This window comes from Haemaphysalis longicornis, unplaced genomic scaffold (genome assembly GCF_048455015.1).
Source record: "Haemaphysalis longicornis isolate Haplotype H1 unplaced genomic scaffold, Haemaphysalis longicornis Haplotype H1 scaffold_6, whole genome shotgun sequence".
Taxonomy (NCBI): Eukaryota; Metazoa; Arthropoda; class Arachnida; order Ixodida; family Ixodidae; genus Haemaphysalis; species Haemaphysalis longicornis.
This window is the reverse complement of record NW_027526407.1, coordinates 173,856,012-173,928,100: the sequence shown is the minus strand read 5'-3', so window position 1 is coordinate 173,928,100 and position 72,089 is coordinate 173,856,012.

The window sequence follows — 72,089 nt, the reverse complement described above, 5'->3', positions numbered from 1 at the left end:
CAGCATTCACGTGGTCAGCCTACTAAATGTCACTAATGGTTTTCGCATTGTTTCCGAAACAACGAATCAACTGCGAATGCTCTAGTGACCACAATTAGAACATATTACAAAATATTAAAAAAATAAATTATACTCTCCGTCGTTTCATAGATGTTACCAAGCCATTTTTGATTGCATTATTCACGATACTGTAAAACACTAACTGTTCCATAATGGCATACGTGGAACTTCCTTATCTCTACTTTGGCATTACTTAACCAATAGGCAGCAATACATTTGTATTGATGTTAACAATTCATCCTTTTTGTACACAACAACGGCTGTAGCGACAGAAATAATATAAACCCAGCAAAAACAAAGGTAGTTATCTTTAGAGCAAAACACAAACAAAGGAATCTAAACAGTATTTTTAATTATTCAAACAGGAGAATGGAAACAGAATATGATATCAAAATTCTCGGTGTCACCTTTTCAGCATGCCTCAGCTGAGATACTCACATCAATAATCTTTCTAGAAAATGTCTTCAGCAACAGAGCTTTGGCCCACATCCGGTCATTTTCCCCTCAAACATAAAAACGAATACATTTTAGCGTGTGGATAAAACAAGGGGGGTACTTTTAATTACTCGGCACACGGAGAGTGTAAATGTCGCTACCACTATCCATCTGTTTCCCTTTGTTGACGTCGGAAACGGGCCAAGAAGGTCCATACCGACTTGCTGGAATGGTGCTGTAGGCGGTTTTATCGGCTGAAGAAGCCCGGCCGGTTTAAAAGGTGGAGTCTTCCTTCTTTGGCACTCACGGCAGCTTCTGACGTACTGCTGGACCGTTCGCCAAAGTTTCGGCCAGAAGTAATTTTGCCGAATCCTGGATACTGTACGGCTGACACCCAAATGGCCGGCTGAAGGTTCGTCGTGACAGGTATACAAGATTTCCGCACGCATGGCTGACGGCACACCGAGAATAAACGCCTACTTTGTGCTTCCAAAATTGCGTTTGTAAAGCACGCTATTCCGAAGCCTGAAGGAGGCGATGTTGCAGATAAAAGCTGGCGGTATGCGAACTTCACGACCTTCCAGATGATGGATAACGAGTAGCAGCTCTGGGTCAGCTCGTTGCAGTTGGGCCATTTTGGACGTGCTGACGCTTCCAAGAAACGGTATATCCTCCTCTATTTCTTGGCGTGGTGAGTCGACAGGCGCTCGCAACAAGCAGTCGGCATCGTTATGGATGCGTCCGGACTTGTAGACGACCTTCATGTCGTACTTTAGCAGCCGAAGACTCCGTCTAGCAAGGCGCCCAGATGGGTCCTTTAAGTTTGCCAGCCAGCACAGTGAGTGGTGGTCGCTGACGAGCTTAAACGGCCTAACGTAGAGGTATGGCCTGAACTTGCTGATGGCCCAGACTGCGGCTAGGCACTCTTTCTCGGTTGTGGAGTAATTTGCCTCCGCTCTGGAGAGTGTGATACTTGCGTACGCTAGGACTCTTTCAGCACCGTCTTTCCACTGCACGAGAACCGCGCCTAGACCGACATTAGGCATCTGTGTGTACTTCGGTATCCGCATGTTCGTCAAAATGAGCAAGAACCGGAGCGGTTTGTAGCCGGTTTCTCAGGTCATTGAAAGCGACTTCTTGCTCTTCTTGAGACACAAATGGTTCATCGTCTTTTGTCAGGAGTGTCAAGGGTTCGGCGATGTCCGAAAAAGTCTCAACAAAGCGTCTGTAATAGGGCGACAGTCCCAGCAAACGCCGAAAAGCTTTTTTGTCAGCTGGTTTCGGGAAGCATGCTAAAGCCGCTGTCTTCTCAGGGTCTGGGGCCACCCCTTCCGCGCTGATAACGTGGCCAAGAAAACGCAGCTGTTTGTACTTGTTGTTGTTGTTGTTGTTCCTTTGAATATTGGCGCATACCCAATCAGGGGATCGGCCAAACATCACCCTGTTGGAACTTCTTTCTCTTCTGCGCCATAGCTGACGACGCTGATCATCATCTTCACCAGCACGGACCGAGCGGTTGCACGCGCTCGCGCTCCACGCGACGCAGTTCGATTAAAGCCCTCATTATCACCAGACGTGCGCTCTCCGATCTCTCTCGATGGCTTGGCAGCCGGAGGACCTCGAGGTCCATTACATGGTGCCGGAAACCCGGGATCTCGCGACAAGGCCTACCTCATCAATGCCCGGACGCGGCGCCGGCGACTTTGGCCCCAGAATCCTCGGCTGCCAGCTGACCGCCATGGAACGGCTACTCCGACGTCAACAGAGCCTCCGCTCTCAGGTGGACGGCGTAATTATCGAAGCGGAAGCAGCGTTGCGAGGGCAACCTGGACTTTCGGCGTCCGAGGTCAGTGTTCTGCTTGAACGAATAGAAGCGCTCCACCAGCAGATAAGGAAGCTTTACGACCGGATTTTTGACGAGATGCCAGACGGTCTGCTGGATAATGAGACGTCGAATGCGGGCAAATATGGGGACAAGGTTATGAACACTGCCGCGGCCCTGTGCTTCAGGTTGCAAGACGCTCTCGCATCCAGACCTACACGACTGCCGAGTTCCCAGACTCCAACCGCCAGCAAGGCTAAGTTGCCTCAGCTTGACCTGCTAAAGTTCGATGGGAACCGGAAGAACTGGCAGCGCTTTTGGATGCAGTTCGCGTCGGCCGTGCATAATAACGACGATCTGAGCACTGCAGACAAATTCAACTATTTGAACACCCTCGTCACTGGAGCTGCCGCATCGGCCATCTCAGGACTCCAGCCGAGCGAGGAGTGCTACAAAGACGCCATCGATATTTTAAGAAAGCGCTTCGGTGACGAAAGGCTCATCGTACAAGATCACCTCAGAAGCCTTCTGGACTGGAGACCAGTTTCGTCGTCTTCGAACGTGCATCAACTTCGACTGCTATACGACGTGGTCCAAGTACACGTAAGAAGTTTGAAGGCGCTTGGCACTAGTCCTGCTAATTACTGCCTAATGTTACGGGATATCCTCCTCAGAGTACTGCCATGGGACATGGTTCTGAAGTTTCACGAGCGCATCAGCCCAACGACGCCTTCAACAACGGCATCCACCTCAGCTCAAGTAATAAGGGACCGACAGAACCAGACGGTACAGCCCGAACAAGAGCTTCAACAGCTTCTCCAGTTCATCGACCATCAAGTTCAGTGTCGAGAAGCCATGGAGCACCATACAGGAGTAAGGACCTCAGACGTCGCTGTGACCCCAAAAGAGCCGCCTAGAAAGCAGCAACACTGTGACATACATAGCATGTCAGCTCTACACCTTTCAGCGAACAACACTCAGCGGTGCCTGTTCTGCCAGTCCACAAAGCATCGTTCAGAGGTCTGCGACCTCGATGAATGGGACATCACGCTTAAAAAGCAGCTGCTCACGATGGAAGGTCGATGCTTCCGATGTCTGAAGAAAGGCCACTTGTACAAGGACTGCCGAGGTCGACTGCGCTGCCGCAAGTGTGCTCAAAAGCATGCAACCACCATGTGCACGGCAGACACCCCGAGAAACAGCAACGTGGCCTCTACTGGACCCATGGTCCTCCTCCAAACTTTGACCGCAACAGTAGTAGGCTCCGCATCCTCGGGACGCCACCGAATTCTTTTCGACGGCGGAAGCCAACGCAGTTTTATCACTGCAGATGTGTTCAAGAGACTAGGATGCGAGTTGTTAGAAGAGGAGACCTTGACTGTTGGTGTCTTTGGAAGTCCAAAGGAGACAAAAACCTTCCATGAAGTACGTCTGTCCATAGATAACGGAAACACAGAGAGGCCCGTACAGATTGAGGTGCTCGAAATCGACACAATATGCAACGAGCACATTCCCGTACCGGACGACGAAGTCATCACGAAGATGAAAGAAATGCACTTGGACACAAGGGCACTCAGAGCACAGCGATTCGGCGAAATCAAAATATCGATCCTGATTGGTGCGGACCACTACTGGGAGATAGTAACCGGCAATGTAAAACCACTGACCACGAAGCTCAAAGCCGTGGAAACGTTGCTGGGCTGGACTGTACAGGGCCCGTTGGCAGTAGGAGCAAATTTTACGCACTGTGCCAACGTTATCGTTCTCCGTGCGTGCGTGGGAGCCAACGAGATGTCGAAGGTTCTGAACCGTTCGTCGCAAGTTGGAGGCTTCGGCGCCAAATGCAAGAACAAACAAAGCTGGGGCACCACCAAACTGTCTATGGCACGAGTAAAAAAGGCCGTCGAAGGGACGAATGAGCAACAAGAGGTTGTTTCCCCCTATAAACCAAGCTTCGACCTAGGAAATAGCCTTGGTATTGCGACGATGCGGATCCCCAGCTCAACGAAAAAGCTAGAAAAAGGTGTCAAGCTTGTGAGAAGGTATGACGCAATGACGCGAGATCACCTGAAAAAAGGAACCAAGACAGAACTGAACATCTCTCGTGATCCAGCACACCCACGCACAGGTCCTCCATGGGGGAGTACGAGACATTCTGACACAAGTGCGCAAGAGGTGCTGGGTACCAGTCGCCGACTAAAAAAGAGACGACATTGGCCATGCTTCGTCGGCAGAAGTTTTCAGTCAAGCCATATTCGCTAAAGCAAGAATTACACCCGCTCTGCAAAGACCATTCAAATGTAGCGCACCTGTGTCATCTCTCGGCGGGGGAGAGTGTTGGAACTTCTTCCTCTTCTGCGCCATAACAGACGACGCTGATCATCATCATCTTCACCAGCACGGACCCAGCGGTTGCACGCTCTCGCGCTCCACGCGACGCAGTTCGATTAAAGCCCTCATTATCACCAGACGTGCACTCTCCGCTCTCTCTCGACGGCTTGGCAGCCGGAGGACCTCGAGGTCCATTACATACCCAAAGTGGCACTTTTCCGGCTTTATAGTTAAATCAGCCGAACGAATAGCCTCGAGGACCAGCCGCAGTCTATGTAGGTGTTCTTCTAAGGATGCGGAGAAAACAATGACATCGTCGAGGTACACCAGACATGACTGCCATTTTAACCCGGGTAAGACAGTATCCATCATTCGCTGTAATGTCGCGGGTGCTGAGCAAAGGCCGAACGGGAGCACTTTAAATTCATACAGTCCGTCAGGTGTGACGAACGCCGTTTTCTCCCGGTGTCGCTCATCGACCTCAATCTGCCAGTATCCGCTTTTGAGGTCTAATAACGAGAAATACCTTGCGTTGCGCAGCCGATCCAGGGCGTCGTCTATGCGGGGAAGAGGGTACACCTCTCGTTTTGTCACGCTGTTTAGCTTCCTGTAATCCACACAGAAGCGCAGGGTCTTGTCCTTCTTTTCTACGAGCACCACAGCGGACGCCCACGGACTTTTCGACGGCTGAATTACGTCGTCTCGAAGCATTTCCTTTACTTGGCTCCGGATGGCTTCCCTTTCTTTGTAGGACACGCGATATACATGCTGGTGCACGGGCTTTGTGGTTTGGTCCAGGATGATGCGATGTTTCGCAACGGGTGTTTGTCGGACCTTTGACGACGTAGAAAAACAATCGCAGAAGTTCGCCAGGAGGTCGGTTAACAGCTGTTTGTGGGTCGGTGGCAAATCTGGACAGATGTGCACGAACTCCAGAACCGCCTTGGGATCCGAAGCTTCAGGTCCTTCTGTCCCCACGGTGCACAGGTCTGTCAACCTGTCAATATGCGTATTTGATCTGTCAATATACGTTATTTGTATCCCACTTCAATTATTTCAATCTAGTCTGGCAACAATGACAAAAACAAATATAACAAAACTTTTAATACTGCAGAAAAAATACGCGACTCACTTTGGGTACGTAATATTTATTACAGAGAACCTGTATAGTTAACTATAACAATAATATAGCTTTCCAGCATACGTATCATGTCCGCGTCATACACTTCCTTTATGTTTCATCCGTCACCTAAAACAACTTTTCGTCAAGTAGAGCACTTCTACCACCCACAACAAACGTAGTAACACACGCACAACACTGGCACCCTGCACATGCCGCACTTTTATACAAACTAAACCTACCATATCTTAGGCATAAGTTTCCTTATATTTTTAATCCATTCAAAGCAGTACATTTTTCATTTAAGGAAACCTATCAATATTTTGTAGACTTGATACTACTTGATAAAAATTGAATTACATCCGGTGTTTATGCTTGTTTCAGTTACTTTTTTGCATATCCGCGCTTTTAGTTTGAGTAGTTGTTTGTTGTTTTGGAGTTAAACCCCGCTGTCTGTATTGTATTTTCTTATACCTTTATTTATTTAACAGAATATCTGTCACTGCTGCATTCCGCTAAGTTGCGTACACCTGCTCGTCGTCTTTTTGTCTTTTCTATTGCTCATAAGCAGTGCTCTAACCTAATATGTTTATTTCAATATCCTTCTTCTTATACCTTCAGTTTTATGATACGTCCTGCAATTGAAATTGTCGTTGTTGATTATATAATACACAGCTTGGAAAGCATTGATATTGTTCCTAATATTTTTTTGCTGTCTACAGTGTCTGGTGAGCCGCACTATGAATCGCCTTTGCCCTAGTCAATTTTGTTTTTTGGGACATTTAGCCCAGAAATTCACGTATATTCACCTGCCTCCCTTTTAGGGAATAACAAACTCAACACTATACACTGAATACATCCTTGTCTTCGGCCGGTGCATCATTTTCTTCGAGTAGCTTTTCGTGTTTAGGTTGGGCGTTTTACACTTCCTGGTTGCTTGCTTCGGCGTCATGCTTTTAAACCGAAACAATGGGTTTGCCTAATGTAGTCTTCATAAATGATTCCGGAGGAATTGCTTTAGCTGTTGTTCTTCATTGTCTTCTTGCGTTTTGGTTGAGATAAGATGCCCTTCATTGGGTAACACGCGTTACTCGTCACGTTGTCTGGCTGGTCACCTGCTCTTATCTCACCAATTTCAGTTCTGAACTTATATCTTCGGCAATACAGCTGTGGCAGACTTCGAGATGGTTTGCCTACAGCGGTTCTTTGTGGCATTCCAGAAGGCATAAGCTGGTGACCGTGGTGACAGGCTCTTTGTATGGGACAAACTCTGTGATTCTTCGGGAGCCGAAGGTAGCTCATCTTCAAGGGAGGCCCCCATTGGTGCGGAGGAAACAGTCGGTGGGTTATGGTCTTGGTGCGCAGAATTAGATCACAACGCCTCTTCAGTCACAATTGGGGACACCTAACTGGTTGTCTCTTCTTTGAACAAAAAATTATCCAATTCAGTACCAGGGCCACCGAACTCCTCCGAGGTGGAACGCGATGCCTGTAGGTGAGGCTTCTGTGCCTGCCTGTTTGCGCACTGCTGCAGTTCTGGAGCTAGGTAGATAAAATCTTGCAGGCTCAAATCTGGGGGGTGCGACGTGTGGATTTCAGCTTTTGGCGGGGTCACCAAGGCCCTTTATGACATGTTGCCTCGCTGCAGGAGACAGCCAATGGAGAGCTGACATTGGATGTAGACCTTGATGTCTTCGCTGTCTCCCTGGTACCGGATGCACATATGGATGCAGCGGGTGCAAGAGGTACCTGGGATATTATTCAAAGAGGCGGTCAACGCAGCGCTGCAGCTTGCCCAAGTCGAATGCGTGTGTCCATCGTACAGATGCAATGGCTGGGCAGTGTCACGCGGCCGTTCTGCAGCGAATGACCATTTGATGATCTCGGACCAAGCGTTGGGGGCGGAAAGGGGGTCAATGATCTGTACCCAGCGAACAACGTCGTCCTGAAATTCACAAAACTCCGGGACGTCCGCAAGGGCAGGGGGTAAAAATGCGCTGCCACGGACCGCGTATTCTGGTGTGGGCATGACGTCGCTAAGGCGCGCGCACACCTCTATGATGGCCTGAACAGCCCATGAAGGGTGGCCGCCATGAGCAGCACTGCTCGACATTGGGAAGGTTGGTCACTCTCGGAGGAGAATCCAAAGGCCGTAGAAATCACGGCGCGAGCGGCGGCAGCAGGGACGAGTCTAGAAGATGTCCAAATCTGTGAAAGGGCGCGCTCAAAGCTGGCTCACCTGGTGGCTATGTGTTGCTTGCGGTAGGCGCTCTGGCTGGCACCGCGGCCCCGCAGATGAACTGGGGAAGTAGGCCGGAAGGCGTGTCAGCGCTGAGCCGCTGCTGAGGGCCGTTACTGCGGCTGTATCATGATGAGAGAGAGCAGCTGCGCACAATAGGTAGCCTCGGAGCTTAAAGGCTTGTTGAGTGTGCCAATTGTAATGAAACTACATCTGCCACTCAGGCTTCCAAGTTCATTCGCTCTTAGAAAGAGCTCAGCGTTTCTTGTTCCTTCTCTTCCAATCGGCCGCCATCCTCGTTGCACTGCTGATAGATTGGCGAATCATAAGTCTCATAGGTTCTCTTTCACAATTCTTCGCTTCTCTACAACACACACAGACACACACACACAAACACATATCTATATATATATATATATATATATATATATATTGTCAGCTGAGTTTGTGTCTTGCTGCCTGCTAGGAGATATTTGTCCCCATTGGTATTAATCATCATCACCAGTAGCTTGCGGCTACCGCATCATCTGCTGTACATACTCATCATCACCGGCACAACCTCGTCTTCGGCTAATCATCATCAGCAGGGACGCTGGGTCGCCATCTTGGTTCGTCCCCGCCTGACGCATCGGAATAAAGGAGCTTCGAAAGCAACGGTCCCGTCACCTTCTATCTACGGCCTCACAAGTGGTGGAGTTGCAACTCGATCCCGAGCTGTACCTCTCCTTCGACACCCCTGGAGCTCCGTTCAGGTCGCCGCTTGCCCTCAAGACCAATGTCCATGTCGCAAGACACTCCGAGTAGCGCAGCCTCTGCGCCTCTGCAATGCAACGTCACCACTCCCGAGTTCACTGGTCTTCGGGGCGAAGACGTGGAGGAGTGGCTGGACAGCTTCACACGCGTCAGCGAGTTCAATAGGTGGGATGATCGCCTCAAATTGTTCAACGTTGGCTTCTCTCTGAAGAAGATTGCCGAGACGTGGTATTTAAACCACAAACATGAATTTACCGACTGGGCTGGCTTCACCACGGAGGTGCAAAAGATTTTTGGCTCCCCTAAAGCGCGGAGTGAAACCGCGAGGAGGGAGCTGGAGGTCCGCGTGCAGCAAACTAATGAGACATACACCTCATACATCGAGGATGTTATAGCGCTGTGTCGCCGCGTCGACAAAGATATGCCGGAGCCTGACCGTGTTCGTCACATTCTCAAAGGGATCGGCGAGTTCGCTTTCAACGCACTTGTCCTGCAGAACCTTTCCACCGTTGCAGACGTAAGATCCTCCTGTCAGCGCATCGACAAACTTCAATCCATCCGCCTCCCACGGGACACGGCGCCTACTCCTCATCTTGGGAACGAAGACCTTCGTGCGATGATTCGAGCTATAGTTCGCGAAGAAGTGTACGGCAACACCTCCCATTTTCCGCACGGCGTTCGCCAAGCCGCTACGGCTCCTGGCCTTCGCGAGATGGTTAAAGAGGAGCTTGCGGCTATGCCTGTCCTAGTGCCGCCTGTCCATTCAGTTGCCCCATCAACACCGTCCTACTCGGATGTCGCTGGCCAGACACCTCTGCCGTTGTCCCCGATCATGAGCCACCCTTCGTCTGGCTATGTTGCGGCCATGCCCCACGCGCCGAGCTCAAAGCCCTACTTTCCACCAAGTCAGGATGCCTTCTCCAACCGGCCCGTGTGCTACTATTGCGCCATTCGAGGTCACATCTCCCGCTTTTGTCGACGCCGCCAACGGGATGAACGACGTGGTTATGCTGCCTATGAGCGCGAGAGCGTACCCCCAAGCTACTACGGCTACCGGCGGCGTGCGTACCCGTCGCCTCCACGCCGCTCCCCGTCTCCGCCTCAGACTGACGACGTCCCTCGCAGCTCCCGTGCGCAACGACCCCGCTCGCCTTCACCAGGTCGCCGTTCAGTTTCCCCCCTTCGTCGTGCGTCTTACATCGCTAACCACCGCCAGGAAAACTAGTTAATGCAGTTTTGGGAGGGAAAACTGCATCTCCTGCGAAGCTTACAAGTCCTCCAGAGCGTCCGTCGAACTTGCTGTCTGTTTTGGTTGAAGGTGTTTGCGTCGATGCCCTTATTGACACTGGTGCGAGCGTTTCAGTGATAAGTGCGGAATTGTGTGCTCGTCTACGCAAGGTACGAACACCCTACTCGGGACCTTTTCTACATGGAGCGAATATCAGTGTGATTAAGCCATCCGGACAATGCACAGTGCGGATTGTTTTTGGTTCTCTTCGGCATCATGTTCAGTGTGCGGTGTTGTCCCCCTGTGCTCATCATCTTATTCTGGGTTGGGATTTTCTCTCATCCGCATCCGCCGTCATTTCATGTCATCACCCTGAAATTCAACTCACGGATACAGAGCAGCTCAGCGGCATTTCTGAAGTACCACAGCTGCACGTCACAGCGAGTGAAGATTGTGTTTTAAACCCCCGCCGCGAGACGGTGCTTTCCCTCTGCTCAAACCGAATCAGTGACGGAGACGTGCTTATAGTTCCCTCTCCACGTTTTCTGCCCAAAGGTGTCGTCATCCCGAAATGCCTCGTCCGCTTCTCACATTGATCAGCACAGCTTCTGGCTACAAACGCCACTTCCGAATCCATATTGCCCCCTGCGGTTGCTACTATCGCTTCTGTTCTGCCTGACGATACGCTCTCATTAGTTCCCCTGTGCTCCGTCTCTTCAGTTCCGACGCCTGCAAAATCTGAGCCAAATATGTCCACACTTAAGGCTACCATCAGCAAATACCTCTCAGAAAGCGAAACAAACGAGCTACTTCAACTCCTGGATAAACACAGGGACACAGTTGACTGCCTTTCTAGCAAGCTGGGGCAGACGTCTGTGACAGCGCATCGGATCGAGACGGATGGGACCCACATCGTCCGCCGTCGCCCATACCGTGTGTCATCGTCCGAACAAAAAGTCATCGAAGTAAATGTAGCGGACATGCTAGAACGAGACATCATTCGGCCGTCTTCCAGCCCTTGGTCTTCCCCCGTGGTTTTAGTCCGCAAGAAGGATGGTTCCGTGCGGTTTTGCGTGGACTATCGAGCCTTGAATAAGATCACCAAGAAGGATGTTTATCCAGTGCAACGTATAGATCACGCGCACGACTGTCTGCAGGGGGCGGAATTTTTCTCCAGCTTAGACCTGCGATCTGGTTATTGGCAGATACCCATGCACGAGCCTGACAAAGAAAAGACAGCGTTTGCTACTCAAGACGGCTTATACGAGTTTAACGTAATGCCGTTTGGTTTATGCAACGCCCCAGCCACGTTTGAACGCATGATAGACACAGTCCTTCGTGGCCTTAAATGGAAGACGTGCTTGTGTTACCTGGATGACATTGTTATTTTCTCGTCGAATTTTCCTGAACATCTCCGGCGTCTCGATGAAGTTCTGACCAATCTGGCCAAAGCCGGCCTGATTTTGAACACCAAGAAGTGCCACTTCGCCCGCAGATCCATCAAAGTTCTCGGTCACATTGTCAGCAAAGATGGTATACGGCCCGACCCAGACAAAATTTCCGCTGTGGCTAATTTCCCTCGACCTCAAGAACAAAAATCCCTTCGCAGTTTCCTTGGCTTGGCATCATATTTCCGTCGTTTCGTTCGCAATTTTGCCACCCTGGCATCGCCCCTCAATCAGCTGCTGCATTCCGGTAACCCCTTTGTCTGGAGTGACGACTGCGAGAAGGCTTTTCAAAACCTACCATCAGCACTTACTTCCGGGCCTGTACTTCGCCACTTCGATGACACAAAGCCAGTTCTTCTTCATACTGACGCTAGCGGGCATGGAATTGGCGCCGTCTTGCTACAGCGCGATGCTCACTCGCGTGAACGAGTGGTTGCCTACGCAAGCCGCTCTCTGACGTCCGCAGAAAAAAATTACCCCATCACAGAACAAGAATGTCTAGCTGTTGTGTGGTCTGTTCAAAAGTTCCGTCCATACCTTTACGGCCGACATTTCACAGTCGTTACAGATCACCATGCCCTGTGTTGGCTGTCTTCTTTGAAAAATCTGTCAGGACGACTTGGGCGCTGGATTCTCCGCGTGCAAGAATATGACTTCACGGTGATCTATAAGTCTGGTCGCAAGCATCTCGACGCGGACGTGCTTTCCCGGTGTCCGCTGGTGAAGTCTTCAGACGACGTTGCCCGACATTCTAATGTGCCGCCTTTGCCCATTGCACCCATCGATATTCCTATTAACGATATCCCCGACTTGGTTGCCCTTCAACACGCCGACAGTTATTGTCGGACAATAATCGATCGGCTCACCGGCTCCACACAACCACCGAATAGCCGCCTACGTCGTCAGCTGCACCAGTTCCAGCTTCTTGATGGCGCACTGTACCGCATCAACCACCACACCGATGGAGCCAGATGGGTTCCGGTTGTGCCCCGTTCCCTCCGTCCACGCATTATGGAAGCGTTGCACGACGACCCAACTGCAAGCCACCTCGGATTCCAGAAGACCTACGACCGTGTCCGAGGGCGCTTCTTTTGGCCAGGGCTTTCTACGAGTGTCGCCAAATACGTCGCCTCTTGTGCGCCTTGTCAGCACCGGAAACGCACCACTTCACCTCCTGCCGGTCTACTCCAGCCCCTTCCGTGTCCAGCAAGCCCGTTTGAAGTGGTCGGTATTGACCTTTACGGTCCCTTGCCTCCGACAGCGGCCGGTCATTGCTGGATAGTTACGGCAGTGGACCACCTGACTCGCTACGCCGAAACCGCTCCACTTCCTTCAGCTAGCGCCACCGAGATCGCTCACTTCTTCTTAAACAACATTTTGCTACGCCATGGAGCGCCCCGCGTTTTGCTAAGCGATCGAGGCAAGACATTTCTGTCTCAAATTCTCGCCGACTTGCTTCGAGCTTCCAACACCTGTCACAAGATGACGTCCAGCTACCATCCCCAAACAAATGGCCTCACAGAACGCTTCCAACGAACTCTCTCTGATATGATCTCTATGTATATTCAACCTGACCATCGCAACTGGGACGCCATCTTACCTCCTGTTACCTATGCTTACAATACCGCAATTCAGACCACAACCGGATACTCCCCGTACTACCTTGTATACGGCCGTCACCCTTCGCACACTCTGGATACCTGCTTCTTCGCCGCTCCCGTGTCACCTTCTACGACGTCTCCTGAACAATTTGTTGCTCGCGTTGAACACTGCCGCCAACTTGCCCGCATGCGCACTGAAGCGAGCCAACAGGATCGAAAGCAACGCTACGACGCTGTGCATCGCTCTCCTCAATTCCGACCCGGTGATGAAGTCTTGGTGTGGACGCCTATTCGTGTTCCGGGCCTATGCGAGAAGTTCTTGCACCGTTTCCTTGGTCCGTACAAGGTTCTCGAGGCGACCTCTCCTGTAAACTTTTGCGTCACACCTGTTTGCCCAAGTTCCGACCGCCGCCATCGTGGCACCGAGATAGTTCACGTTTCCCGGCTCAAGGTTTTTAACCGCCGCGACGAACTCTGAAACGCGGCCAGGCGGCCGCTTCTTTCAACGAGGGGGATAATAGTGTGAGCTGAGTTTGTGTCTTGCTGCCTGCTAGGAGATATTTGTCCCCATTGGTATTAATCATCATCACCAGTAGCTTGCGGCTACCGCATCATCTGCTGTACATACTCATCATCACCGGCACAACCTCGTCTTCGGCTAATCATCATCAGCAGGGACACAGGGTCGCCATCTTGGTTCGTCCCCACCTGACGCATCGGAATAAAGGAGCTGCGAAAGCAATGGTCCCGTCACCTTCTATCTACGGCCTCACAAGAGATATATATATATATATATATATATATATATATATAGTCACGTAAAAGATAAGAGCAACTTTGCGGTTAACTTGTTTATTATAAATTAGTCCGACAGTTTCGGAAGTGGAACTTCCTTCCTCAGGGACAATTCCACAATGAACACCGAATCCTTATGCACACTGCATGCGAGGGAGTCTCTCTTCCTCTCCCTCATCAAGGAGGGGAATACGCCAGAGAACGTAAAACATCCGGTAACAACACGGCACTTGCTGAGTAGAAAAAAAAAGGAAAGGCGGTGGTTTTAGTGAGAAAACGGCACGGGTGGGGGAAGGGAGCGGGTCCAAATGTTTCTATCGGCCGGCTGCGGCTGGGATGAAAGAGAACTGACAAACAAAATACAGACAACGCGTGAGCACAGATGGGAAGAGCGGGGCGGTGGTGTAGTAACTAAGGACGCGGTCTTGGCCCGGCATTTGTTTCGTGGGTTCACCCAGAGCAGACCGTTAAACGGAGAGGCATTGCTTTTACCAAGAAACCGGTGATAAGACTACTTTGTTTGCCCTTTGAAGGGCCGCGACATGGCGACAGAGGAAGGCACTAGCGGCAGCCGGCGGCAAGCCGCACAGCGGTCGGACCGCGCAGAAGACAGGGATGAAGTTACACAGGGGCGCGGCGAGTGCCCCGTCCGTCCTTGGCCGCAGCGTAGAGTAATGTAAAGGCACATATACGACGCGACAAGCGTGAAGTTCAATGGAGGGCCGACACAGAAAACCACTGAATTACGCCACCGCTACGTCTCAACAGAACACGACAATCTCACGGTACGGCCAGACCGGCACTGCCGTTCAACGTCACCTCCCTCTCTTTTCTTACTCTTCTTAGTTGTCCCAACGTGGACAGCATTTATCGTGCAGCACGTGCAGTGCGGGGCTTAGGCGGCTTTTTTGGGCGGCGCTCCCTCTCGGTAGGCGCCGGTTTTCTGATGAGCTAATGGTGGGTGATCCTGAATAAGTAAAAAAAAACACCTTTTATGCTAGGAGAAAGGGGGTAGAACAATGTGCATCCAGTTCCTGTTGTCAATCAACGTCCGTGGTCCTCCGGAGGCACGACATGCTGCCAGCGCTCTCGTTGATACCATGAGTCAGCGTTTTGAACTTATAAATAAGGTACGATTCCTTCTGTTCGCGCTCCCGTTTAGAGTGAAAACCGGTCTCTAGCAGAGTGACTTTATTTTGGTCGAATGAATGTCCTGGGAGGCTGACATGTCTTGAAATGGGCAAGTTCGGTTGTGTTTTAGCGTGAGAACGGTGGTTGTTAAAGCGTTTACGGAAGGCGGTTTCTGTTTGTCCCATGTACTGCATTCCACAGATGTCACAGTGAAGCATGTAGACGACATTTTGGCTGTCACCGTTTAGATGCGCATTTATTTTGAATACGTAATCTGAGGAGCTGGCTTTAGCAGTAGTGGTGGTTGTCATGTGTGAACAGACCTTACAACGTGTTTTCTTGCATGGCAAGCATCCCCGTTGAGTGCCCTCAATGTTAGTCGTCTTGGCTCTGACTAACATATCTTTCAGGTTTTTTCCGCGGCGATAAACAACTCGGGGGGGCTTTTGGAAAATTGAAGATAGCCGGCTACTTTGTTGCAGTATATTAAAATGTCTCGAAAGAATGTTATTAAGTTTAGGCAACGCAGATGAGTGGGTGAGGACAAGATTTGTCTGGCTTCCTTCATTCCTGGGATTCCCTCCATGTAGAAGTTCCTCGCGGTTTAGGTTTCGAGCTCTGTTGATGAAGTCATCGACCACTGCTGCTGGGTACTTTTGACGAATGAGGGCATTTTTTAGTTGTTGGGAATTGTGGTCAAAGTCGGCGTTGTCAGAGCAAATTCTGCGGTATCTGTGGGCCTGGGAATAGGGAATGCTCATCTTGCAATGCCGTGGATGGTCACTTTCAAAGTGCAGATACTGCTGGCGATCTGTGGGTTTTCTATATAGGGCTGTGATCGTGGTCGTGCCCTCTACCTGAATTGTGACGTCGAGAAAGCTTACCGATGTCCTTGAGATATTATGCGTAAAAGATATAGAAGGGTGGACCGCGTTGAAATCCGAAATGAACTTATGCAAGCTTGCCTCGTCATGCGGCCAGACAAAAAAGATGTCATCCAGGAATCGCTTGTATATGAGCGGGCGAACGGGTAATGACCGATCTTAACGCGGATGAAATGGCGCGGTGGAACAATATTCTTGAGGGCGCATCCTTGCAGCTAATGCAGGTAATAATAGGACACGGAGAAAGAAAGACATTAGAATTAGAGAAGCTGGAAAATTTTCTTCGGAGCAGCCCGGAGATATCCGAAACGGAAAGAATGGAACTCAAGAGATACGAATCCCAAAAAGAACGAGGTGTAATGAACCAAAAATTTAAAAAGATGCGGAGAGACATTATCCCCATTCCAGATCACTTCTTTAGGGAGCAGGGAGTTGGATGCTCAGGAAGCCAAACCAGAACTGAGAATTCTTCCATTCCGGATAATCCGGCTGCTGTACCCTTGGGTGAGGAGAAAAGCATATGTCCTGTGAGTCAAACCCCATCTGAAAGTTCGGCGCATCCAGAATCCAACGTTGTCAACCTATCGGGCGTACCGCTCATAGAATCTGAACTTAAACTGCTGTCAAAAGGTCTCACATTCTGTCCCTCTACGGGTAAATTTAATGAATTTCAGCTGTACCAGGACTTAGACAATTTTGCGAGGAACTTGCGCCTTCGTGAATACTTCTACGACCGGGAAACGAACCCAGACAAAAAAATTCCGGGAGCATCAGACAAATGTTGGACACCGAGCGATGGTCGGGACAAACATCTCGATATGTACATTTCGGCCGTTCAAAAAGACGTGTTGAATGCATTAAAGAAAACAAACCCTGTGCGCAACAACCTATCAACTGATGAGCGCAAGGCCCTTTTCTCCCTCCGCCAATGGGATGACATTGTTATAAAGCCGGCGGACAAGGGCGGAGCAATAGTCGTAATTAACAAGACCGACTACATTAGGGAAGGACTCCGACAACTAAGTGATGAGAATTTTTATGAGGAACTTCCTGCGGACCCAACACAACAGATCGTATCGAAAATCACCCTTGAACTCACAAGGCTTCTTGAAAATGGCGATATAACTAATCACATGTTTAAAGCAATGACGCCCACCCAATCAGCACCGGGACGCTTCTACCTACTCCCCAAAATTCACAAACCTGGCAATCCAGGCCGCCTTATTGTATCTTGCAATGGTACTCCAACAGAATCAATTTCCAGCTTTCTTGATTTTATTTTGAAAAACGCAGTTCCCACAATTCCGGACTATATCAAGGACACAAACCATTTTTTGAGAGAGATGTCTGGACTGGTAATCCCCCCTCGCAGTTTCCTGGTTACAATGGATGTCTCATCCCTTTACACAAATATCCCCCATTCAGACGGCATCAGGTATACCGTGGAGGCATGTCAAAACGCTGATATGGCACTAGAGATCAGTGAGCACGCCCTTACTGCCCTACTTGACCTGGTGCTTCGTTACAATTATTTCCAATTCGAAAACAAACATTACCTTCAAATTAGCGGCACAGCTATGGGCACAAAAATGGCACCAAATTACGCGAACTTGTTCATGGCGGCACTCGAGGGACCCTTCTTGGAAGCTCAACCCGTTCGCCCGCTCATATACAAGCGATTCTAGATGACATCTTTTTTGTCTGGCCGCATGACGAGGCAAGCTTGCATAAGTTCATTTCGGATTTCAACGCGGTCCACCCTTCTATATCTTTTACGCATAATATCTCAAGGACATCGGTAAGCTTTCTCGACGTCACAATTCAGGAAGAGGGCACGACCACGATCACAGCCCTATATAGAAAACCCACAGATGGCCAGCAGTATCTGCACTTTGAAAGTGACCATCCACGGCATTGCAAGATGAGCATTCCCTATTCCCAGGCCCACAGATACCGCAGAATTTGCTCTGACAACGCCGACTTTGACCACAATTCCCAACAACTAAAAAATGCCCTCATTCGTCAAAAGTACCCAGCAGCAGTGGTCGATGACTCCATCAACAGAGCTCGAAACCTAAACCGCGAGGAAATTCTACATGAAGGGAATCCCAGGAATGAAGGAAGCCAGACAAATCTTGTCCTCACCCACTCATCTGCGTTGCCTAAACTTAATAACATTCTTTCGAGACATTTTAATATACTGCAACAAAGTAGCCGGCTATCTTCAATTTTCCAAAAGCCCCCCCGAGTTGTTTATCGCCGCGGAAAAAACCTGAAAGATATGTTAGTCAGAGCCAAGACGACTAACATTGAGGGCACTCAACGGGGATGCCAGCCATGCAAGAAAACACGTTGTAAGGTCTGTTCACACATGACAACCACCACTACTGCTAACGCCAGCTCCTCAGATTACGTATTCAAAATAAATGCGCATCTAAACTGTGACAGCCAAAATGTCGTCTACATGCTTCACTGTGACATATCTGGAATGCAGTACATCGGACAAACAGAAACCGCCTTCCGTAAACGCTTTAACAACCACCGTTCTCACGCTAAAACACAACCAAACTTGCCCATTTCAAGACATGTCAGCCTCCCAGGACATTCATTCGACCAAATTAAAGTCACTCTGCTAGAGACCGGTTTTCACTCTAAACGGGAGCGCGAACAGAAGGAATCGTACCTTATTTATAAGTTCAAAACGCTGACTCATGGTATCAACGAGAGCGCTGGCAGCATGTCGTGCCTCCGGAGGACCACGGACGTTGATTGACAACAGGAACTGGATGCACATTGTTCTACCCCCTTTCTTCTAGCATAAAAGGTGTTTTTTTTTACTTATTCAGGATTACCCACTATTAGCTCTTTAGAAAACCGGCGCCTACCGAGAGGGAGCGCCGCCCAAAAAAACCGCCTAAGCCCCGCACTGCACGTGCTGCGCGATAAATGCTGTCCACGTTGGGACAACTAAGAAGAGTAAGAAAAGAGAGGGAGGTGACGTTGAACGGCAGTGCCGGTCTGGCCGTACCGTGAGATTGTCGTGTTCTGTTGAGACATAGCGGTGGCGTAATTCAGTGGTTTTCTGTGTCGGCCCTCCATTGAACTTCACCCTTGTCGCGTCGTATGTGTGCCTTTACATTACTCTACGCTGCGGCCAAGTACGGACGGGGCACTCGCCGCGCCCCTGTGTAACTTGATTCCTGTCTTCCGCGCGGTCCGACCGCTGTGCGGCTTGCCGCCGGCTGCCGCTAGTGCCTTCCTCTGTCGCCATGTCGCGGCCCTTCAAAGGGCAAACAAAGTAGTCTTATCACCGGTTTCTTGGTAAAAGCAATGCCTCTCCGTTTAACGGTCTGCTCTGGGTGAACCCACGAAACAAATGCCGGGCCAAGACCGCGTCCTTAGTTACTACACCACCGCCCCGCTCTTCCCATCTGTGCTCACGCGTTGTCTGTATTTTGTTTGTCAGTTCTCTTTCATCCCAGCCGCAGCCGGCCGATAGAAACATTTGGACTCGCTCCCTTCCCCCACCCGTGCCGTTTTCTCACTAAAACCACCGCCTTTCCTTTTTTTTCTCTACTCAGCAAGTGCCGTGTTGTTACCGGATGTTTTACGTTCTCTGGCGTATTCCCCTCCTTGATGAGGGAGAGGAAGAGAGACTCCCTCGCATGCAGTGTGCATAAGGATTCGGTGTTCATTGTGGGATTGTTCCTGAGGAAGGAAGTTCCACTTCCGAAACTGTCAGACTAATTTATAATAAACAAGTTAACCGCAAAGTTGCTCTTATCTTTTACCTGACCGTTTCTTCCGGCCCGTTGCAAAACTCATCGAAATCTATCTATATATATATATATATATATATATATATATATATATATATATATATATATATATATATATATATATATATATATATATATATATATATATATATATATATGCCGGAAGTCTACAACGCCAACGAAGGCATAGGGGAGTGGTTAGACTTTTTTTACCGTTATTGAGGTTACAGTATTTTTTTATTATTTTTATTAATTACGTGAGAAAGAAAGAAAGAAAGAAAAACACGCACCCAGAGTGGGGACCGAACCCACGCCTTTCGATTAGATCTCGAGTGCCTTACGAATTCGGCTATCTGGGCGACTGTGTTCTGCTTCACTTTCTGGGGTATTTATATTTACTACAACTGTATATATATATTATATATATATATATATATAGACATATATATATATAGATATATATATATATATATATATATATATATATATATATATATATATATATATATATATATATATATATATATATATATATATATATATATATATAGTCACGTACAGAAAATGCGTTTTGGGGGTGTTGGGGAGCTCTGCTAAAACGTAATAGAAGAAGCAGCGGAGAAGAACGCTCTTGACCGCGAACACTCCAGCTGCCAGAGCAAAACACTGATCATGATGGGTACCTGCTAGCACTCGTTCGTCGTCGTCGTCACCTTGGCTGGGACGTCCAAAATTAAATGCTTATTCAGATGCTTGGGTGTACGCGACAGTTTTCCTCCCCTCCAAAGGAAGCATCGTCCTGCTGCTAAGGCAGAAAGGATCGGAACTTCATTTGCGACCCGTCACGTCCTCGCGAAGAATAGTTTCTTGCGGACTATGTGGACGACCTCGGGCCGACGACGATGGCGCATTGTGGAAACGCTGTCCACCGGAGTAACTGCATACGTGACGTCGCTTAGTTGCTTTAGTACTCTGTAGGGCCCGAAGTATCACTTCATGAGCTTCTCGCATAGCCCTCTTCGTCTGATAGGGCTCCATATCCACACGTTGTCGCCAGGCTAGAAAGAGGCGTTCCTGTGGCGAGCATTGTAAGTAGTAGCATTATGCAGCTGTTGTTGCCTGATTCGATGTCTTGCGAGCTGACGCGCCTGTTCCGCACGCTGGGCGAACTCCTGCGCAATCGTGTCGTGGCATCTCGTGTCGTGTCGTGGAGCATGGCATCTAATATTGTGGTTGCCTCCCGACCGTAAACAAGAGCGAATGTCGTCATGCGCGTGGTTTCTTGCCTGGCGGTATTGTAGGCAAAAGTCCCGTATGGTAGAACTTGGTCCCAACTCTTGTGTTGCTCGTCGACGTACATGCTCAGCATAACTGCAAGTGTTTTGTTTAACCTTTCTGTCAGTCCGTTTGTCTGCGGATGGTAAGCTGTCGATTTTCAGTGGGAAGCACCTGTTAGGTTCATGACGGCGTGCACCAAATCTGTGTTAAATGTGGTACTCCTGTCTGTAATCACAAGTGCCGGAGCTTCATGCCGCAAAACAATGTTTTCGATGAAAAAGTGGGCTACGTCGAGAGCTGCGCAACGCTGGGGGGCTTCCGTTTCGGAGTATCGTGTAAGATAGTCGTCGGCTACAAGTATCCCTTGTTGCCGGCATGAGACGTAGGAAAGGGACCCAAGAAGTCCATGCCGATTTGTTGAAACGGTGTTTCCGGTATTCGGACAGATTGAAGTAAACCGGATGGGCGTCCCGGTGGTGTTTTACGTCGCTGACAGTCACGGCAGGTACTGATGTATTGCTTCACTGCCGAAGAAAGTTTGGGCCAGTAGTTGCTCTGTTTAATTCGGGACATCGTACATGCATAACTTAAATGACCAGTGGTTGGGTCGTCGTGGCAGGCCTGTAGTTTGTTTTGTCTAAGGCTCGCGGGAATAACTAGGAGTAAGTCTTCCTTTTGCTGTGAAGTTTCGCTTGTAGAGGATGTTGTTTCTTAAAGAAAAAGACTGGAGTCCACGTATGAACAGCTTTGGCTTGTGCGTAGTTCGCCCTTCCAGAAAATAGAAAAGTGGCTGCAAATCAACGTCATCCCTTTGCTGATCGGACAAAGTTGTAGCGTCGACTGCACCAAGAAACGCCGCGTCGACATCATCTTCCGGTACAGTGCATTTGACTGGAGCTCAAGACAGGCAGTCGGCGTCAGAATTTAGTTTCCCTGACTTAAAGACAACCGTCATATCAAATTCTTGAAGTCGAAGGCTCCAGCGGGCGAGGCGACCAGTAGATTTTTCAAACTGGTCAACCAACAAATAGAGTGGTGGTCGCTAACAACTCGAAATGGGCTACCGTAGAGGTACGGCCGGAATTTCAAGAACGCCCACACAACAGGCAGGCATTCCTTCTCTGTAGCTTAATACTTAGACTCCGCACGGGACAGTGTTCGGCTTGCGTAAGCGACCACTGTCTCCGCGCCGTCTTGCCAGTGAATCAGCACTGCCCCAAGGCCCACGTTGCTGGCGTCTGTATGGATTCTGGTGGCCGCATCTTCATTGAAGTGGCCGAGCCCAGGCGGCACTTGTAAGCGACGCCGCAGGTTCTGGACAGCAGCCTGCTGCTCAGTGCCCAAACGAAGGTGACGTCATTACGGGTGAGGCTTCTTAGTTGAGCCGCGATGTGGAAAACTATTGGGATGAAGCGCTGGTAATAGGAGCATAGGCCTAAAAATCGCCGTTCGACCTTTGTGTCGGCAGGCGTCGGGAAGTTGGACACGTCGGATACTTTGTCAGGATCAGGCTTGATGCCGGCGTGGCTGACAACGTGGCCCAAGAAGCGTAGTTCTTGGTACCCGAAATGACATTTTTCCACTTTAAGTGTGACACCAGCTGCTCATACGGCACGAAGTACACAGGATAGTCTTTTCAAGTGTTCTGACACGGTTGACGAGAACACGATAACGTCGTCAAGGTATATCAGACACGTCTCCCACCTGAAGCCGGAAAGAAGTGTCCATCATTCGTTGGAACGTTGCCGGTGCCGAACACAAGCCGAAAGGGGGCACTTTAAATTCATAAAGTCCTTCCGGCGTTATGAAGGCTGTTTTCTCGTGGTCGCACTCGTCCACCTCGATCTCTCAGTACCCGCACTTGATATCCATCGACGAAAAGTAACGGGCATGACGAAGCCTGTCTAGGGAGTCATCGATCCGGGGAAACGGGTACACGTCCTTCTTTGTCACTTGATCGAGCTTTCTGTAATCAACGCAAAATAGCAATGTGCCGTCCTTCTTTTTGACCAGAACGACGGGTGATGCCCACGGGACTCGAGAAGGCTGGATGACATCATCGCAACATCTGCTCCACTTGGCTGGGAATTGCATCCCGTTTCTTCGCAGAGACACGATAGAGGTTTTGGCAAATTGGCCTCACATTATCATCAACAATGATGCGATGTTTTTTAAGCGGAGTTTGACGCACGCCAGATGTCGAAGAGAAACAGCCCTTGAAGGTCGTCAGCAGCGCGAGGAGTGCTTGTTGTTCACTTAGAGGCAAGCCGGAGTTGACATCGATGATGGAATCGGAGCTGGTTTCACCAAGTGTGGCGCCTTGTGGAGCAAAGCAGTCTTCGCCATCAGCTATGTCTTTGAAATAGGCAACTGTCATGCCTTTGGCGACATGTTAGCGTTCATTGCTGAAGTTAGTAAGCAGCAATGCTGCACGGCCATCGGTTAAATGCAACACGCCTCGAGCAACTGCGATGCCATAAGGGAACAAAAGTTCATCGATTCGCAATGCTATGCCGTCAAAAGTGCTAAATATGTCGCAGTGAACTGAAACTAGCATGCAGGACCACGGGGGTATCTTCACCTCCCCGTCGATAACCCGCCACTGCGCTAGCATGCTGCGAGTTCTGGTAGGCGGTGGCTCGACGAGAATATAATTAGGCGTTCACCAACGTCGATAACAGCGTTGTATTCCCTTAAAACGTCCAGCCCTAAAATAAGATCCTTGAAGCATTCCGCGAGAACCACGAAACTGCCGACAAAATCAGGTTCACCAGTGGTAATTCTGGCGGTGCACTTCCTTACTGGAGTCATTAAATGGCCTCCAGTCAATCGAATCTGAAGTCCAGACCACGGCATCTTTACTTTTTTTAACCAATCGGCGAGGGTCTGACTAATTATAGAGTAGTCTGCACCGGTGTCAATAAGAGAAACCACTTTATGTCCCTCTATACAAATTATGAAATCGGCGTTTCCAGCTTCGGCGAAAGACATTTTTGCGTTGTCGTTTTCCATCGGCGACGTCGAGGGGTTTTGCAGGTCTGGCCTAGATAGGCTACGAGCAACCCTGCCTCCAGCGGTTGCTGCTTTTGTTTTTCCCGCCTAGGGCTTGAGGATCTGCCTCAGAGTATCCCGCCGAAGTTCCGACGGTTAGGGGAGACGTCGTTAGCTGGGGACGGTGAACGCAATCGACGGTTCGGCGAAAGGCCTCGTCTCGCAGCAATGTATTCCTCAATAGCAGGAGGTCTTTGGCCAAAGGAAGGGCGTGGAGCCATGGGAGCGAATCCATAAAGCCCAGTTTCGTGGTACGGACAGCGGCGGTACGTGTGGCCAGCTTCGCCACCGTGAAAACACCGCGACCGGTTGTCATTTGTGCGCCAGACGTCGGACTTCCTTGCCTGTCGTCCAGCTGAAGTTTCCATTCGAAGCCGAGGATGTGGGCTGGTGTGCACTTCCTGATGCCAGAAATCGATCTGGGGCGCCCGTTGAGGTGCTGGAATAGTCGGTAAGGTGGGTGACGACGGATAACCGACAGATAGCTTGGTTGGAGCTGCTGCGGCTGGCTCTCCGGAATGGCCAAGGCTTGCGGGATCTCCTGCCGCACGATGACGGCAACAGAAGCAGGCGAAGGCTGCGAAGAGCCTATCCTGTAGAGCTGTAGTTCCTCTCTAACTATCATTCGCATGAGCTCACGCAGGGACCTGTCACTGGATGCAGTCGCTGCAGCAGTAGCGCTTGGACAACCGCCGGTAACCCGGTCATACTGCCGGCATCTGTCCCGCAGCGCACGCTCGATGGCTGTGGCTTCCTTAATGAAATCCTTCACTGTGCGGGGTGGATTTCGTACGAGGCCAGCGAACAGTTGTTCCTTCACGCCATGCATTACATGCCGTAGTTTCTTCGGCTCTGACATTTCAGGGTCGGCTCTACGGAAGAGGCGTGCCATGTCCTCTGCAAACATCGCCACCGTCTCGTTCGGTTTTTGGATGCGATATCCAAAAGGCGCTGAGCATGGTCACTGTGGTCGGTGATAGAGCCTAACCACACCCCTATGCCTCCTTTGGCGTTGTAGACTGCCGACCTTTGTTTCTGTATTTCCTCAACGAGCCCCTCATTTCCTTACTTATTATTCTGCAAAAGCTTAGCGAGGCTCTCGGTTCTGGCAGCCTTGATGCCTAGGTAGCTTAAGAGGGCTTCCCGCCAGTTACCCACTCATGACAGGCTGTAGACGTTTGAGTCACGCCCCCGGGGTTGAAAAGAAGGTCCCCTTCTCCCCGTGTACTCACAGTGGCGCTGGCTACCACCCTCAAGCGTCAGATACACTTCTAGTAAATATAAATAGCCCAGAAAGTGAAGGAGAACGCAGTCGCCCAGATAGCCGAATTGGTATGGCATTCGAGATCTAATCGAAAGGCGTGGGTTTGGTCCCCACTCTGGGTGCGTGTTTTTCTTTCTTTCTTTCTTCCTTATATTTAAAAAAATCCTAACTTCTTTAACCGTAGTAAAAAATAGAGCCTAACCACTCCCCTATGCCTCCTTTGGCGTTGTAGACTGCCGACCTATGTTTCTGTATATATATATATATATATATATATATGTATATATATATATATATATATATATATATATATATATATATATATATATATATATATATATATATATATATATATATATAGGTTAGTAGAGACAGAGACAAACGAGAAAGACTTAGAAAATAAAAATAAGTTTACTGACGTTTCAGGGAGAGGACTCCCTTTCTTCAGAGTGCTCTCCCTGAAACGTCAGTAAACTTATTTTTATTTTCTAAGTCTTTCTCGTTTGTCTCTGTCTCTACTAACCTTATTTTTTTCGCGCTCTGTGTGAGTTTTTATATTTTCAGTCTATATATATATATATATATATATATATATATAGTCGTGAAGTGGAGTCCTTAGTTGCTGCAGGAATACGCACAAAGTAGAAGTACGCTCTTCGGAGACTTTATTTTCAACGTTTCGACCTGAGACAGGTCTTCCTCAGGAATGAAGGTAAAATCTTACGGACTCAGAGTGGGGGCGGCGCCCCGAAACACAAGCCACATGGGAAACAAACACACAAACACACACACGTCGTTTGTGTGTTTGTTTCCCATGTGGCTTGTGTTTCGGGGCGCCGCCCCCACTCTGAGTCCGTACGATTTTACCTTCATTCCTGAGGAAGACCTGTCTCAGGTCGAAACGTTGAAAATAAAGTCTCCGAAGAGCGCACTTCTACTTTGTGCGTATATATATATATATATATATATATATATATATATATATATATAACAGAAAATAAGGTTTGGCAGTCAAGAAAACCTCGGAAAGCAAAGGGGAGGTTGTGGTGGGTCATAGAAAGAGATGAAGAATTTTTTTAGTCGAAAAGAAAGTGGTGAAAAAATCCCCGCCGGGTGGGATCCGAACCTACGACCTCCAGGATTTCACGGAGCCCCTCATTTCCCATTTTCTGATTCGCTACATGCTTAGCGAGGGCCTCTGTTCTGGCAGTCTTGGTGCCAAAGGGAGCTTAAGAGGGTTCAACGCTGGTCGACCACTCTCGACATGTCGTAGACACTCGAGTCACGGCCCGGGGGTTAAAAAGAAGGTCCCCTTCACCCCGAGTAGTCCGAGTGGCGCTGGCTACCACCCCCAAGTGCAGGAAACAAAAATACCTTAACATAAATACCCGAGAAAGTGCTGGGGAAACAGCCCCGCCGGTAGCGTAGTGGTTATCGCACCAGACCGGTATTCTGGAGGTCGTGGGTTCGGATCCCACCCGGCGGGCATTTTTTTACCACTTTCTTTTCGACTCAAAAAATTCTTCATCTCTTTCTATGACCCACCACAACCTCCCCTTTGCTTTCCGAGGTTTTCTTGACTGCCAACCCTTATTTTCTGTCTTATTTCAGGGAGCCCCTCATTTCCCATTTTCTGATTCGCTACATGCTTAGCGAGGGCCTCTGTTCTGGCAGTCTTGGTGCCAAAGGGAGCTTAAGAGGGTTCAACGCTGGTCGACCACTCTCGACATGTCGTAGACACTCGAGTCACGGCCCGGGGGTTAAAAAGAAGGTCCCCTTCACCCCGAGTAGTCCGAGTGGCGCTGGCTACCACCCCCAAGTGCAGGAAACAAAAATACCTCAACATAAATACCCGAGAAAGTGCTGGGGAAACAGCCCCGCCGGTAGCGTAGTGGTTATCGCACCAGACCGGTATTCTGGAGGTCGTGGGTTCGGATCCCACCCGGCGGGCATTTTTTCACCACTTTCTTTTCGACTGAAAAAAATTCTTCATCTCTTTCTATGACCCACCACAACCTCCCCTTTGCTTTCCGAGGTTTTCTTGACTGCCAACCCTTATTTTCTGTCTTATTTCACGGAGCCCCTCATTTCCCATTTTCTGAATCGCTTTATATATATATATATATATATATATATATATATATATATATATTTACATATACATAGAAATATATAAATATATACGTAGAAGATTACAATGGAAACCTAACAAAATTTATTGACTCAACGTTTCAGATGGAGACCGCCCTTTATCAAGAGTTGTGTCTTACAGAATGGAAGTTGTTCATATACAGTCCACTCATTTCACGCTTCATGGCGCTGACGTACATTTTAAGGTGTAAAGAGATTAAGAAGGGAGAAAAGAGCACAGAAGGCAGCAATAAGGTAGGGGAAATATAAAAAGGTCCCCGTCCAAAACGTTGAGACAATAAATATTATTATGTTTCCACTGTGATATTCTACGTATTTCACATCCAGTCGACAGAAAATATGTATAGTTAAAGAAAATGTTCCTGGCCATAAGGTTAACTGTACGATTGAGTATTCACAGTGAAAATAATGTTTATTGTCAAGCTTTAACCAGGGACCGGTATTGTTCAAATATAAAGATAATGCAGATCAGTTATTCACTATGTGCTCATGCCGGCTCGGTCAATGTCGTTGAAGACGCCTTTACAGAGACAATTTCAGTACATCAAAGCGCTTCGTTCCGACTACCGTATTTCTTCCTAAAACGGCCCCACGGCCCGAGGTCTCCTTAGTGATCACTGTGGCCGTCAAACCTTCGCGTACTTCGCGCTAATTACAATGCCAAGAATTTGCCTTACAATCGTGGAAAATGCGCAGAACCACAGTATATGCAGTAAACATCACGGAATACTCACGAGTCCGAAAGCACTTTAAAAAAACATTTAGTGGTTTTCTACAAAATCTAACTATTTTTTTGCTGCTAAGTAGCTTGGCTCCGGTTTGTCCTGAAATATTTGCACAAAATGCACCAGTGTAAGGACTTTATTTCTCGAGATCTCGAAAGGAAAGTGGTCAAGGAGACTAGGCATCGTTGCGGTTTCCAGTGTAGCATTTTTAGAAATATAAAGAGCACTTCTTGCATCACTTTGTCGTAGGGCGTTGTTTGAGTGTGCGGTGTATTTGCTTGTTTTGCGAATCGTTTGGTTTCACAGGGATTCGTTCTTTGTTTTCAGTCTCATGACCAACAACTAGTTCAGGTCTTTTTGTAGTTTTTGTATGTTCGTCTGCCTGTGTTGGGGATTTTCCTATTTTCCAATCGAATCGTTGCAAGAAGCGACACCATCTTGGTTATAGCGTTCTTTTTGTAGCTTTGGCTAGCACATGGGGGAGGAAAGCATTGATTCTAACTATGGCGAAATAAATTCGGTCGTCTGCTGCATTTGAGGCACACGCTCCGAGTACAAAAACATACGACACATAGAATACAATATATGGTGGCCTAACACTTATCTGAGATCTCTCCTACCTGTCAAGGCTTTTGGCCAGCCTTAACAGGATATTTTACCGGCAGCCGTTAACATGGGCCAGCAGGAAATCAGCTAAACAGGATAAACGCTTCGGAAGCCCCTGAAAATTTCTGCAATTTTTCATGAAAGTGTCAAGTTTTACAAACCAATTGAAATTTTGCGCGGCTAACAGAAGACGTTTATAACAGAGATTTTGTAATGTGCATGCGCATCCGCATGGCGTTGTAGCCTTGCAAGTGGGCAACGTTAAATTTTATTGCCCTGTAGGGTAACTGGTAAGAATAAATCAATTGATTTTTTAGGAACTGCAGATCGCTCAGAAATGTTTCCTCGAACGTCCACAGATTATTCCAGAAAAATTGTTAGCTTTGATGCCGCAATGATTTGTTTTGTAGCAGTGCTACTGTAGGGTAACTGTTTTTTTTAATTGTAAACCTGTAATCGTCACCCAAAAGCTTCAGAAAAAATATAAATGATTCATTGATTGATTGATTGTAGGGTTGAACGCGCCGACGCAACGCAGGCGATGAGGCGCGCCGTATTGGAGGGCTCCGGATTAATTTTGACCACCTGGGGATCTTTATCGTGCACCGAAATCTTGTACACACGGGCGTTTTTGCTTTTCGCCTCCATCGGAAAAGCGACCGCCGCGGCCGGGAATCGAACCCGCGACCTCGTGCTCAGCAGCACAACGCCTTAGCCACTGAGCCACCGCGGCTGTTTTTTTTTTATTGCCTTTTTACATGGGAACCAAAAACCGCGCGCAGAACTGTCAATTGATAAAAAACGTCAGTCTGACTTAGACTGACACTGGTGCTTCAATACTCTTTCAATTTCAACAGCTCTTTGAAAACAGGTATCCACTCAGGGTCAACCTCTCGCTCTTTATACATTTCTACAAAAAGATGTACCGACTCTTTGAAATATTCCGGTATTCTTCTCACATCAACATCACTGTACCTTACCGCCAATCTGTTACGCCATATGCTGTGCAGTCCTAACAGCATGACGGTGTCATACGGGATTCCATCCTCTATTTTTACAGAAAGGAACCTTATACCCTTGGGATCCAGCGGAAATTCTTTTTTGATTGTTCTTTGCAAAATATCCCAAAAGAATACAGCCCCCAACAGTCTAAAAAAACGTGTTCGATCGTCTCCGGTTTTTTACATACAAAACAGTCTGGTCCCCATGGTACAAACAATTGTTTCTGCTCCATCCATGTCTTTACCTCAAGTGTACCCGTGTGCATTTTGAAAAAGAAGTTTTTCACCCGAGATGGAACAAGCATATTTTTTACCCTTTTCAGAACGTTCCGCTCGATTCCTAGGGTGTATATGCTTCGGTACAATGGTATAGGCAGCACTATGTCTACAATATCTTTGTACAGCCTTTTCCTTGTGACTGTACTCAAATAATCCAAAGAGAAACGTGCGGTGAGGAAACGAAAAGACAAGACCACTTCTTTGAAATAGCCCTTCACCCCACCGCTCAAATATTCGGTGGTCACGACATACTCTGACACCACACTTCCAAGCCTCAATTGACACACCGTTCGAAGAAAAGGGTCTGTGACATCTCTAAGAAAAAGAAACCTATTAACCAGTTGCCTTAAAAACAGATGAGTTAACCCGAGACCGCCTTCTCGGACCGGCCGAAAAAGATACTGAGCCACCGCGGCGGGGGAAAAATACAAATGAGTTCTGGTTAACAGAGATAACTACCTTTTTTTTCGAGACCACCAGACTTTTGAATTCAAAAACGCTGCAAAACGAAGGTTTTTTTCCATTTGGATCCCTCAACGATGGCGGTCAGATACTAGCATTTCGGCGTAATATTGTAGCGTTCAAAACAATCCTTTTAGGTGTATATGTTATATTCGTATACAAAAAAGGACACGCTGCAGTGACTTCGGCGTATAACGGACGTTCTTCGGTAATCCAAACGCGTGAATCCTTGCCTCGGGCAAATGCTGGCCAAGCGGGCAAGTGACATTGTCTAAATTTCACGGATGTTGTTCCCTGGCACAAAATAATGTAAACGCGCTGGGTTTTTCTGTGCACGCCGGTGCTGACGTTGGCTATGCTGCCCCCACTCATATTTGGGATACACTTGGTGAAAATAATATTTCTTGAGAAAACAAAAAGAATTTTAAAAAGATCGCATTCCCCATTGGCCCATGCGGATGATCATCTTTACTGCCAGTGCTTCTACAATGTAGACTAAGCAAAATTAAACCAACCGAAATTTACTCGCTCAATGTTACGTTAGGAAATCATTCCTCCTCAATTCCTTCGACGACTGCTCTGTCCGGAAAAACCCAATTCTTTTCCTTTTATATCTTCACAATGTGATGCCGCGTCGTTTCGAAAACTGCAGAAATTTTATCATGCACATGAGGAAAGGTTGCATTTTTTACTAGCAAAACCTCACAGCTCTCTTTGCTTAGGCGCCATCACGGAAGGTACTTGAAGCAACATGTTACTGCGAGTAGTTTATTTCTGTGATGAGAACTGAAGCAGACCAGTTCACGTCAAAGTGGCCCTAGTATTCTCTAACCAACGTTGGGAGTCTTTGGACGTGCATGCCCTAAGATTGCTCTTTTATTTTTGACCAAGTTCTCTTTCACAAATCGCACACGCAAAGCTCGCCTGATTACGAGTGTTAAAAAGAACAGTTTCTAATTCTGCACAAAAAATACTTAACGCATATTTTGCAACATTTTCGAGGAGGGCATATTAAAGAACCTTTGTTCGAAAAAAAGTTTGTTTGAATTGCATTTTGCCAAAAATAGCAGTATTAAACGGCAAATATTGACACAACCTCATTACGTTTTTCCCCCTCATGCCTTACGATTACCAAAATCACTTACATAAGCATGACTACCGGCATCAGTTTCGAAATTTTAATCATTCATCATCTATAGTGTAGATAACTAACCCGCAAAATCATTCTCGGTTTCATCCTCTCGTTTCCCTTACCTTATGAGGGCCTGTGGTACACAGAAACAATTGAGCTTGGTATTATGTTTGGCCTTAGCAGTAATAATTAACAAAATATTGCAAACATTGGCAGGCCTTTCAAGCTTGCAGAAGTTCTTAAACTTATAAATACCAAATGAACAAAATAACCACTTCAAATTCTTTTAAATAAAAGGAAACGTGATGTTTAAATACAACAAAAACAACCTTTCTTGTTATACCACAAAGCTTTGCCTTTTGCACGATAATAATATTTTTAGTTCAACAAAGCACGGGGTCCGGCCGCTAGGAGGCCCGAGCATGCACACGCATTAAACAACGGCTCCCAGTACTTTTGGCCATAAAACTGGATTATCAATATCCACGACATCGTGGGTTGCACCCGGCAAACCAGCAAGGCTTCCGGTTCATCTGGGTACCAGCTATAATGCCGTCGGTGCACCCAGCAGCCAAATAACAACGGCTGAAGACTCTGGCACGTCCGCCCAAGAGCTAGGCCTAACCAGCCCTGGCGCTCCACTGACGCATTCGCCATCGCACGCCGGCGGGCCAGCTGCGGGTCGCCACAGCTTCCGCGCCAGTGTTATGGAAAATATCGTCGACGGTGAAGACATCGACCCGGCGGACCTAACCCAGCCTGGCTGGATAGCAGTACGCCGGAAACAAAGAGCCCACTAGACTGCTGAGCGGAGTATCATGCAGGCAAGTGCACAGCAAGGCCCATCGCGCTCTCTGCGAAACGGCAAGAAACGCCACGCTCGGCGCCAGCCTCCTGCGGAACCTCTTCCCGCTACTGACATCAAAATAATCCTGCGTTCGCGTTGCGGCCTGGCACTTACATCGGTCGCTCTAGCTACGCTAGCGGACATAATTCAAACACAGGCAGGACTGGGCCCTAACAATGAAGGCCACGTCCGCATACAGCAGGTATCCAGCTTTATAATCATAAGCACTCCAACCAAAGAACGTGCAATGAAATACGCAAGCATAACTTCTCTCACGCTGAAGGGGAAGCCGTACGAGATAGCTGCGCACGTTGCCGCACCAGCGAACACAGTGATGGGAGTAATATTCAATATACCCGATGACGACACCCCGGAGCAGGTCCTCAATAGCGTCTGCTAGTACAACCCCGGCCTGAAGATACTGGACGCTCGGCGACTCAATAACTCCAACATCGCTCAGATACTATTCGACGGTACCAAAGACGCCTACTGGCTGCGGTATCGTGCAGCGACCTATCGCTGCGAGCCGTTCCGCAGAAAGTCTGAGGCATGCGCAGCGTGCTGGCAGCCAGGACACCGTCGCGATGTGTGCCCCAACGCACAAGCGTCTCCTCGCTGCCCTGTATGTGGAACTGTAAACGCGACCGAAAATCATCCGTGTGTGCCAAAGTGCATCGTTTGCGCCGGACCGCACCCAACAGGGGCTGTGGACTGCCGTAAGCTATATCAACCGCGTCGTAAGCCAGCCACCTACGCACAAGCTGCGTCCCAAGCTCAAGGTAACAACAGGGACCCCTTCCCAGCCCTTCCAAACGCCGCACACCGCGACCCCAAGGGCCCTTCCGCAGGCAAACGAAACCGTTCGAAAGAGTCCCAGCAGCAAGGGCCTCCTCAGCAAGAAGACAGCCGGAAAACACAGGTGAGCTGCCCACGCGCATCTCCCAGCAGCTCGCTACAATGTTCCTCCGTTTCCTCCCCGTTCGCAACCCCCCCCAACAGACATCTTAAAAGAGTTGCAATCGATTCGGGCCGAGATCAACTTATTGCGATAAGAAAATGCTGCACTTAAACGTGAGAACCTTCTACTAAAACAACAGGCAACCTCCCCTCGGGTAGATGCATCTGACAACTCCACACCACCGCCGCCAAAACGGAGGGCAACATCTTACGCTCCTGTCGCCCCAAAAGAATCTTCTAACATGGAGGAACGCCTTGCCTCCTTCGAAAGTACGTGTAGACAGGCTCTCTCCGAGCAAAAAGAGGAGTACATTAACCTCCATCAAACCGTCATGAGCAATCAGGTTGCCATGCAGGCTTCAATCGAAGCTATGCGAACCGCAATGCAAAATTACTTTCAGGGAATGACAACCACTTTCAACGCCCTGTAGCTACTCAAGTAATCCCGCAACCGATGTATGATCAGGCGAATGGCCAAGCACAGTGAAACCCTCAAAGTCTGGCAGTGGAATTGCCGCGGCAGGAAACGTTCCAACCTACAAATGCTGCTAACGACAGAAGCGGAAGCTGCCTCGGTAATTGCACTACAGGAGGCAGGCCCTAACGTTAAACTTCTCGGATATCAATCATTCCAAACTTCAAATAACCCATACACGGCTACCCTGGTCCAAAGAAACATCCAGGCAGAGAGGTTGCAGTTCGACAGCGTTGACATACCACATGATCTGGTGGTTCTTTACCCCCAAACGCGCACTGCCTCTCGATTATACGTCCTCAATGTTTATAGCGGGCCCCGGGCTCACACCCACACCTTTAAGAATCTCTTTTGCTGGGCCGTACAAACAGCTCAACAATGCCCACTACTAATAGTAGGTGATTTTAATGGGCCCCACAATGCATGGGGCTATAACAGGAACACCAGAAAAGGCCGTCTTCTCTGGGAACATGTGCAGTCCCTAAGGTTAACAGTTGACCCATAACATCGCCTTTACTAACGGGCGCAGTATTATTCCAAAATGCGATGCATTTTGCAGCTTTACTGAAGACGTATCGGCAGATATAATCCTATTAACACAAATTTGGTTGAACGAGGACATAAATGATAGTGAAATTTTTCCCGGCAATCTCAATCTGACGCTTTATCGTCGCGACCGCAGCAATCGCCGCGGTGGCGGAGTCCTAATCGCCGTAAAGAATTCTTTCTCTTCTTCCCTCATCTTTCATGACGGTGACTTGGAACTAACATGGGTGCTCGTGTACAACACAAATGTGAAGTCAGTATTTGGCATCTGCTACCGCCCACCGTATCACCCCACCTCCTTCTGTAGCTGTCTCCGTTCTTTACTTACTCGCGTTAGAGATATGTTTCCACAAGCACCTATTTTTCTGTACGGAGATTTTAACTTTCCGGAAATTGCATGGCCTTTGCTGACAACTACCCACAGTTCACCGCACAGCGAATCAAAAGAGTGTATCAACTTAATTTTGGACTTCAACTCCTATCAAATGATAACGTCCCCTACCAGAGGAGATAATACACTAGACTTACTGCTAACATCCTGCCCTGATAACGTTAAAAATGGTTCTGTTCTTGGAGGCTTGAGCGACCACAATCTTATACATATTTGCATTTCCCTGCCACCACGTAAAAGATCACCAAAAAAGTTCATCTGCGATTACAGGAAAGGAAATTTTGAGGCGTTTAACCGGGAGCTAGAGCATTTCTTTCAAGACTTTAAAAATATATACCTAAACCGCTCTGTCAACGCAAACTGGGAAATTTATAAAAATGTCATGCTAAACTTAAAAAAGAAAGACGTGCCGAATATTCTGGTCAAGACTGATTCAAACAACCCTTGGTTTAATAAACATTTGAAATCACTCCTAAACCGTAAGAAACGTCTGTGCAAACGAGCAAACGCAACTGGTCATACTGAGGCCTGGCACAGGTACCAGTTATGTTCTAAACAGTGCATTCAGGAGTTAGGTAAAGCTAAAGCAAAATTCTTCTCTACAGACCTGCTAAATATTCTTCAAACTAACCCCAACAAGTTTTGGCGCATGATTAGCAATAAGCCCGGCTCTAATCTAATACAACTTACAGACCAAGGCAACGAGCCAATGAATAACGATAAGTGTGCAGATGCCTTAAGTGACTATTTTTGTTCTGTCTTTTCCCCTAGTAACGCTGCTATTTCTGTCCCCACTTCAACCACTTGCGTGAGCACAATGTCCGCTATCCACGTTAGCTGTGAAGGCATTTTTAATCTCATCAAAGAACTTAAGTTGTCATCTTCTGCCGGTTGTGAACAATTAACAGTAAATTATTGAAAAACACTTTTGTTTTATCCAGTCAGATACTTCTCTTGATATTTTCGCAATCCTTAGAATCCAGCATCATTCCCGATGATTGCAGGGTTGCGCAGGTTGTGCCGCTTTTTAAATAGGGAAATCGAGCAGACCCCGCTAACTATCGTCCTATTTCGCTCACAAGTGTCCCCTGCAAATTGCTCGAGCATATAATAACATCTGCCCTCATGAATTACCTGGAAACAACTAACTTCTTCTATCCACATCAACACGCTTTTCGAAAGTCATTTTTATGCGAAACGCCGTTATCAGAATTTACATATGACATCTTTTACTACATGAAAGACAACCTCCAAGTGGACGCAGTATTTCTGGATTTTTCAAAGGCGTTTGACCGGGTTCCCCATAATCTTCTCTTGCTTAAGCTTTCTTCTTTTGGAAATCCCATAATTATACTACGCTGGATCGAACACTTTTTACAGGGCCGCATGCAATATACTACCCCTAACAACCAACGCTCATCGCTCACCAATGTAACTTCTGGAGTCCCGCAAGGCGCAAGCCTCTCATCATTGTTGTTCCTCATCTACATAAACGATTTACCTGCCAATATTACAACAAAATTACGATTATTCGCTGATGACTGCGTCATCTATAACCCCATCCGCTGTCCCTCTGACAACCACTCGTTGCAACAAGACCTCAACACAATTTCTACTTGGTGCGATAAATCTCTCATGCCATTAAACCTCGAAAAATGCAAAGTCTTGTCATTCTCCCGAAAACACACTATTGTTCAAAACCTGTACACAATTAAATCAGTACCAGTAATCCCGGCTACTACGTATAAATACCTTGGCGTTCATCTGACGTCATCGTTGTCATGGGTGTCCCATATCGAATCCATCTGCTCAGACGCTTCACGCACACTCGGCTACCTCCGTCGCAACCTTAAAACCGCATCGGCCGATGTTAAAAAACTTGCATATCTAACGTTCGTTCGACCAAGGCTAGAATATGCATCATGAATTTGGAACCCCTCACAATCATATCTTTCTCACGATTTGGAATCGATACAAAACCGTGCCACCCGTTTTATAACATCACAGTACTCCCACACAGTCAGTGTGACGTCACTCAAACAGTCCATCAACCTTCCCACCCTCGCTACACGCCGCGTTATCGCTCGTTTGTGCCTTCTACACACCTTTTATTTCCCGTCCCAATCACGACATGCTTTATTAACGCCCCCACCAAGAGCTTCTGCCCGTCTTAACCACAGTCACCCAATCTCTAGAATCAAGTGCAGTACATTATCAATGAATAGTTCTTTCTTTCCTCACGCAATAGCAATTTGGAATTCCCTACCCAATGACATATCTTCATGCCATAACCGAAAATTATTTCGCAAAAAACTTGAAACGGCGAACCTTTCAGCCTTCACGTGATACCACTGCCGAATCGATTGTGAAAATTCCGTTGTCACGTTTTCTGTTTTTTTTTCTCTCTCTCTCTCCCTCTCTCTGTCGAGTAATTATGTTTACAATAGTTTCGCTATTCCTAACTGATGTTGCTTTTTATTGCAGTCTTGTTGTTGTTGTTGTTATTTTCGGTGTATGTATTCTTATACCTTGGCGCAAGCCCCTCCTTATGTAATGCCTTCGGGCCTTTAAGGAGCAAATAAATGAAATGAAATGAATCGGACCCCTCCATACCCACTCGAATTGGTACCAGCGTGCAGAAAGATACTGCTCCAGACCTCATTCTCACTAGCAGGGTAGGAAAGGCACAGTGGAGCTGCACGGACCACTCATTAGGAAGCGACGGCTACATCATTCAAATCAGTATCTCTCTTTCCTCAAACCTCAAACCGCGCTTGAGACAGCAGCATCTAACAAACTGGGATGAATTTAGGCAAACCCGCACTCAACGAGACCCTCCGGACATTACCGCGAATACACTACAGAGCTGGGTGGACCAATTAATAGAGGATAAACGTAAGAACGACCAACCACGAGAACCCGAGATACCCGCAGAAATATTAGACACTCGATTGCACCTTATGTGGGCTGCTTACAAGAGTATACAGCGCAGATGGAAATGCAATAAACGTAACCGCCGCCTCAGACGAACACTAGCGGAACCTGAACAAGCAATCGAAACACACGCCGCAGAGCTTGCTCAAGCCCAGTGGGGACAACTCTGTGACCAAATGAAAGGGAACCTGAGTATGCGCCGAACATGGTCCTTACTAAGACACTTGCTGGACCCTGTAAAATCCAAAACTGTGCAAAAAAATCGTCTCACACAACTAATTCAGAGCTACCCGGGTACGAACCAACAGCTCCTAGAGCGAACCAAAACGCTTTACATAGCGAATGGTACCAGAGTCACTCTACCTCCTTATCAGGGAAAAGAAAACACAGAATTAGACAAAGATAGAACAGAGGCGGAGGTTCGAGCTGCCCTTCTTCACCTGCGCCCTTGGTCGGCACCCGGCATGGATGGCATAACTATCAAAATGCTTCGCAATTTAGATGACCTATCAATTTACACCCTCACTCAGTATTTCAACTATTATTGGACCAACGGTACCTTACCCGCATCGTGGAAGCACGAGAAAATTTCTCTTATTCCCAAACCGGGCAAGCCTCTTTCTCTCGACCATCTCCGTCCAATTTTCCTTACCTCGTGTATGGGCAAAGTAATGGAGCATGTCATCCATGCACGATTGGTCAAGAAACCTGGCCCATACTGACGCCCTCCCCCATACCATGATAGGCTTCCGGGCGGGATTGTCTACTCAACATGTACACCTGGAGTTATTTAATGATATTATTACGCCACCCTCAAAGGTGGACACGGCAGCCATTCTCACACTATACCTTACCAAGGCATTCGATAGAGTGTCCCATACGGCCATACTGAATGGCTTGGAATCCATAGCTCCCGGCCAACGTACATATAACTACGTCAGAAGTTTCTTAACATCCCATACGGCCATACTCCAAATAGGTGATATCACGGCAGACGTCATTGAATTACCTTCAATAGGCACACCCATGGGAGCAGTCCTCTCCCCGCTGCTATTTAATCTCGCTATGCTTAATATCCCACGCAAACTGGATCACGTCCCAAATCTTCGATATAGCCTGTACGCCGATGACATAACCCTTTGGACGTCGAGATGCAGTGACGCTCAAAAAGAAAATACCCTGCAGAGAGGAGCCCAAATTGTCATTTATGAGGCAAGAATTGCAGGTTTAGAATGCTCCCCAGCAAAATCAGAACTTCTCGTGCTGCCAGCCAAGCGAGTCTCCCAGCCACCCTCAAACATAACAATCCGTATTGGCGAAACGGATGTACCGAATGTACCCAGCATAAAGATATTGGGGTTAATTATTCAGAGCAATCGTGCCAACACTCGCTTCATGGTGCAACTCACGACTCAAGTGAACCAAACAATTGGACTATTACGGCGTGTAGCAGCCCGGAATAAAGAACACAAAGATGCTGAAAGAATCCCTCTAATCCAAACATGTGTAATCAGCCGTTTTACATACTCGCTACCATATCTTAACCAACCCCCGATCGAATTGAACAAGGTAAATTGCCTCATTCGTAAAGTCTATAAGACAGCCTTACAAATACCCCACAGCACTTCCACTGCCAGGTTGGAACAGCTGGGCGTCTACAATACAGCCGAGGAACTAATAGAGGCCCACAGGCTCAATCAGCTATCGCGACTGTCGGCATCCCCTACCGGCCAACAAATCATGCACAGACTGAATCTGCGAGCCCCGCTAACAGCGGATACCCGAGTCCCCATCCTCCATAAAATTCACGCACAACTTCTCATTCGCCTTCTCCCGCGAAACATGCACCCGATACACAATCAAAAGCGCAGGGAACAACGAGTCCGAAGTCTAACCGAGAAATACCCAATAAACCCAAGCACGGTATACGTGGACGCGGCCGAATACAGACTTCACGACGCTTATGCTGTGACGGCTCTGTAGGACCCCAACACTCCACCCATCAATTCCCTTACTGTATGCACCCGAAATCCGGCAACGGCAGAAGAGGCGGCTATTGCGCTGGCACGAGCTCACCGGCCGACCCCTGCAATCATAATTTCTGATTCGAAAACGGCCATCAAAAACTTCGCCAAAGGGACTATTTCCCCTCAGGCACTCAAAATTCTCGTACAAAATCCTCCTAACACCGAAGTGGAATTGATCTGGACTCCTGCCCATACAGGGTTGGGTGGTAACGAGGCGGTCAACCAAGCAGCTCGAGAGCTCACGACCCGAGCAGGACCAAGCCTCGTCCCCTTACATCGAGCCCGATCAGCCCGAGACGGTTTACTAAGCTATCAAGAAATCACCGCACACTACCGCCTCTCCCGCCTAATGTATCCCGCCCCCCCCCCATCGGGATCTTACTAATGCCGAAGAACGTCTGTGGCGCCTGCTACAGACGAACACGCTGCCATGTCGCTCCATACTGCACCATATTCATCCGAATTTATATCTGTCACCTAATTGCCCTGCCTGTGGTGCGAAGGACACAGTCGCCCATCTCATATGGCTTGCTCTGAAGACCCCTTTCGCTTGATCCCCTCAGAAGAGCTCTGGGAGAAGGCGCTGGGCAGCTCGGACTTGCAGACCCAGAAGAGTCTCGCGGAAAGAGTTGCCGTGTTCACCGGCAGGCTGCGGCTGTCGGTCACCGAACGCACTTAACCGGGCTTTTGAATAAAGTGTTTTCTTTCTCTCTCTCTCTCAACAAAGCACGCAACCACCGCGGTGACTAAGTGGCTATGGCGTTTTGCTGCTGAACCCAAGGAAGCGGGTTTGATTTAAGACCGAAGCGGACGCTTTTATGATGGTGCTTAAAAGCGAAAACGCCCGTGTTTGAGATTTCGGTGCGCGTTAAAGATGTCCAGGTGGCAAAAAATATCCGGAGCCCGCCGCTACGGCGCACCTCATCGCCTGTGTAGCGTCGGCGCGTTAAACATCTTGATAAATCCACAAAACGCTGGAAAGATATTGTCAACACAACAGGCGCCACAACCTACAGCATCAAAGCCGCTTTTAACCGCGCAGCTGCTGTTATTAGGCGTAAGTTCTTCGTTGCAGCAAAAAAATACAAAGAAAAGGCCAAGCGCTCGTGAGCGCGTAGCTCGCCGCGACCACGCAGTCCTAGGCTTGCACAGCGCTTGGAAAAAAAACTAGCATTCGCGATAATTGTGGTGAAACTTGTGCGGAACGAGGAACAAACGTTATAGCGCACGTCCCTCTTTCGCTCGTCATCGAGTCGTCGTGTGCATGCACGCAGTATCGCAAAATAGGCCGCTCTCGCGGTGGTGTCAGCGCACTTTTCTACATGAGCCCGCCGCAGATAGTTCACTCGGCTAAGGAAGAGGTTCCACTTTGAGAGGCTCGGCGTGCTAAGGGCAAGAACGACGGTCTCTACGAAAATTCCGCCCAGCACACTGGGACTGAAGCGGTGAAGAAAGGAGACGACGGCGAGCAGAACATCTCCAGTACGCCCAATTAGAGCCAGACATGACGACCATTACTAGCACTGCAACGTCACAACTTGGCCGAGTTGGTGATGCATGTTGAAGCAAAGCGCAAACGCTAAGACACCGCACGATAGCAAGAGGACACACCAAGTGCCGCAACTATGCTAATAAACAATGATCCCGAAATTCAACTACGTGTCCGCCAATGCTCCATTAGGAAAGCTTCCCCATTCAACTCTTGCGCCTGAGTGCAAGATTACTGAATTTTGTTCAGAACTTGTCTGATATATATTGAATTTAGCCAGATTTTTAGGACCTGTATATGTTGCATTTCCTACTTTCACTTCCAAAGCTACTACCTCGTTTTATGACGTATTTTATATCATGACAGTTATCGTAGGACCTAATATACACGTTGTTGTGAATACAACTTAAAAAAAGTCTTCTTACAAGCATAAATAACCAAATCTTGCAAAGCTAAAGGCTAACAGGTATTTTTCGTAGTTTAAAAAAGGTAACTCTAATTATTTTCCAGTTTTATACCCAAGTTTTTATGTTAAATTTCCAAATAACTAGAAAAATTCAACATGCATTCTTTTCTGTTGTGTGGAGACAATAAAGTAGGGCTACGTGGCGCTTCCTAATAATATTACCAATCTCGCCTCATTACCTGGCCGTAAACTGGTGCATATCCAAACAGATACAATCTTTCTATGCTGCTGGACCCATTCCCCGCCCTTTCACAGTTTCTGAAGCAATTTTCTGGGACAGAACACTTTTTAGGCGTATCTGTGGCGGTTATAAAGTTATACCCTATCCCCGGGCATATTTCTTGTACGATTCTCTAGATTATTTTTTCCACAATTGACAAAGATGTTGCCGTGAGTGACGCGCTTGAAAGACAATAAAACAGCCTCCAGTGGTCATTTCTTTACATACTGTATTGTTCTACACCTCATTTATGTTCGGCTACGAAAAGTGCGAGCGACTCAGAATATCCCTGTGGTTGGTGGTTGTGGAAGTGTTGGTTAGAGATTTTCTTGTGATGCATACCAGGTTGTCTATTGTGATTTTGCTAGCAATAGGAGGAATGATTAATTACGAGTTTTTGTGTCCGGGTGTTAAGTGCGGGAAGGAATTCAGGTTTCCGAACATCTCTGAGGTGAGCCGCTTACGTTGGTATTTTCTTGAGACATTCTTGTTAGTAATATAATTGTAATAGTTCCAATTTAACTTATCTAATTTACAACTGTTGAGCATATAGTATTGCAGCCCACTTCGAAGCCGTGCTTGCAAGCAGCATTGGTACACCAAAGCTGTGCGTGCGCTTTATAGTTATGACATCATAGAATAGGCACAGCAAAGAACGAAAAAATTTGGCTAAAAGCTGCTTCGTACTGCAGCACCACATAACACTCTTCTATGACTACGGAAAAAAATTGTGCTTGGCGGAAGAGATGTTAAAAAAGGGTTTTAAAAGATTGGATACACAGCAGCATATAGTGACATGTGCACATATATTTATTAAGGAGATGTGTTCCACAACATTTTTAGTTACCCATGAGCCTTTATTTTTTAGTTTTTGGGAGCATTGGCTTGGTTAATAAGATATTTCACACTTTTCGGATGGGCTCACCAGGGCATATTTGTTTTTGCAAGCGTTTACCATGCAGCCATGGCTCATTTCCTTTGTCAATGAATATTGTTTAGCTCAGAACGTTGTGGCTAAATTACGTGCATTAAATTACTGACTGAAATTGATCCGGGTAAACATCGAGTTATACTTTCAGATGTGGAAATCTAGGACAGAAGCGACGATCCGATGAAACGAGATCTCGCTGGCTCGTTGGCCGAATGCACATAGATGACAAAGGTCTACTCCAAGCAAACTCAAAATTTCAAATATGTACACCTAACTTACATTACGTATTTACAACTTTCAAGCCCCATGATCGCATACAACAGGTCGCGCAAGAAGCGCGTCAAGCGGGGCTCGCCGCTCCCTTCACCCTGTTTCCTCTGTCCATCCCGTCCGTTCAATCATCAAACTCCCCGGATTTACCAACAAAACTACGCCCACAAAATGGACGCCACAACTTGAGATTGAGTAAGGCTTATTGATTAGACCACACTAGGCCAATGATTGGCCACCGTGACCAACATAGATAGGTGGGTTCATAATAGTCACGTGACCCACCTCTCGCTCTCATACAGAAACCCAAAGGTATACCGCAAAACACGAATATAACACAAGCAAAACACGAATATACCACAAATGAAAACCAACCACTAAAAGCAGATCTAACGACAGGGGCAGCGGACCTCACCGTGCAAGCTTGTGTTTGTTCTCCGCGCCGCCAAAATTTCTTTCCTTTGTACATACGTGGAGCGCTTAACAAGCCCTGGTACCCTGTCGGAAAACCGCGCGTTTTCCAGCATTAGAAGAGCGATGGAATACGCCGGAAAGAACGGAATACACTGGAAAACGCCGAGGCGGACGACAGAAACGCGGGTACCGCATTTTTCAGCGTTAGGAGAGCGATGGAATACGCCGGAAACAACGGAAGCACTGGGGAACGCCGCGCTGGACGACATCAACGCAGGGAGGTTGCTGGAAAGCCATCGAATAACAAGGGAACTTTGCCTCTGAAGACTGACTGGGATTCAGATAGAGCGAACGGTACAGTACGTTCTGCTGGTGCCGCAGCTTGACTGGACACAGCAATGCCGCGCGCCGGTTACGTGGTCGATTGGTTGTATTCCAGCGCCGCGATCGACGCAGATGCTCCGAAACTTGGTGTTTGCGGCCCGTGCGGTGCCGCAAAATCTCAGTTTTTCAGCGTGTGCTTTGCGGAAACAATGCTCCGCACGAGCGACGACCATGTCCTTCAATTTCGTTGCAAGCGCCTGTCGTAATGAAAGTTTGTTGTATTGCTGCCATTAGCAGTCAGGTCATGTTTGAAAAAACCTTCGCTACAAATTTGCAGTTAACAACGCAACTTATCGCCAATCACGGTAATGTTGGAGCATCTAAGCGTAGCCCGCTAACCAAACTAATAGATAAATAAACCGATTCACAAATTTGTGGGGTTGTTAGAGTGAATTGAAATTGCGTATATTGCACCGTGGACCACCTTTCATGAAAGAATGAGGCAATAAGGGTAGCCCAATGGCAAAACGGACGCATAAAGGGCAAGCAAGACTTGCTTTTTGAGGACATCGTGCAATTACTGCAGTCCACATTCTGACATGTATTTTTGGGTCTTTGACAGCCCCATTGTCTCAATTTGCGTGCTGTTGTATTATTTTTTTAGTGAGCAACCTGTTTATTTTAACGCGAACCATGTGTCGAATCAAGCTTAAATAGTGAAAATAAGATTTTAAAACCAGCTAACCAGTTGCCGCTACCGGCGTTAAAAGAAAACGAAATGGCGCCAGTGAACCCATTACATTACCAAGCTGTGTTAAAAAAGAATAAACGTAGAAAGAAAGAAAACGCCCGTCTTCGCTCCAGCCTGGCCGTTGGGGGGAAAGTCCGGGGATGCACCGCCACTACCGAAGGCCTGTCGCGCGATAGCACTCGCGGGGCGGAGGAGCCCACAATACGAAGAATCGAGTGGGGTAAGGAGGGGTCGCCACGCAGAACAAGTTCTCGTGATCGGCCCAGGAGCACTTTGTTCCTCCCTGCTTTTCGCCTTTCGGTCAAAATTCGTAGGTGGCTGCGCGGCTGAGTGGCCCCTCCACATTTCACATAGGCGCTGTGCCTAGTTGAAGTTGCGCGTAGCTTTTTTTGTAAAAACATGCATCTTATGTTTCCGGGATGTGTCAGCAGCAACATGTGAAGCTACAAAAGTTGTGGTAGAAGCATGAACAGTGGTCCGGATTCCAAGCATCTCGGAGTGAGGACTCCTCTAGCAACGACAAACGGTGGTGCTTGGGATTATTGGCACTTTGATGCGAGTGGATACGACGACACTCGGAGACAACGTGATTTGGAATATGTGCGATGTGCTTCGAAGATTGACTGAAATTGAAAAGACCCCTGCGTGACTTGGGCAGGTATCGTGCGCGCGTACTCTTCGAGATTGCTCCATGGAGACGTGCGCTTTTCGTTACAAGATACCATAGCAGGCCTTGCTGTACGAAGGCATTGTCAACGGATCAAGGTTCACCAAGGCAAGGAATCCAGCTAAGGATTGAATTTCCATTTTAATCCTCATGTTTTGCTATTAAAATAAAAGAGGTTCAAAAAATGTGTTTACTTTTGTTTAATGGCCCTACAAATATAACGAACGAATTTTCAAATGGTTACTGTCTATGCTCGTTTCATATTTTTTTTATCCGGGAGAATAAATTTGCTTTTATGAACAGATTGAGCGCCACTGACGGAACACGATGATGAAACAATGCATTCAGCATGGCGAAATCAGCTGAAAAGTGCCCAAATGAGTCTGGCTAAATTTTGTAGCGCTACTTAGATTTACCCGAAGGAAGGAATTCTGTAATTTTTGTTAACAGCCATGCGGGTTTGTAATTACATGGCTATTAAAGAAAAAAGGCCTAGCGCCAGCACCGGCCACGCTATACGCTGGAGACGGCGTTGTCTCTTGCGTGTTCTTGCGTTGCATTAAAGCGTGCGCCGGATCCACGCATTTCCGCGTCCGCCGTGTTCAAGCGTCAAGGGTCATGCGTGCTCCAGCGTTTCCGCATCCGGCGTATTTCAGCGTTAGGTAGGCCCATAATCAGGCGTTACGCTGGAAGCGGAGCTCCAGCGCCGCTGGGTTTTCCGATAGGGTCGCCTATCTATGGACGCCATCCCGCCGCCAAGTCGCCAGGTAGAGACGTGAGACGAACTGAAACTTCGCTTAGTAGCTTTGAGAAGTGCAATCATCGTAGACAGAACGTCTGGTGACTTCTTCTTTAGCCTGACCCAATGTTTGACCCCTTGACTGACCATCAGCTGCCGTCCGCTTCTGGGATTCTCGTGGCGGTAATCGCGGACGTTAAAATGTCAACGGTGCCCCTCCGCCGGCTTCTCGCAATTAAAATCCTTCTTCGAAAGCTTACATCGCTTTCCCCTAATATGGAGTGACCCGCATTTGTATGCGTCACCACCGGGCCAGGTCGCCAAGTGGTCAGAAACGCATGGCGAATAGCAAAAAAGCCTCCCGTTTCTCCTTCCGCCCTTCGCGCCACGTTAGCTAAGCCGCTGGGGAAACAAACGCAATACAGGTGAACAAGCTAACCCCACCGAAAGACATCTCGTTGCCGAGTGGTGTAATTATTAGGTGTGGGGCCCGAACTTGGCACATTGGAAGGATGGTGTTCTTTGAAGATAATACAAGACGTGTGTTCTACAATATTACCAAGTCAATAAATAAGTAGCTAATCACCGAGAGTATTTACAAATTTTACCACATCCGACATAAATATTACGTTAACTTTGGATGGGCCATGAAGTAGTCTATTCTCAATCATTGGCGCTACTTCCTTTGATTTCAGCATTTTTTTGCTCTTACGACTCTCCTGTGCAATTCAGGGCAGCAGTTGTAGAAATTTCAGTATGTTTACTTCGTTTGAAGCATTCTTTACTGTTTTCGGCCGCATGTTTAAATTGACTAGTGCAGAGGCAGAGCCAATATTATGTGTTTTGGTAAGTCATACAAGACTATTGTGGTCAAAAGTGAGCCAGGAAAGTTCTGCGGAATTCCGTGTTTTGTAAGCGCAGTGCAAAGCCAGGAACGTACACATCGTGATCACCATCCGCCACTGAGCTGGGTGCAAGAGGGTAGTACATTGCGCAAAGAGAGGCACCCCTATTAGTAAGCGCTGAATTCGACCAGCTCTGCTGCTTGGCTGGAAAGGAAAGGTAGCGTGCGTGGTTGGACAGGCACACGCACATTGTTGTATCGGCACCACGTGTGCTACGTGCATGTCGGGGACAGTCATTTTTCCAAGCGCTCGTGTGCCTGGGAACATTTTGCAATCGGGTGTACGTATTGCAGCGTCTTGTCATCGAATGTCACCTGGACATGAAATTCCAAGACTCTTCTCCGTCACCAACTTAAACCATACCACATGTGACTGGCACGTCCACTGTGGCTCCACTCCAGTCGCCACATAAAATGCACCGGAAGCGCACTCGTGTACTCGTTACCAAACACAATAAACGCCCACACTCCGACCAGTTGCTGACCCAGCACTGCAGTACCCACCGGTACCATAAAATGGGTGGGAATCTCGGTGTCACCGACATCCCTCATTTAAGTTCTCTAAGTCCCAGCTAGGCGACCTAAATGTGCAGTTTTGACATTTCACATCACGTGGGTGGACGCGAAGATTGTATAACATAGGTCAACCTCGTGCTAAGGGAGGGGAACAAGCTCAATGCCAAGAAAATGTGCCCTCTTCGCACTTGTAACCCAGCACGCCGGCATCCATATGATCAGTAGCCACCTAATCACCACCGCCGATGCCACCAGGGCCGCCTGCCAATGCTCTCTTCTGCGCTTTCACGACAGCGGCAATTCCACGTTCACCATTTGCACCGACTTTTGCCTGCGCCACTTGCGCATGCGTGGCCTTGTCATGGTGCTTTTCTTTCGACATCGTGCGTGCATTGACTTCTTCACAACGCGAAAACAGCGATCAACCCTTGCTTCACTCCTCGATTCCTTTTGAAATATACGCCACGATGCATTACGCAGCTTCATCTTCTCGAGCTCAACTTCAACTGCTCAGACGTGTTGCTATTACTACAGCACAGTTACGGCGCGGAACGCAGCACCTAAAGAGCTAACCTTTCCTAAACCGTGAGGAAGCTGCGTTGATGTGCACGCCCTCGGCATTATGATATGGTACCAGCCCATTCGAACTCAGCTCGCGTGCAATACCACTCCTTGCCGAGGTCAGGTTCGGTTCTAACCCGCCCCGTGAGACCCCAAGACGATGACTTGGACTGTCATGGGATGCATTTACGGACTGACCAGGAGTACTATAGTACCATAATCTCATTTCACTGGGGCACCTTAAGCACATTGACCAAGGAAGCAATTTGCATATTCACCAATGAAGCCTTATTTATGTCCGTATTATTCTGTACATAGTTTACCTCGCTCCTGCTGAGGTTCCAATTTCTGTGTTAAAGTACTTTGTGATAGCTGTTTAGCCCAGTAAGGGCTATTTCGTACACTCAAAGCTACCTTCACTATCGTCCTAACCAGCGGTCTTCAGAGCCATCAGCGCGCTCCCCCGGCATGCAGGACAGCCCCGGCTCCAAACGACAACTGCGGCTACTGCGTTCCTAATCTTCCACCAACGGAACGGGGCTCCTTGTGTTCGGTGTTACTGTTCTGTAAATATTATGTGCAAACAAATGTGGGCCCTGCCGGAAAAACATATATGTGCCAACAACTTCAATTTGTTGATATGGCTCCACTTTTTTACAATGCCAAATTGTGAGAACGCTTGAGATGACGATTGAGCGAGGAATATTTTAGAAGTAAGAGCTAGTCTTCTGCGAGCTTACCGGTGACTGGTGGTAAATGGTTTTTACCTGAAAAAAAAACATAAAATATATATCGGACACCAAGACATTCCAGATAACAAAGAACTAACTTGATTCGGAAGGCAGTGTCACCATCAAACAACAGTTTAACATGTTCCTACGCCGCACAATTATCTTTAGAAAAATTCTCTTTTTCAAGCCAAAAAAAAATCACCATTGGTGAGAAAACAGTGGCTTGTCAGACTTAAGAAATTGGCAATTACGTTGATTGCTTAACACACTAGCTGCTCTGTATTATCCATAAAGCGTGCGCACCCATCACGCTGGCAATAAACACAATTGTGACAGAATTGATGCGACAAAGAATCAGAAGATTAATGCCTGGCGGTGAACAAAAACACACGTTCATTCTTAACAACAAACAACTGAACATAAAATAAAAAAACAACAATTACTGTGAACTTGCTCTGGCACCAATTGTATTGTGCAGACAAACAACACTTCCAGCGTATACATAGGTTTCTGGTAAGATGCAGTTTACCTATGGGGGTAGTGTGTATGTGTCACTATTACCAACAGCATTAAAACGCTCTACCCAGGGCTGCACTTGGGGCTTTTCCTTTCGCGTGGCGTCTTCCGTACCAGCCCGGTTCAATGGCTTTCTGTGGAATACAACAAATGATGTAATCACCAGAAACACACATGTACATTCTGATGACCTAAAATTTTAGCAAAATTCACGATTAGTTTATATCCGTCGTTTATGGTTCATTCATATCTTAGCGTCGTCCAAAATATTCATACATTTCTGCTCTCTAGCCATGCACAGTGCTAGAGAAAGCACCTTAACTTACTCTCCCCTTTTAATATACGCTAGCAACTTATGTCCAGAAATATAAATTACCCCAACATGTTCGGCCTGTATAATGTAATGTATCATTTACATATATGGAAAAAAACTTTTTCCATACGTGGGATACTGCAGCTCTTCTTGTTTCGGCAGACAACATAAAAATGACCAGATTTTTTTATGGACGCCTAGAAAAATTCCACCACTGTATCCTGTTCTTTAAAGCCATGACTGGGCGCAGTATTAGTTTCACTATGGATGGTGAATGTTAACCTGTCATTGTAAATAATACCCTACAAAACGTTACCAATCAATTATCAAAAGATCATCTCCGAATGTTGTGCAGATTTCTTCTTATCAAAAGCTTTAAAACGATGTTGTGATTCTTTTATATTGCCTTATATGCTTTAAATTTTAAACTGACCATGTGCAGAGTTCTAGGGAACTCAGAGATTATTGATGATTGTGACGTGAAATAGATGGCCGCTGCTGCTCCACTTACCAATACTGTAGACGAAAAACACTACACAACACCTAAATTAAGCCGCACATCAGCAATGTCGCAGTAAGGCTTGGCAACCCGATAAGGCTCACCAAACAGATAAAAGCTACACCGTACCTGTGGCGATACACGACATACAAGACAGACTGACTGAGTTGCAGATATACATAAGCTATAAAAGAACACACACACGTAATACTCGCAGTTTCCAACCGGTTCCTTAAGACGCCTGTGTAACAGGCGCGTACAGATCTTATTGGGTACTGTCATCAAATTCCATGAAAAGCGCTCCACACAACCCGACAAGAACCCTTCCAGTTATTCTACGGGTAACGTGTCCAACTCAGCTGTCCAATGAAACTGTTGATCATAAGACGATAGCTCTTCCCACTATCCCATGATTGCTTTTAAGAGCTAATTAAGCACTGGTCAAATATTGCATTTTCCACAGCTTATCTCACATTAGGCGATATCAAATAAGTGACCTCTACAAGAGCCATTTTAATTTTCTAGTGTTTTGTTTCACGTTTACTCTTTTTTTCTAAGTTTTTATTCATATGCAACCATTATTGAAATACGCTCAGTCGTTTTCAGCAGATTAGGATCCCAAAGAAAAAATACCCAGATTTGCAATTATCATTGACGTAATAATCGCCATCACGGTAACGATTTAGTGTAAACAATAACTAATATGCCTATTGTGCGGATAAATATTTCCAGCTAGTAAAAGAGTTCTTCAAGCTTGTGCAGGTCTTAACGATGTACAAAAGTCAGGAATTATACAGGTAATCAGAAAGTATAGCTGGTTGGCGCTTCCTAGAAGAAAACTTCTCCAAACCCTCATGACCGCTACCAGTTTACAAACATGCTTGTAAGTTTGTTCTTGTACTTATAATGATCTCCTCTTAAATTTGTGAAGAGAGATAACACAAGATGTGCGATCTCTATTTTTTTGCGTTTTTTAATTCCTTTTAAAAGTAATATTTACTTCTGAAAAGAACATTTCCTTTTAAAAGTGCCGCCTAGGGAGTCGTCAGTGCATCACGAGTTGAGCTGTAAAGAGGCTAATAACAAGACAGAATGAAGATAGTACAGTTTTGAGAGGCGGTACTTATGGCCCTGGTTATCCGGGTGGTTGTGAACACACTTTGAGAAAATCCGGAGCTATCCTGTCTTATTGCATAGGCAGGTTTTAGCGTGTCTGTCATTGAAAGTTTTATAAATGAAACATTATGCACCGAGTCCTAAAATTGCTACCCCAAAATTGTGAGTCAGTGGGGTGACCATTAATCTTCAGAGCTATACTTCGACGTAGGGGCTGTTGTGTTAGGTGCTTTATAATTTTACAGTACTGCGGAAAGAGCATATGCCGCCAATAAAATCGAGCACCGCGTACCAAACGCAACACAATGATCTGAGCCATCAAATCAGTGGCAATTTGAAGGAATATAATATTGAATTCTCAAGCTTGCCCGGAGTTTAGCGCGATCAAAGTACCCACTTATCCCTCATAAAGAGCTTCGCAACACCGTTGGTGTTGCCTTTATACATAAACTCGATATGTGAAACGATGTCGAGTTAACGCTATAAAAATGCGGCGCACGTAGACTACCTTGAAGATAATTTTTGCGGGTGCTACAGATGACATGGGCTTTTTACAGTCAAGAGACCAAACTAAAAACGCAGGTAAATAGGTGCTTTTTTGGGGATCGAAGCGAGGTCACCTCAACATGTTTAGTTCAGCGTCTGCCTTACTATTTTTTTCTCCAGCTACTTCAGCCTTGTTTTCTTCCAGGCCCGTTTGTAAGGGGTGCACGGAACACAAAACGCTTTAAATTCAGTGGCATCATAACGACTGCTCGAATGGTGGAAAAAAGACAGTTAGCCTTTAAGGTTTGTTAAGATCGGCTGTAGTGGCACCGTTTCAGCGTCAGCGTACACGATATGCGTGCGCCTTGAAGGAAAACATTGACAGGTTAGTTGAGCTATAAAATGTTAACTTGTTTAAAGTTCTTGCGGACAAATTAGGTACATTCACATTTTCACACCGAGGTCCATATCCAGGCAAACTTCACAGGAGAGTAGGTGACGGCAGTGTGTCGTTCATGAGTAGGAGCATTGTGTTGAGCCGGGGAGGCAAGATAAGCGTCGTGACTCGGTGAAGACAGAGAATTTTGGTAGCCGTCGATAAAGCTGCCTGAAACTGGGGCGTAGATAAGTACGAAAAAATGAGACCGTGTGATTTTGGACAGGGCTGCATTGTTTACATATGTGATAAAGGCCACATCGATACCAATGTTTTTATAGACGGATGCACTGTACATGAAAAATACAGGTGGATAGTGTTAATCGACCCTCTTTGAGTCTGCTGGTTTGTGTATCACAGGACGTTGTGCAGCAAAAGTTGACACTGCGTACTATGAGTATCCTTTCAAAAACGCCGGCTGTCAATCGTCTCAAATTATTATTAACTGAACCCCGCGGAGGTCTCTGGCCCAAAATAACAATCTGCAAAAAAATGGGCTGCGTCTATAGCTTCAGCACTAACTATCGGAGATGTTTCGATGTACGTGGTAACATCGTCAAAGCACGCAATCATCCATAGATTTACCCTTCGGCTCACGGGCAATGTCGTACGAAATCACTGGTGGTATCTTCGAAAGTGACTGTGAACGGATGTAGTTAAATGCCCTGGCCCTGCGGAGGATGTCTTTTTGTGGTTGTGGCAATCACATTGGGTACAATCGCCGATATATTGCTGTGGATTGTTTCGCAATCTGGGCAGTAACAACCGCGCTGAATTCAACTAAAAGTGACTGCAATCCTCAGATGAACAGAAATTGTCTTCATGAATAGAATTCAGTAGCGCTGTCCCAAGGCTTTCCGGAAACACGATCAAAACCTGGGCTCAATCGGCAGCACGTTTTTCGTTCAAGACCCCCGCACGGGGCACCTTGAGCAATCTTGGTGACGGTACTGGCGATACCGCGGACCCCGAGCCCCCAAACATAAGCTGGATCCAACCATGGAGATGTGTTTATAGGTGGAGGGTTAGAAACCACGAGCGGTGGCCGTCGGAGCCCAGGTCAAGCTCCGGCGGATGGGCTCCCTGTCTGTTCACCAGGCAGGGAGCTCCGGGACCTCTTTGGCTACCAGGGTAAGGTCAAAGAAGAAAGTACCCCCGTCTCCCTGCTTTTATGCTATGCTATATGGCATTTTCAAACCCCCCGCCCCCAACCGTGATCGGTCCCTGAAAAGGGGCCGCACCGAAGTATCCTTTCCTTCATTGCCATCTTTAACATTTCGTGAACCAGATCTATACTCTCGATTTCTTGTCATCGAGTCCCTCAATCCAACCCACCCTCTTGCATCTCAGTCAGTCTTCTTGATCGCAAAATATCTTGAAGCCATAATAGGAAAATCATATAAGTGCAAAAAACAAAGGTCTGGTGAACTACTAATCGAGGTAAATGACAAGCAGCAGTCCACGAAGCTTCTAGCTCAGACTAGACTGGCTGACCTAGACATCAGGGTCACACCCTATCGGAGCCTCAACAGCTCGCAAGGTGTGATATCCGAGACGGATCTCTTGAGCGAAACGGATGCGGATCTCCTTGCCGGCTTGAAGGATCAGGGCGTCACTGCCGTGAGACGCATCACTATCCGCAGAGACGACAAGGAGATTCCCACCAAACACATTATCATGACTTTCGACCGCGCAGTTCTTCCACAATACATAAATGCAGGTTTTATCCGTTGCTCGATCCGTCCCTACATCCCGAACCCGCGGCGCTGTTTTAAGTGCCAGCGGTTCGGGCACGGTACAAACTCTTCCCGTGGCTGAACGACGTGTGCAAAATGCGCGTCGCATGACCATCCGAGCGACAACTGTCCATCTGACACCCTCTCTTGTGTAAACTGCGGGGGGCGCATGCAGCCTACTCCCACAAGTGCGAAAAATTTCAAACGGAAAAAAAGATAATCAACATCAAGGTAACTGAGAACATCACCTTCCCAGAGGCGCGAAAGAGGTTCGCCTCTTTCCCCCTGGGGAGGTACGCCGACGCAGCTCGCCGGGGGGCGGAGCGGCGTCTGGTTTCCACATGGACCCAGTTCAGCGAGTCTGACCTGGTCCCACCTCCGCCCCCCCCCTCCCCTGGGTTGCCTCAGGCAGCCCAACCCGCCAAGACGCCGCTTGCTGAGGCAGCAGCGGTTGTGGTGCCAACCTCTTACATCGGGACCGGTGCCGCTCCCGCCTCTGTCTCCCCCTCCTCCAGTGCGTTGGAGGGTACCGAGGTGATGGACACCACGGGCCCTGCACCGGTTCCCACCGCCACCACACCGCCCGTGCCACCTCTGGCGCCCCGGACGCCCTCAGCGGAGGCGGCTCAAACGAAGGGCTCCGGAGGGGGGGCCCAGTCCGGGGGGCCCGGTCCGTCGGGCACCCGTCGGACATCCGACGACGATATGCATGTCGGGCCGTTCCTGCCTGCAACGCAGCGCAAGGAACGCGTCCCGACGCCAAAGCCTCCCGACAAGCCAAAAAAGGCGAGAGTCACAGCCCCGAAATACGACACATAAACAAACACACACACTCCAGTAGCTCTCACACTAAATAATGGGAAGAGAAAACATAATTCAATGGAACTGTAGAGGCCTTCTTAAAAATCTTGACGATGTATACGAAATACTGCATGCTAATCAGCCAAGTGTAATGTGTGTTCAGGAAACACATTTGAATTCCAAGCACACAAATTTCTTGAATAGTTACATGGTCTTCAGAAAGGACAGGGATGGCTGCACACACTCTTCTGGCGGTGTGGCCATAATTGCCCGGAAATCCTTAGCCTGCCAGCCTGTCACTCTGAACACTGTGCTCGAGGCTGTAGCAATTCGAACAATATTATTTAATAGGTTGATAACGGTATGCTCCATATACATTCCTCCTGATGTTACACTTTCTAGCTCTGACTTCGAGGCGTTGGTTGACCAGCTGCCCGAACCATACATCTTAACAGGCGATGTTAATGCTCACAATTCTCTATGGGGCTCTTCTCGTACGGATGCCCGGGGTCGCCTGATAGAGAGGTTACTTACATCATCTGAAGCATGCCTCTTCAACAATAAACAGCCTACATACCATAACATAGGACACAACACATACTCATATCTTGACTTGGCTATTGGCTCTGCAGTTCTCTTTCCACTTCTCGAGTGGGGTGTGGGCACTGACCCATATGGCAGTGACCACTTCCCCACCTCACTAACATACATAGGTAAAGGCCCATGCAGTCCATCTTCCCATAATAGGTTCAATGATGCAGGAGCTAACTGGAATACATTTACAGAGACATCCAAACTACACCACACATCCATAGGACACCTACACGTTGAAGAATCTACCCAACTCCTCACGGCGCACATCCTCGACGCCGCCGAAAAGTCCATTCCCCACGCCTCTGGTGCCCCGCGCAACCAGCGGAGGCCGTGGTGGAATGAGGACTGTAGGCGGGCGCGAGAGGCCCGGAACAAGGCGTGGGGTATCCTTCGTCGGTACCCCACGTCGGGAAACCTCCTCTTGTTCAAACGGGCCAAGGCGTAAGGAAAACGTGTGCGCCGTGGGGCAAAACGAGAGATTTGGCGTACATTCATAACATCAATAAACTCCTACACAGACACAAGGAAAGTATGAACACGAATACGTAAACTCAAGGGACAACAAACACACAGCCTGCCTCTGGTCAGCACTACAGGGGACACACTCGAAGACCAGGCTGACACACTCGCACAACACTTCCAACACGTGTCCAGTTCAGCACACTACACAAACACTTTCCTGAAACATAAAGCCTGTTGTGAAAAGAAGTCCCTAAGCGACAGCAACAAATCACAGACTTCTTACAACTCCCTGTTTTCACTACATGAGCTGAGGCCTGCTCTAAGCACGTGTAAACCCTCAGCTCCAGGCCCAGACAACATCACATACACAATGATACAACACCTGCACGCAGACACTCTTCTAACACTCTTACACCTATATAACAAGATTTGGCTTTCGGGGCACATTCCAAACTTTTGGAAGGAGGCTATAGTTGTAGCTTTCCTGAAGGAGGGAAAGGACCCGTCGTACTCCTCAAGCTACCATCCTATAGCCCTGACGAGCTGCCTGTGCAAGCTCTTCGAGAAGATGGTAAATCGCAGGCTCGTGTACTTCCTCGAGTACAACTGTCTTCTCGAGAGCTGCCAGGCTGGCTTTAGGGTGGGGCGATCGACGTACGATCAACTGGTAGCTCTTCACTCGTACATCAAGGATGCCTTCGCGCAGAAGCAGTATTGTTTAACTGTCTTTTTCGACCTTGAAAAGGCATACGACACCGCTTGGCGTTATGGGATCCTTAGGGACCTCACGTCATTCGGTGTATCGGGTAACATGTTAAACACTCTTGTTAGTAACTTGTCAGACAGAACGCTTCGAGTAAGAGTTGGTTGTGCACTCTCAAACGTTTACGTGCAAGAAAATGGCGTGCCACAGGGTGGCGTGTTGAGCTGCACTCTCTTCATAGTAAAAATGAACTCTCTTGGTAAGGCACTGCCACCTACAATCTCTTAATTCATGTATGTAGATGACGTGCAGATATCCTATAAATCATGCAATATGTCAATCTGCGAACGTCAAGTCCAGCTTGGTGTAAAGAAACTTGCCGGCTGGGCAGACAAGAATGGTTTTAAATTAAATCCTGTAAAAACCTCTTGCGTTGTGTTCTCCAGGAAGCGCGGGGTCCATATGGACCCAGACATTACTCTTAATGGCGTGTCGCTTCCTGTGAACAAGGAGCACAAGTTCTTAGGTGTTGTGTTTGACCAGAAACTCACATTCATTCCACACATCAAGGAACTTAAACATAAATGTCTGAAAACAATGAATATACTTAAGGTTCTCTCCCATCAATCCTATGGTTCCGACAAGGAACTCCTACTACGGCTCTATACGGCTTTTTTGGGTCTCGTTTAGACTATGGTAGTGTGGTATATGGGTCGGCGACTAAAACAGCGTTGCGAATGCTTGACCCAGTGCTACACTTGGGGCTTCGTCTCGCCTCGGGTGCTTTTCGCACTACCCCTGTCGAGAGTCTGTATGTCGCGTGTTATAAGTAGAGCCTTGAGAACCAACGAACGTACATGGACTTGCTATATGCTTTTAAAATTTCATCACTGAATAATCATCCTTTTTATCCTGTCTTTAACGATACATCAACATCTCTGCTCTTTGCAAATCGCCCATCCGTTCCTCTGCCCTTTTCACTTCGAGTGAGAGAGCGAGCCTCGGATCTCAGTGCTTTATTTTTAGATGTGTACAGGTCATCCTTTTCTAACAGTTTACCGCCTTGGCAAGTTCGCCCTGTGTCGTGCGACCTTTCTTTTATGAGACTTGACAAAAATTGTGTACCACGAACTGCAATACTGCAGCACTTTCTGTCTTTGAAATTTAAATACACATGTGCAGAATTTTGTAGTGACACTTCTAAAACCTCCAGTATGGTGTCGTGCGCTGCTCATGGTCCTAATTTCATTGCAGCCAGAACCATGAGCATGCACACATCAATTTTTTTCAGCAGAAGCGTATGGAAGTTTACTGATTGTACGACACATTCTTGAAAATCAAAATCACATTCCCAATTCCATCATATATACAGATTCTGTGAGTGTTGTTCGCGCACTGGCATCGCACAAGCCCCCCAGAAACCACATAGTTAATCTTGTATTCTGCACTATCATGTCCGTGTATGCACAAAAGCATGAGCTGGTCCTCTGCTGGGTCCAGGACACGCAGGGATCTCTGGGAACGAGTTGGCAGACGAGAGGGCCGGTGCTGCTGCACTCAGGAACACTGTGGACATTACAACGGTACCCTACACAGACCTCAAGCCACACATAAGACAACACCTGCGCAGCACATGGCAAACACACTGGGACGAACAGACAGACAACAAACTTCATGTAATAAAGCCACACTTGGGACGGTACACAGCTGACTCACGCAACAGACACACGGAAGTCGCTTTGGGTAGGCTACAGATAGGGCATACCCATGCACGCACTCGTATCTGCTGACGGGATCTTCTACACCCCAGTGCAGCAGGTGCGGAGAGGTCCTATCCGTAGTGCACATACTAATCACATGCAAGGCACTTCCCACAACACGACACAAACACCTAAGAGAACTCTACAGACAACATATTCCCCTACATCCATCGTTTTTTCTAGGTGACGATGCCATTGTTTCTGTGAAACGTGTGTTTGAGTATTTGTTAGACGTCAAGTTTTTAAACCTCATTTTCTATCACGCATCATGAAATCTGGCCCTATACACCAGCCATGCTCATTGTCGTTTTGTAATTTCACTTTTGTTTTTGTTGACTTTACTTAGTGTGTAAGGTTTCACCTCTCATATAGGACTATTGTTTTGGCGCTCTTTGCCCCAGTTGGCCTTGCACCATAAACATCCAACCATCATCATCATTTTCGTTCAAGACGTAATTATCTACGCTGACCGATGTCGGTGAACCCCGCAATTGGGCCTAATTGAAATACGCCCGAGGTCGTTTCAGTGTTCTTGAACGAACGTCAAAGGGCCAAATACAGCAACTGAAACGGTAGCAACAGTCATCGAATTTATCGTCCTTAGCATGAGCCAACTGCAAAGGGAGGCGTGATAAACATTAACCATCAGTGCGTCGGAGTCCACTGTGATAACGTTTAGCCGTAGAGCCCAGCGAGCAAGTCAGCGTAGGTGGATCCTCAGGACCCACAAGCCAGCATAGAGAATGGCAGCCCGTACCTATTTCCGAAGTGGCGTTCCTAACGGCAGGGTGGGAACTTTTGGATGCCAAACACTCCTAACAGACATTCCATCTTCGTGAAAGTATAGTTCCTAAAGTTTTTCTAAAGTGCAGCTTGCACGTGCGAGGCAATGCTCTGTTCTATTCCGGATCTACACAAGAACTTTTCGAGCACCCATAAAACTAGTATCGGTGTGGATTTTAGTACCGCATTTGGGGTTAAGACGCCGCAGAATGGGTCCTTAGGGTATCAAACACTTCAGTTGTGTGGTCCTCAAAATGGAGTATTTTTGCAACAAGGGCTGCAGGCAATGAGCAAGGCTGGCAAAATTTTGATTAGACAAGCGAATGTACAAGCATAATTTGAGGAATCTAGATAGTTTCTTGATGCGGGTCGAGGTTGAAAAGCGCACACCGCAGAATCGTGTTGCGCTCGGGTGGAATTTCAATACTGTCACCAAAAAACCCAGTCACAAATGTTGAGGTTCACCAAACAAGGGCTAAGCCTTTGGCTAGTAATTGCATGATTGGAAAGAGGGGAACAGCGCAACACAGACAAAACACAAAAAGAAGTGACACCCACTAGCGCTGTTTATTACTTACAAGTGACTTTATTTTTCAACATGTCACATATATATGCTGACTGCCACTAAGTACAAGAAAAGCAGATATACCACGAAAGCGAGAGATAACCAAACCGGTCATCACGCTGCACCGATGGCATTTGCCACAAGCACGTGCTGCACTATCTGTGGTACAGAATAGTAATCGTTTTTTGAGAAGGACAACGCGGGTACTCTTACCCATTTTTCTTTTCGGCACTCTAATTCGGCTGTTTCAATAATTTCTCTAGTTAATTTATCTTTGTGCTTTGCAGTTACCGGTGTTTCTTGAAACACAGGAGCGCAGCCCTGGCAATGCCGACAGTGGACACCTTTGTGGCCCCTAATCGCCTTATATACATTTTCGTTACGTTTCATTCATCCCGTTTGCCCTACGTACGTTTTCCCACAAGAAAGCAGAACTGAATAAACAATGCCTTTAGAGCATTCCACGAAACGGTTGCAGTGCTTTACAGCACAAGTCTGCATTGTTCTTTTGGTTTTGTTTACTCTCAAACACATGAAGGAAAACTTGGTTCTATTACTTTTAAATTGTGCGCTATGTGGTGCACGTAAGGAATGACAGTTATTTTATCATCTTTGTTGCCTTCTATGGCTGCTTGGCTGTCCCGCTTTTCTCTTTCGTATTCTCGGGATTACTCATTCTGCAACCGATGCTCATAGCTGCTTGTGGTACCCCGCTATCAGAAGCCGAACAACCTGTTTACGAAGTCCTTCTTGTATCGAGTGAAAGATATATTTGTTAAGGACATTTATAAAACACATTAGAAAGCCACTTTTTGAGCTTAAAATGCGATGCGTCCAAACGTAGAAGCTGTTTGTTGGCACCTGAATCGTACGCCCAGCAGATGTGATTGTGCGAAAAATGAAGCTTACGATCTATAAGCCGGATAAATCTGTCTATGGAAATTTCAAAAGTTAATACCAAAGGCAAAATGCAACAATGACGAAAGTGACTGAACATTTGAAACATAAACGATTCAAGATTCAATTCAACGTTGTTAAAAAAATACTAAAAAGTCGTCAACGTAACGGAAAATTTTGGGTGCTTGAGGGATCTTCAATTGGTATTGCAGAAGACGGTCAAGGGGCGCTAATAAGAGGTCATTTAAACTTGGTGCATTGCAAGATCTCATACAAATTCCGTAAAACTGAATATCAAACTTTTCATCCAAACTTGTGAAAGTTGAGTTTAGGTACACCGGAAACAGCTCTAAAAATCCTTGTACTTACACACCTGTACAATTTTGAAACGCAAGGAAACCATACTTGCCGATGCAATCCTCAACTCAATGCAACAGTTCACGATGTGGCGAAGAGTAATATAAATCTTTTACGTCAAAAGGGCATGCCATATAGCTTTTGTTATTACATTCCTTTAGAAACTCAATGACTTCATCCGATTTCTGCACAAAGAATGAGTCTTCGACTCTTAATAAGTTCAAATGTTTCTACAAAAACAATGCAATGCACTTTTATCATACTAACTGTTCACGGATACAGTTATCGTTAGAGGGATTCCTACTTTGTGTTTTAGCGCTGAAAAAAAAGGACATCTATGAACATATATACAAACACATCGGAAACATAAAACTTTGTGTCACCATATATATGACCTGCCGAGAAATAGTTCTTAAGTCAGCGCTCGTGGTTGTTCCTTTCTTCTTGTTGTGTTTGGTCTTTGTGGTGCTGTTCCACTTTTTGTCACCACAACAACACTTTTCGAGTTTATTACCCAGCCAGAGTGTATGATGCGGTGAAAAACAAGGCCCTCACGCCAGCTGAGTCTTCGTTTTTTGCGAGAAATAGGGATGTCATTGAAGAAGAAGCACATGCAGGATTACCATTTGGCAGTCCGAAGAAAGGTGTTTATGAATGTCTCCCACGTTAATGCACGTTGTACAATTTAAAAAAGACTATATGATCAAACAGCCCACCAGGTGACACAAAAGCGGTCTTCTCTTTGTTCATTGGATGCTTTGGTATGAGTTAATAACCGGAGCGGACATCGGTCGTTGAGAAGTATGATGCTCGCCTATTAAATAGAGATGGTGGAGATCCGTCTTTGTGGTGGCGTTCTTTAGGGGCAGTGTTAGCAGAGTGTCCGTCAGCTATCTTTCTCATCACCTCTAAAACCATGACTCCCTACGGACTAGAAGACTCTCACACGACACCTTTCACCCGAATGTCCTCAGTTTGCTTGCTGATGGCGTTCCACTCTGACGTGGACAACCTATATACATTTTTATTGTGGGGTGCCGCCTCACCAATAATATTTCTGTGCGCATACAAGATTCCAACGGTTGTGGTGGAAATTTATTTTGGGCGCCAAAATAGGTACCTTATGTATTGGGCCGGAAATCTTTTAGAGCACTCTGCTAGCTGAAAGTAGGTTACTTGTCAGTAATTCACCGTAACTGAATAAAATAGTGGTGATCTGTTTTCAGTGGTGACCTGTTCAGCATCATCAGTGATGACCTGTTCAGCAGTCACTGACTTTTTGAATTGGGAGGCTTCCATGCTTATCGAAATTGGTAAACTTGAATCAACTAGCTTTAGGCACAGGTTGAGAGGAGCCGTTCACAGTGCATGCCTGCGTAGACACACAACTGTTCAAACCATGCCCGTGATACACTTAGTTTTCTAGCGATGCCGTGTTTCCTTCAGATTCACCTTAGACGTAATTGTGACGTACGGCAAGGCGCGGGCTGGTGCGAGGTACAAACACGGCAGTTAGGGCTGACAGAAGTGTGTGGTCCGTGGCAGAGAAATTTTCGGATTCGCTATTCTGCTTCCCGTCTTCGTAGATTTGTACAATCCCAAAACAAAATAAGAGCTTATCTGCTCCACTATCAATTGTTCCAGACGTATCTGTCCAAGAAACAAACCAATGCAGTCGTCTCCTGAAAATATCAACTCCACTGGGACCACAAGAAACTAATGTAACAGAACTTATATTAATTCAGAAGGCAAAAGAATTCGTTTTCTAGAACACAAAAGAATTTCCTTTTTTCAAAATTTTGTTTAAAATCTCAGATTTTGTAAATTAACTGAGTGTACGACACATTCTGTCGTGATAGTTCTCAATTATGGCTAACTGCGAAATTCTAATCGAGAAGCCCTTAAAAGGCAAACTGCTGTACCGAACAGCGAAGGTTAAGTACCTGAAAAGAGAGATGCGTACGGTGGCCATAGATTGAACTGGCCTGTACAACTATTGACTGTGCGTGCCTCATTTGCGAAAGCAATTACATAGTGCAGGTCACGGAGGTGCTTGGCGCCTAGATTCCCGGAATGTATCCAGAAATGAGGGTACATCTATGCTTTTATTCAAAATACCTTTGGATGAATCCAAATACTTCATTTTGGCTTATACGTACTTAGCCAATTCTTCTAAATATTTTATGTAAATTGCCGAAACCGTTGCAACACTTAAAGTTAACATAAAATTTCTATTTGGCGACATTTATTCTCGAAAATCTACAGTAAAACTGATGTCCTGTGTTCCCTTAACGCACAACAAAGAAGGGTGTCGTGTCTTCCATTACAACAGTAAGTGTTGCCGTAACTTCTTTTCCAGCAAACAGAAACATCGATGAACGAATTGACAGCGGCCGCAATGAGTCAACGCCAACTCCACAAAAATTTACTTTGCGGAAGTTGCGAACCTTACCTGTACATCCAAGTGATTTTTAAGCTCAATGTTCATAACATACACAACTGCTCCAGTCTTCACTAATGCAAAACTCTCCAGAAAAATCGCAGACATGTTAGCTTTATTGCACAAAAGTGTGGAACTGAAAATTAAACCGTTTTGCAACGGTTTATAGTCGAGTTATTTTATTGCGTTCTGGTTCAGTTAACTGAACCGGTTCGCAAATAGGGTCACAATCTTCAACCGGTTGGCCAACCGGTTTGGTGGGTCATGCCAGCAGGTAAGAACACAATGGTAACCAGTTTAGAGCGACCATAAAAACTAAATAAAATAAGCGTAGGTTCAAAACACTGATTTTTTATGTAGACATTGCTTACTTTTAGGAGGGACCGTGAGCCGTTAAGCCACATGATAAAAAACTAACAAAGTAGCGCAAATTTACCAGCAACATTTCCGCCCAGCTGTTATGCAGTTCTAGGGGCTACGAAATACCAAAAAGAGTCACAGCTTTCTCTGAAATGCACTTTCTCCCGCGTGCTTTTTTGTTTCCTTCAAATCGCAACTTCCTCCTTAGAATCATCCATCAAAAGGAACATTGAATCCCAAGAGTTAAGCGTTGGTACCGATGAGTTACCTCCGTATATTCCCAGACGACGAATGTAAATCTGAGCTGTGTACCTTTTTGCGTCAGTCATACCGTAACAAAAATAATATTGCAGCAGCGAGGTAAACGCTACCTACGGAATAATCGATTGTTTGGCTAGGAAGAATAATGTGTTAGCGGCTACCTACTATAGGTCATTAGGTAAAATGTTTTTAAAAGTGAGCTTGAGCTAACGCTCACTGACTCATTATAACTCTAATTTCTGGGATGCATTTTGAGATAGCTATTACGGGTGTGTGCGTCACTATCAATACGTCTCCGTTACGCGTGACCACTGCCCTTGTTTCGCCCAGTAAGCTGCTCAGTCTTATAGAGAATATGCTATTAAATACTGAAGGGTGATCATACTGTCATGTTTGTGGTTGAGGAAAAAGGTAAAGGAATAGAAGTTCACTGGGGATACAGTAGGGATCGGCAAGGAGCTCACCCTCGTAAAACAAAGGGCGCGGAGGGGATTAAGGGGAGAGACTCGTAAAGCACAAAGAGAAGCTAATTTAGAGAGGGGCTATTTATTCTATCGACAGCAGTATTGCCCGCTCCCACGGAACCACTAGCAGCCGAGAAGTGAGCGGAGACAAGTCAGTGAAGCGCATATCAGGAAGCAAAGCATACCTTGTAAACAATAAAAAAGAAAAATTGTGAAGTTGTAACTCTAGCAAATGAAATAATGCGGGATCAGCCTGCCTTTCTACATGTGTCACCCACTTCTTCGGTGTAGTTTATTGGCTGAAGACGCCTAAAAAGAGCCTAATAATTTGTGTTCGAACTCGGCGGGAAATAATTTAAAACAATGACATTGACCCGTGTAAACAGACCTATCAAATTGAACTCCCGCATTTGATTCCCCAAGATACTCCTGTGCTATGAGACACACCTTATACTCAAGGCCGGAACAGCCATCTACACCCCCCTGGAAATCTTTACGTTCGTCATAATCACCGAACAGGGACGTTTTCGTGTTTTATTCGCACCCCAAAGACGTCAGCCAGGTGTGGTAATCATACGCGCATACTTGCGTTGGGCAGCCGATGGCTCACACACCGAGTAGCTTTAGAGATTTCCGTTTCTCAGGTATTTACACAACTACGGCGTATTGCCTTTTGAAAGAAAAGCGCAAAATGCAACAACTTTGTCCATTTCGGGTGTATGCCCTGGCCTATGCACAGTTGTGCAGTCTTGCAATCCGGTTGCCACTACATAGTCGCTGTGAGGGAAGGGTAAAGCAATTGTTTTATGTCTCTCGCAGACTGCCCAGTGTAGCACTTCGTTTGTTTAGCCTTGCACTATGCTCGCGCTGGCACTAGTAGCGTGCTTTTGCAGCAGTTACACGTTTACCTTTCTACATGTTGCGGCGACCAAGAAAGCGTTGATAGTGCTGTGATTGATCTGAAGGAAAATTGCGCGAGAAGTTTCCAAGTTGATTTTGTGTGAAACAAAAAAGCCCCGAGTGGCATGGACTACCCATTACCGACTACAGTCTGCACTGAACCCGAAACGGTCCGGTACCTCTCAGCGGGCTAAGACAGTATGGTTCGGGTTTGGGTTCAGTTCTAGCAAAAACACCGGTTTGGTTCAGTTCGGTTTCAGTTCGATAGCTTGGCCTGTGAGCAAAGTACTTTGAAGGGAATTTGTGCAAGTGACCTTTTGGCGACCTCAGCATTTTCGGTCACAGAATTTAGTTACCCCCCAGGTGAATGCTGGCTTGAAGGTGCGGCGAGAGAGAACGAGCACCATCCGCAGGCAAAGGGGTCATCGTGCGGTACTGGCTGGCAGTCCATGGCGCATCAATCGTGGCACTACTGGCTGCTCACGGGGCGCTTCAGAAGGATAGCTGATGGCGTCCAGCAAACCCGTCGCAAAGTGCGAAAGAAGGCGGATACCTCGCAGTGTGCGCCCCTTAGAGAAAGGGGAAATAGAGACTCATAAACCGCAAGTCTTTTGGCCTTCGTTGACATGACATAAGCCCCTCTGCTATTGAGAGGGCTCGGAAAGCAGAATTTGTCCGGCAGTGGCAAGCAAAACATTTCATCTAAGTCAGATTGGTGCTGTCTCATCAAAGGTTGGAAGGAAGCCACTGTACTCCTTGCTTGCCACCTTTCCAAGCAGCAGCATACTCCCTCCTTTCAGGCAGCACCAATACAAAGAAGCTAAGGAGGCGAAGGCTGTTGCTGGTGGTGCCCTGGTTGAACAGTGAATTTGGCTGAATTCAGAGATGATGCGTTGAATCCCGCTCAACCTATTGTCACTGCTGCCCAATATCTTTATATTTCAGTCATAATACCGGTGACGTCTAAGAAGTAGTGATGTTGATGCTGATGCGGGCGACGTTAGTCACGTTTATAAGGCAGCTTGTTCTCGTTGTAATTTGCGGAGCCCTAGGATCCAAAGGCTCCGGAATTGACCTAGGCTAGGTAAATTTTTCAAGTACCGAAGCTCTCTTGAACAAAGCGAGATTTCAAGATACAGAAGAGTTCGGAATTTTTAAATACGCATCTAGTTTTTTATACTCGAGGTCCACGTAGGAAAATATTTAATAAATTAATTTCGAAAATTGTGTGTTAAATATTAATAAAATCTGTCTTCATAGGTTTGTAGAAAATAAATATTGCTTACCATCAACATTGTATTACGCCAAATCTGCAAATCAGTGCATAATCATTTTTCTAAAAAATTGAGACAGAGCTCACAACACAGGGCGAAAGAATGGAGACACTTAGGGCAAAAACACCGTGCCTCTGTGTCTTACGAGTTTCTATTCTTACGGCCTGTGTTTTTCACGCTTCTACAACATTCAATGAACATGATCAAGGCTATAGAACCTGAGCTTTTACTACTGTTTGGTGACAGGTTGAAACTTCCAGCAGCTAAGATAACTATTTTGCGAGCGTAGCTGCAAACAAGAATTTATTATTTAGTTTACCACTCTGCAAGAACTTATGCACGTATCATCCAGTGCGAAAGGAACACCTTCACTTTCGTTATACCTTTCCATTAGTAGGTGATGCTTGGAACATTCAGAAAGTATGAAGGTAAAAGCATTATTAGAGGTTCTTTTCATCTGCTGCTTCCTTTATGTAGAACACTGCTGCAAACATACCCATACTCCTGAAATCTACCAGGCCTTTAAACAGCACCCTTTGAAGTTCGTAGCACGCAGTCGCTCTCACCAACAGCATCCTGCTCAGCTACGTCAGCACCTCTAAATCTCAAGGCGTCACTTATTCCACGTTGGACAGCAGCCTACCCTCCAACTGGAACTGCTCGTGTTTTTTACGCTGTTGTTTTTTGTGATACTATTTTTTGTCTCCCCTCCGATCCTCCGTCGGTGCTCTGAATTTCTTTCCACGGTGCTCTCTTCATGTTCACACTCCCACAGTGTGTGGTAGGAATTGCCTATATCTCTTGAAATATTTTTTGAAATGTTTAGAATATAGTATTTCTGCTAAAACTGCGGTATAATGCACACATAGGTCATTTTTGTGGTATATTCAGAAAATAAAATACGAAATAGGCTCCATAACAATCTCACAGCAGAACTGAGAGTCCATAATATATTATAATCCTCCTTATTATCTCATTACAGCAAAGGATGCATTGAATTGGTTTATATATCTTTTTGCTTTTACCACCCGGCTGCGCTGAGCTGTGTTATCTGTGCGCCAAATGAAGTGCATCCTCCATTTTATTTGTTATGCCGCACGGACTATTTAATTTGACAGGAAGAATGTTTCGCCATAATGCAATTATCCTAACATTTTTTTTTCAACAGTGTTCTCGATGTAGTTCGACGGTTCCAGAAACACACGCGTCTAAGAATAAATGCCCAGACAGCAGACACCTCGGTATTCCGTTCGCCGACTCCTGCCTGCACACGCAACTTTGTTGACTGGTGCTTCGGCGCCTGTGTATTTCTGAGTGGCTAGGGCAGCACAAGTTGTTGCTTTGAGGAAACTGTATCGTCTTTAGCTTCCTCAAACCTGGTAGAGGTATTGGGTACGCATCCTTTATGACTGCCTCAACCGGCAAATGGTGCATGAAGCCACTCCCCTATCGTCCTGCAATAGCACAGCAAGTACGATTGTTTCAGCGGGTCTCCTGGTGAAGACCCTGAGGAGTGAAGGAGAAAATGGAGCGTGTGCGTATTTTTACCACAAGGGACGACAAAATTTTAAGCATGAGTTATACTTTTTTATGGATGCGGCAGCAACTTGTTTCGAGAATCATGAAAGCTCTCTGACTGTCTGGACTCTCTTCAAACGCAAGTTTCTTAAAACGTTCGCAACCGTCGTGCGTAAGGAACGAGCCACACATTTGCTGGAAACGCGCACGCAGCACCCCAACAAAGTGGTTGCGATCCTTGTTGAGAAATAAAGAGATTGTGTCCACGTTCGGGCCCGGAAATGACAGAACAGAAACCAAGGCTTTTGATGCGAGGAGTAAAGCAAGAGCTTTTTGCTTACCTTGTCCATAACCTACCTAACCATCCTAATACAATCCATAACCATCCTAATCGGCCCGAATTCGCGTCTGAGGCGATTGAGATCGATAAGACGCTTGTAGATCGGACAAGTAGTACGACCACGCTGTCGATACGCTGGTGTCGGAGACAATCGGTGCCGGGGCTATTAGGTCTGACACACTACGTGAGACCATCCGTGCAGTGGTGAGCTAGGAGCTGCGGAATCTTTTCCCCACGACGAGGCAACCCCAAGCCACGTCTTTGACTGACGTGATTAGGGAAGAAGTTCAACAGGTTTCGACGACTTCTATGACATCCAAAGCATTTAATGAGCTAAAAGGTTTGCCTAGCCCACAGCTGTTCATCGACCCCGCCCTGCTCCGACATATCGTCAAGAAGCACGCCGTTCTAGCGCCCACTGTCGCCCGCCCGACCACCTGCAGTAAAAACAAAGCCAGAGTCTGAGGAGGAAAACGAACGTATGGCGAGCCTCGGACAATCATGCGCTGTGCTACCGCTTCGGAGAGCCCGACCCCATGCACCATCGCTGCCCATACGAGTGACTTGGACTGCGTGGTTTCTCCATCAGCGCACCTCGCCCTCTTACTTGCGAACGGCCACGTGAAATCCACGAGTATCAATTTGAAACCAGTCGTGACCAAACACGTTTAAACCGTTCGTGGTCACCCTACCGGTATCAGTCGCTGAACCGCCGTAGCAATGCGTACTTCGTGGACGGTCCCCAGCCAACGCAGGGGAAACACAAAGCAGCATCTTATGCGAGTGAAGTTGCCCAACTGCGGAAAACATTCCGCCATCTCTACGAAGTGAATGATGATGAGAGGGGCAAAGCTCCAATGCTTATCGGTTAAGCGTGAAACATTCGCCCGCACATCATTTGAAGACTCGACACGTTGTTGTAGGGGTGTTTATATGTACACTTATATACATTGTGCTTATAATATACATATCGATGCAATTGAAACACTTATATACACACAGGATGTAATCATTTACCTATCGATAAAATTATCTACAAGGATTACATTACTGATTACAAAGCTGTGGGAAGCGCTTTCCTTTGAAGATTATAATTTTGGGGGCCGGTGAAGTACGTGGCGAGACGATCTTGGATGAGAGGTTGTATTCGAAAGTAGGAGAAGGCAATGTGGATTCAGGTCCCTCTGATGTTGTTGGGGCGCTTGTGGTCGATCGAGCTGCACCAGAGACTGTAACGGGAAATCGTGTGCTAGACTAGCCAGCAGTCGTCAACCGCCATGATGTCCACGTTGAAGTCACCGACGAGCACGAATGGACCGTGTTTGAATTCTGTTCTGTGCCGATGCATTGCCTTCCCGCCGGCGACGAACGACATCCTCTTCTTCCTCTTCTCCTTGTTGGGTAGCAACGAACGCGTTCAACGTTTTGTCCTTTTCGGCCAATCTTTGGTTGGCCAATCACTAGGGGGATCCTGCCACAATCATCAATAATGTGCCGTGTCATATACAGCAGCAATGAGGGACGGGAAAGGGCCCGATCAAGAGGAGCTTCGCCCCTAAAACAAAACATTACGCCCATCTTCCCGCGAGGGAACCCTGGTGAGATGCGACGCATCGGGGGTTCGTTTGGAACGACGCTGGTATTGGATTGTGTCACACAACTCGCGGAAGGGACCGTCGCTTCCATCACGTCTTCATCGGAAGAATCAAGCCAAGCACGCAGTCGTCAAGCAAAGGGACGCGAAGTCGAACGAGAGCGAGCGCTGACATAACCGCCGCAGCGCAATACCCGCTTTATATTCACAGCGCCTCAAGAAGAGGAGACAACAGAGGAGAGGCGCGCATGCGCACTCTTGCGCGACAGGAGCGGAGCGAAGCGAGGGAAGCGCGCGCACATAGCTGTTGTTTATGATAATGAGACGGAGTGAGAGCGTTGCGCGCACAGCTGTCCGAGAGAAGACGGGAGGAGAGTCGCGCATGCGCAGCTGGCGTGTGGACACCGGACTACGCCGACGCAGGAGGGACATGCCTCAGAGCAAGAGATGCGTCGCGTCTAAAATCCTTCGATGACGCAACGATGCACTGAAAAAAATGTTTCATGACAAACCCTAAGCCCGAAGACCTGATCATCACTGACCTGACTCCCGAGCACGACAGACATTCATACAGTGCAACGTGTACCCGACGTGACCGAGCCTGCTGCTGAGAAGATGATGGCGACGACGGGGCGTAGTTGCCGACCTTCAACAAGGATAAGGCGAGATACCATGCCCCGACGCACCCGGAACTCGAGTGAGGCGGTGTCTGACGTCGAATTGTCCATCTACGGCTTTGAAGCACTTGCCCTCATAGAAACGGGAGCCGCCTGCTGAGTTTTCAGGGGATCAGTAGTGTCTAAGCTGAAGGAGAAGCTGAGATACGATTCCCGGACGCACCAGAAACTCGAAGAAGGCGGCGTCCGACGTCCAATGGTCCATCGACGGCTCCAATCTAGTCGGCATCATAGAAAAGGCAGCCGACAACTGATTAATGAGCAGATCTCTTGCGTCTAACATTAAGAAGGTTACCACCAGATGGACGCTCTAAACATACGACCAGCAGGTGGCTAACTTGTAACACCAAGTGAAACGTGCACACGTTGCGTTTCCAGAGGCGGCTCGACGTACCCTGCTGCTTTCGTAATTTTGCCTAACGGCTCCCGCTACGTGATTCTTGGAATTGACTTTTTGACGGACAACGTTGGAATAATTGATCTACTGAAGAATTCAATCAGTTGTTCCTGCGATGACATCATGACCCCGCAGAGAAAGCGCGAACGCCATGCTGCTCTAAGGATCGCCGATCATCATGTCGCCCTTCCACCCCGCGCAAGCTTGATGATCACCGCCTGCGGTAAAGATGCTACTCCTGACGTCGATGTTATCCTAGAGAGTGGTCGAAGGTTGCTGCTCGACCGCGGTGTCTCTGTTGCAAGAGACATTACGCGCTTTAGGCAACATCATTCTACGTTTTGTTACCCATTTCACCCAAAAATGTTAGCATTTAAACAAGGGTGGTGCAATTGCGTTACTCAAAGAAACACAATAAGCAAGTGACGTGATCGCGGTCGCCGATTTTAACGCGAACCCGAAGATACCTTTAAGATACCGCATCCCTTCGATATGAATCACGCGCTACCGCAAGAAGAATGGAACAAATTATTGGCTTTACTGAGTCGCTATAGCGAGTGTGTTTGCCCGAACTCCAAATTACCTCAGACACGTCTATGGAAGCATAATCGTAACCGAAGATGGAGCCCAACCTATCCGACAATCACCGTACCGTGTGTGTTCGCACGAGTGGTAACACAACTGGATACAAGTGGAAGATTTTTTCATTGATGGCACTATATAACTATCGAAAAGCCCCTTAGCTAGGCCGGTCGTCCTGGCGAAAAATAGACAGCACAGCGAGGTTTTGCTTTCACTACCGGTGACTAAACAAAATCAACAAAAACGACGTGTACCTCCTGCCACGATTCGACGATGCCCTCGACCGCTGTTTCCACAAAAAGTACTTGTCATCGATGCATCTGAAAACTGGCCACTAGCAAATAGAAAGGGACGAGAGATTCCGAGAGAAGACTGCATTCATAACACCATACGGCCTTTATGAGTTCAAGCTGATGCCGTTCGGGCTGTACACGGAACCAGCAATGTTTCCAAGAGTCATGGACGCCGTGCTAGCTGGCCTGAAGTGGCCCACCTGACTCGGATATCTTGACGACGTTGTGGT